Consider the following 72,089-nt stretch of genomic DNA (forward strand, 5'->3'; position numbering starts at 1 on the left):
TTATTAAGTATGTTAGAGGTATGATTAATTAATTATAACAAATGTGTTTTTACCAATACATGTATATTTAATGTTCCTGTAACTGTGAAGTACAAATCTCAGAAATCTGTGCTGTTATGTATTAAGTATTACCACGGTAAAGTGATACTCTAAACAGCTTCGATAAATGCTGGTGTTATTTTAACAGAAATGTGGAAAACTTAAAAATATACATAGTATTGGGTAGTGCAGATTTCACTTGTTAGGCTTATTGAATGTCTTGATAACAAATCAAATTTTTGTATTCACCTTGCTCTGAAAATAAAAATAAAATAACACAGGCACCTCTTAACACTTAATACAATACACTAAATGCATAGGCCAAAGATTTTTGAAAACTTTTGAAGTTGTACTTTAGAAGTAATTGGACTATAATGTTAGTCTACAACCCTTAACCCTTTCACCACTAGACCATAATGGACTCATCCATATAAATGCATGGTAGAGTCTACTAAAGTTACATAGGGGTGAAAGGGTTAATATATCTCCTATATTACGCTATATTTGCACCGATTATAAACATTTGTTCTAATAGACATTAGACTAAAGAAAAAGTAAGATATAGCAGAGCTTTTAGGGCTTTTAGGCTTATCAGATTGTAGGAGAATTTTGTTTTGTCTGTGCATCCTATGAAGGTTATTTTCTTGCAAAGCTGTTTGTACAAAGATCTGATGAAAGTGAAACAAATTCTTATTACACAGGTAGAAGGATTTTAAATATATTTGCCTCTTCTTGCAGCTGTTCACAATTAAAGTTTGTTAATATTGACATCAGTAGTTTATATGTTATGCATAATTCTCAATTGCACAATATTTCATTTGCATTTGAATTTGAAGTATGCTTACCATATTGAAGAATATCATACCATTTCATCTTAGGGCTATTCCAGGCATGAACAGGGGACTCAATTGAAATATTTACATATTCACAATTATTAAACACCTCACCATCCTTATATCAAAGATGATTATGGGGGTTGTCACAAACAAGTCTCTCCCCTCCCCCACCTCGTATGTAGCTCTGAAATAGCCCTGTATATTTACAACGAAGCTACGGGGAAAACGATGTGATATTTTAATTGGATTTGTTGATAACTCTTATCAGATTGTACCTGAAGCTTTAGATGAGTTACCCCTGTCAATTGAATTTCTTGCTAACATTAACATGACCTCAAAGATTATAACCAGCCTCATGCAGAAAAAATAAAATCTAAAGCAGTTTAATATAATATGATATCTGTCCACTTAACATTTTCACCACTGTAGACCATAATGGACTCATCCAGGTCAATGCATGGTAGAGTCTACTTAAGTTACATAGGGGTGAAAGGGTTAAGTCTTTATGATGTGATGGCACCATGCTATATTGTGAATTTGACATCACCTCCTTTTTGCAATAATGTCACAATTTACTTTTCAACTCGGGTGTAATTTTTTAAACTTGTATGATGAATGATCTTGAGATCAAAAGTGAATGTCTCGTGTCCAATTTGGTGATTGCAACATTTAATTTCATGGATCTGTGGGAGAAATTTGTCAGCAAATGTCTTATTTTATCTTATAAACAGAATAAGTATTTGTCAGATTGTGAATATACAGATCCTGTTATTGTGAAGAAAATTGGCTTTTCACCGAATATATGTAATCCATATATTACATAATATTATATATCATGTCTTTGATAAACACGGTCAGTTATAGAGAAAAAGTCCTGTTAACTATTTTTTGATTTTTGAACACTGCAACAGAAATTGTTTTGTGAATGTTGAATGTCTTTTCTGTCAAATTACAAGCAGAGATGGAAAATTGGGAATCACCATACATTTTTGTTTATCATGACAGATGTACTTCTGAAATTTTTAACTGGATTATTTTCTTCTTTATTTCCTGATATTTACCACACCCTGATACAGGTTATATACCTCTCAACATTTCCATTCATCAGCAGTGATTTTAAACTTCATCCATTATCCTTGTAATTGCAATTAATTATTATGTAATACTAGTCTAAATGTATTTAAAAGTAAACTGGTCATTTATTATTTCTTTCCTTTTTTCTGTTGATATGTAATCCGTCCACTTTGTACTGCAAATTTCAATGTAGAATATTTTTCTCAGTCAGTATCTATGTTCCGTCCATTTTACATGTTTTGATGTAGTATCTTGAAGCACGAATTGTCTTTCATTGGCTTGTATGCAAGGTAACAGTAGACACAGTAAAATACTGTATTTATTCTAATAAACGTCACAGGAGCTTTACATTTATCTAGAGGGGCCTTTAAATGTGAGGAAGGTATTAGAATAAATACGGTAAAATGTATATAAGTGCTTTACATTGCACTTTATGTTTTACTGAAATTATTTAATTGTTATTTTATTTAATTGCTACTGATAATAGTACCATGCAAATATTTATTTTACAGAATAAAAGTAATAGCATACTAAATGAGTCTTTTCTATTGTTTTTATACGCCCGTCAAATTTGACAGGAGTACTATGGTATGACATTGTCCGTCTGCCCGTCCGTCTGTCGTACACTTTTGTTTGTCCGTCAATCTCCTCCTACATTTTTTGACCAATCTCTTTGAAACTTGGTATACATTATAATCATTATATGAAGTTGTGTACCTTAAAAAAAAATTGATTCGACAATTTTTCCAAAAGTTATTGCCCTTGGTTCATTTCAATATTTGATTTTTGTCCGGCAATCTCCTCCTACATTTTTCAACGGATCTCTTTGAAACTTAGTATACATTATAATCATGATATGAAGTTATGTCTCCCTTAAAAGAATTTTGATTCAAAATTTTTTGCAAAAGTTATTGCCCTTTGTTCATTTCAGTAATTCATTTTTGTCAGGCATTCTCCTCCTACATTTTTCAACGGATCTCTTTGAAACTTAGTATACATTATAATCATGATATGAAGTTATGTCTCCCTTAAAAGAATTTTGATTCAAAATTTTTTGCAAAAGTTATTGCCCTTTGTTCATTTCAGTATTTGATTTTTGTCCGGCAATCTCCTCCTACATTTTTAGCTCACCTGCCCGAAGGGCCAGGGTACTGAAATTGGGCCTGTAGCATGCTGGGATGAAGGACTACCAAGTTTGTCCAAATGAATGACCTTGACCAACTTTCAAGGTGACAGGGGTCAAATGTCTTTAAATGTTCAAACGACTTCTCAATAACCAAAAGGACCAGGGTACTGAAATTGGGCCTGTAGCATGCTGGGATGAAGGACTACCAAGCTAGTTCAAATGAATGACCTTGATCCACTTTCAACCTAATGTCCTTGTTTGACAATCAAGGTCACAGGCGTCATATGTTTAAATCTTTTAATAGGTTCTTATGAAATCTTAAGATTAAAACCAGGTGATCGATGCAGGCCCATTGGCCCTCTTGTTTGACAGATTTCTTTGAAACTTAGTAGGCTAAATAATCATGATATGTTGTTGTGTTTCCTTTAAAAAAAATTCGATTCAATGATTTTTGCAAAAGTAATTGCCTTTGTTCATTTCAGTATTTGATTTTTGTCCTGCAATCTCCTCCTACATTTTGCGACGGATCTCTTTGAAACTTGGTATACATTATAATCATGATATGAAGTTGTGTCTCCCTTAAAAGAATTTTGACCACTCTTTGAATGATGCAGATCTTATTACAATGTAAGAAAGTATATAACACTATATGGCATTCGACGGGCATATATTGTTCCGCCCTGCAGTACTATATATTTATATAAATATGTACCCATGGGAGTATTTTCATTATTTTTTTTGATGATGGACAACCTTAATTACACACAACCAAAGTTTGAAATAGTTCATTATGAAATTTCAGGGGTGAATGAGTTAAATATAACCTGTCTGTAAATACAGTCAAATCTGCAAAAAAATGCAAGCCTGCCATGGAGAACACTGAACATCTGTCATTAACTAGTCAAACCTGCCTTAGAGACCACCAGGATATAAGTCACCTGCTAAACAGACTACTTGTCTATAGTCAAACCTGCCTAGGAGACCACCATGATATAAGTCATCTGCCACACAAGCTACCTGTCTATAGTCAAACCTGCCTAGGAGACCACCATGCTATAAGTCATGTCCGGTGTCTTTTTTTTACTTTTAACAACTTCTTCTCTGTCACCAAAAGGCCTAGGATAAGGATATTTGGCCAGTAGCATGCTGGGATGAAGGGCTACCAGGTTTGGTCAAATGATTGACCTTCATCCATTTTAAGGTCACAGGAGTCAAATATGTTAAAATCTTTTAATAATTTCTTCTGAACATGAGGCCCAATGGGCCTGCATCGCTTACCTAGTATTATTCTCACACTTGTAGCCTTAAAAGTGATCTAAAAAAAGCTACAGGCAAAATATCAGTATTTATGACTAAAAGTCATTCAAAAGATCCTATTAAAAGATTAAGCAAGAGGCCAAATGGGCCTGCATCGCTCACCTGGTATGAATCTCACACTTGTAATCTTAAAAGTGGACTAAAATACAGCTACAGGCAGAATATCAGTGTTTGATTCATAAGAACCTATTACAAGATGTAAACATGACACCTGTGACCTTGAATGTCGAACAAGGACATTAGGTTGAAAGAGGGTCAAGGTCATTCATTTGAACAAACTTGGAAGTCCTTCATCCCAGCATGCTACAGGCCCAATTTCAGTACCCTGGGCCTTTTGGTTATTGAGAAAAAGTTGTTTGAAGATTTAAAGACATTTGACCCTTGTCACCACAAAAGGTTGGTCAAGGTCATTCATTTGAACAAACTTGGTAGCCTTTCATCCCAGCATGCTACAGGCCCAATATAAGTACCCTGGGCTTTTTGGTTATTGAGAAAAAGTCATTTAAATATTTTAACATATTTGACCCTTTGACCTTTAAAGTGGGTCAAGGTCATTCATTTGAACAAACTTGGTAGCCCTTCATCCAAGCATGGTACAGGCCCAATATCAGTACCCTGGGCCTGTTGGTTAATGAGAAGTCGCTTGAAGATTTTAAGACATTTGACCCCTGTGACCTTGAAAGTGGGTCAAGGTAATTCATTTGAACAAACTTGGTAGCCCTTTATCCCAGCATGCTACAGGCCCAATATCACTACCCTGGGCGTTTTGGTTATTGAGAAGAAGCTGTTTAAAGTAAAATATTGACACTGGACACCGGACGACGCACCACCGCATAAGCTCACTTGGCCCTTTGGGCCAGGTGAGCTAAAGACACTAGACCCCTGTGACTTTGAAAGTCAAACAAGGTCATTACGTTGAACAAACTTTATAGCCCTTCAATTCAGCATACACTTGCGTAATATCACTACCCTGGACATTTTTTTTTTATTGAAATTAGGTCAGTAAAAGGTTTATACATATTTGACCAAATGTGACCTTGAAAGTGGGACAAAGACATTAAAAAAAACCCACCTTGATAGTCTGTCATACAAGCATGCTACTGCCCAAATATCAACATCCTGGGCCTCATTGTTATTCAGATTAAGTCGTTTAAAGATTTAAAACATATTTGACCCTGTGACCTTGAACAAAGGTCAAGGTAATTCATTTGAACAAACTTGGTAGCACTTCATGCCAGCATATACTGCCTAAATATCATCATCCTAGACCTTTTTGTTTTTCAGAAGAAGTCCTTTCAAACATATTTAACCCCAGTGACCTTCAATATAGGTCAAGGTCATTCATTCGAATAAAAGCGGTAGCCCTTCATACCAGCATGTTTCTGGCCAAATATCATAACCCTGGACTTTTTGGTTATTCAGAAGAAGTTGATTAAATGGTTTTCAAACCAATTGACCCCAGTGACCTTGAATGAGTGAAGGTCATTCACTTGAACAAACTTGGTAGCTCTTTATCCCAGCATGCTACTGGCCAAATATCATCACCCTGGGCATTTTGGTTATTCAGTAGATGTTGTTTAAAGGGTTTTCAAGACAATTGACCCATGTGACCTTGAATACTTGCGAAGGGTATTCATATGAACAAATTTGGTAGCCCTACATTTTAGCATGCTATTGGCTAGATATCAACATTCTGGGCCTTATGGTTTTTCAGAAGAAGTGGTTTAAAAGTTTCAAACATATTTGACCCCTGTGACCTTGAATATAAGCCAATGTCATTCATTTCACCAAACTTGGTAATCCTTCTCGTAGCATGCTACTGGCCAGATATCAACATTTTGGGCCTCATGGTTATTCAGAAGAAGTTTAAAAGATTTTAAACATATTTGACCCCTGTGACCTTCAATATAGGTCAATGTCATTTCTTTTACAAATTTAGTAGCCTTTATGCCAGCAACCTACTGGCCAAATATCATCACCCTGGGCACTTTGGTTATATTACATATTTGACCCCTGTGACCTTGAATATGGGTGAAGGTCACTTATNGTTAAAAGATTTAACAAGAGGCCTAATGGGCCTGCATCGCTCACCTGGTATTAATNGGTAGCCCTTCATCACAGTTTTCTTCTGGCCAAATACCAATTTCTATAATAAGTTACCTGTGAATAGCGTTACGAAATATAAATAACTTAAATTACAGAAATACCACTTACCATCCTAATATTCTTCATTGCAGAAAGCATTCTTTTAGGGTGGGGTTTCAAAATTGTACAAATGGAGGGTCTGACACCAAGCCAAAATGAGTTTAAAACTCAGAAATGGTTCAGATCTCCAACCTTTAACCATACATACAGTTGCTGAGTAGAAGAGACGAATACACATTTGCTGCCAGGATGGCTCTGAATTGCTGGCCCATCCTTGAGGACCCTTAGGACTTAGTTCAGTTTCTGGGTCATAACTTTGAAATCCCAACCCCTTTAACAATATGTACAATTGCTGGGTATACAGAGACAATACTGAATTAGAATTGGGGACTGGTCCTATCACCGTCTGAAGTGGAATTGTTTGTTTATAGAAAATACAGCGTGCTGACTTTTCAGGCTGTTGGCAATGCATGCAAGTATATCAGCATGTTAAAGTCTGCATACCGGTATATGTGCTGATTTAATACCGTAAGAAATATTTCCAAACTGAAAAGCTTGTTTTTTGAAGTTTTACAGTTAGTGACCATGTAATATGATGGAAGTGGTCAGAATGCTAAAAATAACAACACTATAATGTAGCAGGTTTAAGTGTATTTATTGAGATATGTAATCTTGTATTACATGTAGCAGATGTATTTATGGGTACAGTCGATATAGTTTAGGTATAGTGCCCCTCCTATCTGAAATACCAGGGACACAGTTTTCCATTATAAGGATGACCAGTTATACCCGATCACCTGGTCGTGGTGGTGGTGTTGGTGGTGGTAATGCTTACATAAAGAAAACCTCTAACATATAATTTTAAAACTACTGGTATTTACTGGTGAAATATATATACCTCTGAAACTACTGGTATTTCCTGGTGAAACATATATACCTCTGAAGCTACTGGTATTTCCTGGTGAAACATATATACCTCTGAAACTAATGGTATTTCCTGGTGAAACATATATACCTCTGAAACTACTGGTATTTCCTGGTGAAACATATATACCTCTGAAACTACTGGTATTTCCTGGTGAAACATATATACCTCTGAAACTACTGGTATTTCCTGGAGAAACATGTATACCTCTGAAACTACTGGTATTTCCTGGTGAAACATATATACCTCTGAAACTACTGGTATTTCCTGGTGAAACATATACCCCTGAAACTACTGGTATTTCCTGGTGAAACATATATACCTCTGAAACTACTGGTTTTATCTGTTATAATGACAGATACCAGAAATTAATGGCAAAGTTACCTTTTCTATGCAAAATGCTTCTGATATGATGGTTGAATTTTCTGTATTTTAATATTTGACAACACATTTAAAACTGAGGTGTTCTGTGATATATCTGGACAGTATGTGAAAGGATACTGAAATCAAAAGGTACCAGACATACAATGGGTGTTGTAATAATAATATCTACATCCATTATACCCTATGTGAAAAAGAGAATAGCATTTTAGCACATCATTCATTGTGATATCCACTGAATATATCCATGTCATATTTATTGCGTATTAACCCATGTAATATGACCTATCAGCTCTGTGATTGGTTGTAAGTTTCAATTCACATCTAGGACAAGTACATGACGTCACAGACTTACGCACTAGAGTCAAAATGGCGGCTTTTTACATCTCAAGGTTGCATGAAAATTATCGTTTTACACGAATAAATGCCAAAAATACAGAAAGGTGGGAAGCAATTGAATAAGAAATGTATTGGGATTATATCAAGGTTTTACTGCAAATGAGGTGCATTAGATAAAGGTTATATTGTACTACAGTACTATATAAACGAGAGGCATTATATTAAATGTTTTACTGTATATAAACAAAAGGCCTTATATCAAGGTTTTACTGTACAAATAACATTGACTTCCCATTATCACAGTATGCTTTACATACATAATTACTCTTCATATACTAGCTTACACATCCACTCCCGATACACATTACCATACAGACATATATTTATCATTACCATACAGACATATATTTATCATTACCATACAGACATATATTTATCATTACCATACAGACATATATTTATCCCTATCAACTCTCAGTCACACCTTTACATATGCATGTAGGTCATTCACTACCTATTTGACTCAGATTTTTGCTTCCATTCACATTCATATAAATTAATATAAACTAACTAAAATATTTAATAAATGTAATATTTATCAATAAATAATTTGAAAACTAACAAAATATAACTAATGCCATTTAAAAAAAAAATATGTTTACACTGACTTGACTGTTAGGGTATAATGCTAAAATTCTGTGTACACCTTGACCTCATTGAACACAATTTGTAGCACTGCCCGAGTACCGTTGATAGACAGGTTAGCTTTATTACAAGTCTATGCAATTTGTCCATGCCATATCTTCTCAATGAGTTTTCCATTTTTCAAGATTCAAAAGCATCATCATTTCACATTTAACATACCAGACAATTTTTTTGATACATTTGGAATAAAATATTGTTTTGAAAACTTGAGTTCGTCTTGCTAAGCTAAAATGCTATCAATGACTGTGCCCAGTGGCAGATTTGGCCCCTCTGTGGTAGGATAAACAAGTGTGATATTGATATAGGCAAAATTGTGACAATATTGCATAGAATTTCTACTGAAACACTTTTTTCATCTATTGTGAATTTTCCAAGAAAATTTTGTGACTTTCAATAAAAACCATGACATTGAAAAAATACAGCTAAACCTTGCGTTGCAGAATCCTGATAACAAGATAAATCAATATATGGAACATAACTCCCTTTTGATGCCTGAAATGTTAAGATGCATTGGTCCTGATATCTAAATCCGTGTTTTATGTCTACGAGTCTCCAAGTAACATCGGCAGATGTTGTGCTAAGAGCCACTAGCACTAATTGGTATTACTACGCCTTGTCTTTGTAAAACACGTAATACTTCCAAGATAGCATCCAATTCTGTCCGAAACTTTTGAATTTCTTTGTTTTTAGATTCCACTATTTTGCGCCATTTTTGTACTGCATGTTCTAGCTGGACACTGGCCACCTGTTTGGCGTTTCTAATCACTTCCTGTAACTCCTTCTCTCGCTGTTCATGGCGCTGCTCCATGTTACCGATCTTCTCCTTGATTGAATCAAAATGTTTCATTTCCTGCGAAAAAACAACAACGACAACAGAATTATAACGTGTTTTCAACAATATTGAATGAAGTTATGATACAATTTTTCATAACAACAATAAAATTGAAATACGCTGTAATTGACAAGTTTGATCCCTGAAAAATGTTTTTTTCATACTTTTACATATATTTTTATATTTGCAGCCATGATATTAGAAGTTTACTAAAACTTTGAAACAAGAGTGAATATTTCCTATCTTGTCAAGGAAACCTTTTGTGAAGCCTACCATACACAACCTGAAGATACTGTGTGATTACATGGCTAAGACCAGGACACAACCTCAAGACACTGTGTGATTACATGGCTAAGACCAGCTGGACACTTACTGGCGTCTGACACAGCTTAGCTTCTTTCAGACATTCCTGGAGTTTTTCCACATGAGTCTTTAGTCCCGCCTCCCGGATCTTCAGGATGGACACCTGCTCACTGTCCAGTTCAGCCTTAGTGAGCCTTTCCTTGAGGTGATGCACCAACACCTGGAATCAATTTCAAAGGAACACAACATTAATAATAATAATAATAATAGTTCAAGGTTCTTATATACCGCTTTACCACATCCTAGTTTGTAGGTCGTCTCAAAGCGGTTCACAAATTATTACATTAACTTCATATACAAAGGAGATGGATCAAGTTATATTTCATATAAATTAGATTTAATGAATTTGCTTCATATTAGACATCGTATTAATTAAACTTGCATTTATTATATTATATATCCACAGGATTTCAGAATGGATGTTTAAAAAAAAAATCTGAAAAATCAGGGAAAGTGTCTTCACAAATTATATAAAAATCAGCTTTTCAAAAAATGACAAAAATATTTTGCATCAGGATAATATTGGATACTGACCTGAAAAGCCACAGGATGATGTCAGTATTAAGTTACACAAAATGACGCCAAATGTGTAGAAGTTTTTGAAATTGTGATCTTAAGCTTTGTTAATGAATTAAAATTATGGCATTTTTTTTTTACATTTTTTTTAAAAATGTTTTCATGTCAGTTAATAATTTCTAAATCTTGAACACAATAATAATAGCATTTTCAATCATGAATTTCAACATTTTGAAGATCTCTGATGATAAAGCATTAGTGTCCATTACAAAAGTCTTGTTTTTTTACCTCTTGTGCATCGACTTTACTCTGAAGTTCAGCCATGCGTGATGTGGAATGGTTAAGGGCTTGGTCTGCAAGCAGTTTCCTGAACTCTTTTTGGTGAGAAGACCTCAGGACATCAATCTGTTAAGTTAATACCTCCAGTTAATATCTCATACTAACACCCTTGTAAGTCTGTACATTTACTATCCCATTTGATCAGCCAATGGAAATTAAAAACCTGGTTGTGCCTGTTTGTAGAACATGTATCTACAACTTTAACCCTTTCACCACTGTAGACCATAATGGACTCATCCAGATCAATGCATTGTAGAGTCTACTAAAGTTACATAGGGGTGAAAGGGATTTGACCAATGTTAGTAAACATAGGTTTCCTTAAAAACCTGACTTCGCTTTTTAACATAATTTCCAGGGAACTTTCCACATCATAACTGATGTTGTTCACAGAAGTTAACATTTTTATTGATAAATATTTATAGCAGTTTTTAACAAAGTCAACCAGTAAAAGAAAGTCAACATAAACATGATGTTTTATAGGAAATTATTGTCTAGAAACACATGAACAACAGACAAATGGATTGACACACTCCAAACACCTGGAAATTTTAATTACTGATTTAATTTATTAAAAGTGATTAAATGACCTCAACAACATACTGTATACTGGGAAATTATTGCCGCAGTTTAACCCTTTCACCCCTAGGTAACTTTAGTAGACTCTACCATACGTGTATCTAGATGAGTCCATTCTGGTCTACAGTGGTGACAGGGTTAACATTCACCTTTTCACCTGGCAGAATGAGGGCAAATTTATCAGGACAGTGAATTAGCATACAGAAGTACAGAGCAAACCCTATACACTAATTACATGTGAATGGCAAAATTTACACTGGAAATATGAATTTTACTGGTGACAGGCAGATATTTTACTGGGCCAGAGTTTCCCAGTTTATAGTAACAGAATTGGGGCAACCACATTCTAGTTTTACATTTCCCCATTAATTTACAACCAATTGAACTGAGTTATCAAGAGGCCAGGAAGGCCTAGTGTGTCTGACTTACTCTATCCTCAAAATTCTCCCGACTTTTCCTGGCCATAGCTTCAGACTCTGCCTGTAGTTTACGGAGTTCTAGGCGCTGCTCATCATAGGCTAACTGCAGCTGCTCAATCTAAAAGAAATAGTCAATTATAAACTAAATGTGTGGATATGGTGTTATCAAGTACTTACTACTCAAAATGCAAGACAAAAACAGGGAAGGATTATAAAAGCATGATGCTATAAAATCTGAATTTTTCTCAACTGGATACTTTCACACACCGGGCACACAATATGTATCTTTAATTAAAAAGGTCTTTAAAACTTTTATAGCTTTGACCCTGTACTCGCTTGAACTGGAGACTCTTGTTCCCCTGTATTATGTCTGTTATATTGTCCTCGCCCTAGGCGGCTGGTTCTTAGTGTCTGTGATATAATTCTCACCTTAGACTGGAGACTCTCATTCACCTCTACTACATCTGTGATATAAATCTCACCTAAGACTGGAGACTCTCATTCACCTGTACTTAGTCTGTGATACAATTCTCACCTAAGACTGGATACTCTCATTTACCTGTACTTAGTCTGTGATATAATTCTCACCTAAGACTGGAGACTCTCATTCCCCTGTACTTAGTCTGTGATATAATTCTCACCTAAGACTGGAGACTCTCATTCCCCTGTACTTAGTCTGTGATATAATTCTCACCTAAGACGGGAGACTCTCATTCACCTGTACTTAGTCTGTGATATAATTCTCACCTAAGACTGGATACTCTCATTTACCTGTACTTAGTCTGTGATATAATTCTCACCTTAGACCTGAGGTAGTCATTCTCCTATTCTTGGTCTGTGATATAATTCTCACCTTAGACCTGAGGTAGTCATTCTCCTATACTTAGTCTGTGATATAATTCTCACCTTAGACCTGAGGTAGTCATTTTCCTATACTACATCTGTGATATGATTCTCACCTTAGACCTGAGGTAGTCATTCTCCTATACTTGATTTGTGATATATTTCTCACCTTAGACCTGAGGTACTCATTTTCCTGCAGTGTTTCTGTGATCTGACTGTCGGCAAAGCTGTTTGGTTGGTACTGTCTGTCCCTGTTGACACGATCAGTGAGGGACAATGCCTCCTCTTCCTCCCATGCCTGGTTACTCTTCTTGTTCTTGTCTACTTAAGTAGATATCAATAAAATTAGGATACACTTTAACACTGGAATAATTACCACTGGTTTCAATAAACTGTTACTATCAACATACAAAACAGATAAACCTGTCCAAATCGAACAACAACAGGAACAAATACGAACAACACATTTCACACTGCACAGTACTCAATTGTTTAGCAAAAGGTTTGTTGTAAAATGATTCATTAACATTTATAGGATTTAACCCTTTCACCCCTATGCAACTTTAGTAGACCCTCCCATGCATTGATCTGGATGAGTCCATTATAGTCTACAGTGGTGTAAAGGTAAATTATTTCAACAATATAAGCAATTTTTTTCTTTCAAACTATCTTGTAGACCTAGAAACCTACCTTTTGGTCCAGAGGAACCAGTAACTGGCAGATTTTTCTCCTTGCGTAGTCTCTCCACCGTCTTTACTGCCACACCAAGGTCATGTGACTTACTGTCGAGATCCTGTTGTAATTTGTGGATCTGGGTCTTGTACTCTGTTTCTTTGTTCTTAGAGAAGCTCTGTTCATTTTTCAAGGTTGCTGTAATTTGATATAAAAATTTAATAGATAAAGCTCTTTCAAGTTATGATACCAGAATTTCAAAGTCAAGCAGAAATGTCCAATTATTTCTTAAACTACATGTAGATACATTTAGGTGGTTCATTTGAAGACAGAAAAAAAATCAACATTTTTTTTTTGCATTTCCAGATAATTTTTAAAAATTACACATGGAAAATTTATGTTAACCACTGGAGTTTGAACAACTCTGTCCTGGGTTCATTATATTACAGTTTGCCTAATGATAGATTTAGTAAATCTTAACTAGTCAAATTACGTAATTGTATTTTGCAACTTTTAAGAATGAAAGTGAATGATATCTGTTTTAAATAATGGAAAAGGTCTCTTTATGATTTTATTCTCTGTGTAACTGTGTTCACATTAAGTAAACTGAGAAGCATAGAATACCCATGCAGTATTTGTCTGTTTAAAAGAATTCTATAGGTTAACATCAATTTACGAAAGACACTTGAACACTCTATACATCATGATAAATGATAAAATAACTTTTCCATTTGAGGGCTATTCCAAATACTTCCATAATCTAACAAAGTCAGGAAATTCATGTAAAGTGTCAGAAATCTGAAGTCATCACTACCTTCCTGTCCTTTTGAGAGTTTGGCAATCTCCGTATTGAGTCGGCTGACCTCCTCGGTAAGTTCTGTGTTTTTGGCCTTGTATCGTTCTCGAACACTCTCCAACTCTCTCTGTAGAGCAACAGCATGTGTGTGTGGATGTTGGTAGTCCTTCAGAGCGTTATCCTCGGGACGTACGTATATAGCCAACTGTGTCTCCAAATCACGTATACGCTCCTCATACTGATTCTACCCGTAATAGAAAATTCTCTGCATAAATTATGCTATACAAACTCTTTACTTAAATAGTCAATTACTTGTGTTTTAATGTTACATGATGTTGATCTTGAAATCCTGATACACAGTTTTCATGGTCCTGAACGCTAGTTCAATCTCCTGTTGAGGATTATGTTGTATTGATTAATGTATATGCTAATTGTATTCATTGTATTAATTGTATATCTATGTACTGTAAAGCGCTTTAGAGTGGCTTATGTTAGCTAGATAGGGCGCTATATCAAATGTTGTATATTTTATTTATTTATGTCTTACCTTGATGCTGAGGTATTTCTGCTCTACACTACGTAACATCTTCTCCGCCTCCGTGTCCTTGCCCTCGAGTTCCAGCTCGAGCTTTTTGATACGGTTCTCCAGGACCCCCATTGTAGGTGTCTTTGTCGCTGGTTGATGTTCATCAGGAGCTACAGCAGCTGTCATGATCAAAGCAGGCAGGGAGTTTGGATGTCGGCGACGGATAATACCTTCCATCTCTTTTACCTTTTGTTAAAACAAGTTTCTAAATCAAACCAGTGCAAATCGGTTTCATTCGACTACAAGTATTTTTATTAAAATAACCTTCCCAAATTTTTTAGCACTACCTAACCCTGTTTTAGAGCTGCCTTAATTCAGAATTATCCAAGTCTTATCAATAAATGTACTTTTATTTACCTATCAATTGTAGCATAATTTAAATCAAAATATTTTCTGTAATTCCCTGGATAGGTGTATCCCCACTTTTCATATTGTGAGATATCCTTGGCTCACCATAGGGCTGAGACAATGGGATTCCTCATCATAACAATTACAGTCGTCATGTCAACAGTGCATTAACATCACATCAACAATGTTTTGAGCCCTTAAAATATAAACTTTATTTATTTTACAACAATTATAAAACAAGTTATTTTAACTTATACTAATCACTCTTGTTGGCCCGGATGTTAGCGCGCGTAGGGTCTTAATGTGGGAGAAAAACGGAGTACCTGGAAAAAACCCATGTGGTCGGGCAGGTTACTCCATACCTTTTCACGTCCAATCGGGGAATCAAACCCCGGCCGCAACGTCAACATTCCTTTATATATAAATGACAGGGTCAACAGGTTAAGAAAAATCATCAGAGAAGATTCTTCAGTTGGTAAACAGTTGGCATGTTTCATGTTTATCAACTTAAGTATCTTCCCACTCGGATTGAGATCCAATAAGTTGGTGAAGGATTCTATTACCCTTATATTAACTTTATTCATTTTACAACAATTATGAAACAAGTTATTTCAACTTATATTAATCACTCTTGTTGGCCCGGATGTAAGTGCACGTAGGGTCTTAATGTGGGAGGAAACCGGAGTACCCGGAGAAAACCCACATGGTTGGGCAGGTGACCCCATACCTTTTCACGTACGATCAGGGAATCAAACCCTGGTCGCCTTGGTGAAAGGCAAGTGCGCTATCCACTGCGCCCCCGACCACCGACGGAACTCTCCTGGAAGGGAGGTCTATTTCTCACCTGTCTCTGCAGATCTTGGATCCTCTTGGCATCATTAGCTCGCTCCTTGGCTCTCACCTTGTTATCCTCTAGTCGACGCCCCGTCTGTAGGTAACACAATTACATTATCAACATATTATCTACTACAGAAATATATCAAAATAAAGGAAAAGGATTGCCAACATAACTACATCAAAAATAATGAAAAACGGATTGTCTCAGTTATTTTTCTGCTCATTTTACCAAATTGAGTCAGTTATAGTGATTTCAGCGATTCAAAGTAAATGTTCGATAGCAACATTCCCAGATTAACTAGAGGCTGAATTTAACACTTCAAATTTGATTATAATGATGGGCGTTTCTCAAAGAAAGGAATTTACTCTTGGCAGTCAAAAATTGGGTGTTTCCGAAAGAAAGGATTTTACTTTGGGCAGTCAAAAATCAGAGTGTACATGAGGATTTAAAGGACTACACAATGACATATCCTGGCAGTATCACAGTCTAATAGTAAAAAGTTGGTAACTGATTTTTCATAGGATACCAGATATCTGATCAAGAAATATACTATTATGCTATCAGAACAAACCAGTTTGAGGCCAGATATCAATGCTTAAGACTATTTTCACCTGATCATTTTTTTCATTTAATAGATATTACTAATTGTCTATAGACACATGTCCTATAGGGAACGCAAATATATTAACAAACTAAAAAGTCACTCTTTTTCCAAGCTTTCGGGCTTAGCCCTTCGTCAGGGTTTAAATGTCACAGGATATAGAGGTCCAGTGACATTTAATCCCTGACGAAGGGCTAATCCCGAAAGCTTCGAAAAAGAGTGACTTTTTAGTTTGTTAATAGATATTAGTTTTTACCTCTGAAGTCAAATGTTCAATTCGTAATTTGTGCTTGGCTATTTCCTCTTCCTGGTTTTTCAAATGCTTCGCATCGGAGTCCAGTAACTTTTGGTTTTCGGCATACCATTTAAGTTTCCTTGTGAGTCTCTCATTTTCTGATTTAAATTTGTCTTCAATGACCTTCAAAACATAAAATTGAAGTAAATATTAATATATCATCCAATTTTCTATCAATAACTGAAATTTATGACAGCAGAGAAAAGAAATATCATTGCATGTTATGAATTCAACTTCTACAAAAAGAATGATATTGATCTGCATCATTCAGCTTTAAGTGAAGAAATCAGATGAAGGCGACAGTGTACATATCGTACTAGTCATCGCATAGAAAATTGTATTGGTTGTGTAAAAAGAACTTTTCATAACTCTTACTCACCCTGACCTCCTCTATGTCTACACTGAGTAACATTAACTCACCCTGGTCTACTCTCTGTCTACACTGAGTAACATTAACTCACCCTGACCTCCTCTCTGTCTATACTGAGTAACAATAACTCACCCTGGCTTACTCTCTGTCTACACCGAGTAACATTAACTCACCCTGGCCTACTCTCTGTCTACATTGAGTAACTCTAACTCACCCTGGCCTACTCTCTGTTTACACTGAGTAACATTAACTCACTCTGGCCTACTCTCTGTTTACACTGAGTAACATTAACTCATCCTGGCCTACTCTCTGTCTACACTGAGTAACAATAACTCACCCTGACCTACTCTCTGTCTACATTGAGTAACATTAACTCACCCTGGCCTACTCTCAGTTTACACTGAGTAACAATAACTCACCCTGACCTACTCTCTGTCTACACCAAGTAACATTAACTCACCCTGACCTACTCTCAGTTTACACTGAGTAACAATAACTCACCCTGGCCTACTCTCTGTCTACACTGAGTAACAATAACTCACCCTGACCTACTCTCAGTCTACACTGAGTAACATTAACTCACCCTGGCCTACTCTCTGTCTACATTGAGTAACTCTAACTCACCCTGGCCTATTCTCTGTCTACACTGAGTAACATTAACTCACCCTGGCCTACTCTCTGTCTACATTGAGTAACTCTAACTCACCCTGGCCTATTCTCTGTCTACACTGAGTAACATTAACTCACCCTGGCCTACTCTCTGTCTACATTGAGTAACTCTAACTCACCCTGGCCTATTCTCTGTCTACACTGAGTAACATTAACTCACCCTGGCCTACTCTCTGTCTACATTGAGTAACTCTAACTCACCCTGGCCTATTCTCTGTCTACACTGAGTAACATTAACTCACCCTGACCTACTCTCTGTTTACACTGAGTAACAATAACTCACACTGACCTACTCTCAGTTTATACTGAGTAACATTAAATCACCCTGGCCTACTCTCTGTCTACACTGAGTAACAATAACTCACCCTGGCCAACTCTATGTCTACACTGAGTAACATTAACTCACCCTGGCCTCCTCTCTGTCTACACTGAGTAACATTAAATCACCCTGGCCTACTCTCTGTCTACACTGAGTAACATTAACTCCCCCTGTCCTCTCTGTCTACAATGAGTAACATTAAACCACCCTGGCCTCCTCTCTGTCTACACTAAGTAACATTAACTCGCCCTGGCCTACTCTCTGTCTACACTGAGTAACATTAACTCACACTGGCCTACTCTCAGTGTACACTGAGTAACAATAACTCACCCTGGCCTATTCTCTGTCTACACTGAGTAACAATAACTCACACTGACCTACTCTCAGTTTATACTGAGTAACATTAAATCTCCCTGGCCTACTCTCTGTCTACACTGAGTAACATTAACTCACCCTGGCCTATTCTCTGTCTACACTGAGTAACAATAACTCACACTGACCTACTCTCAGTTTATACTGAGTAACATTAAATCTCCCTGGCCTACTCTCTGTCTACACTGAGTAACAACATTAACTCACACTGGCCTACTCTCAGTCTACACTGAGTAACATTAACTCACCCTGACCTAATCTCTGTCTACACTGAGTAACATTAACTCCCCCTGGCCTATTCTCAGTTTACACTGAGTAACAATAACTCCCCCTGGCCTATTCTCTGTCTACATTGAGTAACTCTAACTCACCCTGGTCTACTCTCTGTCTACACTGAGTAACATTAACTCACACTGGCCTACTCTCAGTTTACACTGAGTAACAATAACTCCCCCTGGCCTATTCTCTGTCTACATTGAGTAACTCTAACTCACCCTGGTCTACTCTCTGTCTACACTGAGTAACATTAAATCACCCTGGCCTACTCTCTGTCTACACTAAGTAACATTAACTCGCCCTGGCCTACTCTCTGTCTACACTGAGTAACATTAAATCACCCTGGCCTACTCTCTGTCTACACCTCTCAGTTTACACTGAGTAACAATAACTCCCCCTGGCCTATTCTCTGTCTACATTGAGTAACTCTAACTCACCCTGGCCTACTCTCTGTTTACACTGAGTAACATTAAATCACCCTGGCCTTCTCCCTGTCTACACTGAGTAACATTAACTCACACTGGCCTACTCTCAGTGTACACTGAGTAACAATAACTCACCCTGGCCAACTCTATGTCTACACTGAGTAACATTAACTCACCCTGGCCTCCTCTCTGTCTACACTAAGTAACTCTAACTCACCCTGGCCTACTCTCTGTCTACACTAAGTAACATTAACTCGCCCTGGCCTACTCTCTGTTTACACTGAGTAATATTAACTCACCCTGGCCTACTCTCTGTTTACACTAAGTAACATTAACTCACACTGGCCTACTCTCTGTTTACACTGAGTAACATTAACTCACACTGGCCTACTCTCTGTTTACACTGAGTAATATTAACTCACCCTGGCCTACTCTCTGTCTACATTGAGTAACTCTAACTCACCCTGGCCTACTCTCTGTCAACACTGGTTAACATTAACTCACACTGGCCTACTCTCAGTCTACACTGAGTAACATTAACTCACCCTGGCCTCCTCTCTGTCTACACTGAGTAACATTAACTCACCCTGGCCTATTCTCAGTTTACACTGAGTAACAATAACTCAACCTGACCTCCTCTCTGTCTACACCAAGTAACATTAACTCACCCTGGCCTACTCTCTGTCTACACTGAGTAACATTAACTCACCCTGGCCTACTCTCTGTCTACACTAAGTAACATTAACTCACCCTGGCCTACTCTCTGTCTACACTGGTTAACATTAACTCACACTGGTCTACTCTCGGTCTACATTGAGTAACTCGAACTCACCCTGGCCTACTCTCTGTCTACACTGAGTAACATTAACTTACCCTGGCCTCCTCTCTGTCTACACTAAGTAACATTAACTCACCCTGGCCTACTCTCTGTTTACACTGAGTAACATTAAATCACCCTGGCCTCCTCTCTGTCTACACTAAGTAACATTAACTCACCCTGGCCTACTCTCAGTTTACACTGTGTAACATTAACTCACCCTGACCTACTCTCTGTCTACACTAAGTAACATTAACTCACCCTGACCTCCTCTCTGTCTACACTGAGTAACGTTAACTCACCCTGACCTACTCTCTGTTTACACTGAGTAACATTAAATCACCCTGGCCTACTCTCTGTCTACACTGAGTAACATCAACTCACCCTGACCTACTTTCAGTTTACACTGAGTAACATTAACTCACCCTGGCATACTCTCTGTCTACACTGAGTAACTCTATCTCGCCCTGGCCTACTCTCTGTCTACACTGAGTAACATCAACTCACCCTGACCTACTTTCAGTTTACACTGAGTAACATTAACTCACCCTGGCCTACTCTCAGTTTACACTGAGTAACAATAACTCACCCTGGCCTATTCTCTGTCTACATTGAGTAACTCTAACTCACCCTGGCCTAATCTCTGTCTACACTGAGTAACATTAACTCCCCCTGGCCTACTCTCTGTCTACACTAAGTAACATTAACTCACCCTGGCCTTCTCTCTGTCTACACTGAGTAACATTAACTTACCCTGGCCTCCTCTCTGTCTACACTAAGTAACATTAACTCACCCTGACCTCCTCTCTGTCTACACTGAGTAACGTTAACTCACCCTGACCTACTCTCTGTTTACACTGAGTAACATTAACTCACCCTGACCTACTCTCAGTTTACACTGAGTAACAATAACTCACCCTGGCCTATTCTCTGTCTACATTGAGTAACTCTAACTCACCCTGGTCTACTCTCTGTCTACACTGAGTAACATTAACTCCCCCTGGCCTACTCTCAGTTTACACTGAGTAACATTAACTCACCCTGACCTCTCTGTCTACATTGAGTAACATTAACTCACCCTGGCCTACTCTCTGTCTACACTGAGTAACATTAACTCACCCTGACCTACTCTCTGTCTACACTGAGAAATACTAACTCACCCTGGCTTACTCTCTGTCTACACTGAGTAAAACTAACTCACCCTGACCTACTCTCAGTTTACACTGAGTAACAATAACTCACCCTGACCTCCTCTCTGTCTTCATTGAGTAACTCTTACTCACCCTGGCCTACTCTCTGTCTACACTGAGTAACATTAACTTACCCTGGCCTCCTCTCTGTCTACACTAAGTAACTCTAACTCACCCTGGCCTACTCTCTGTGTACACTGAGTAACATTAAATCACCCTGACCTACTCTCTGTTAACACTGAATAACATTAACTCACCCTGGCCTCCTCTCTGTTTACACTGAGTAACATTAACTCACCCTGACCTCCTCTCTGTCTACACTGAGTTACTTTAACTCACCCTGACCTACTCTCTGTCTACACTGAGTTACTTTAACTCACCCTAGCTTCCTCTGACTTGAGTGACTTGGACTCTGCCACCTGTTGCCTGAGTGACTCCCGTTCCTTGATCAACTTGTCAATGTGTTGTTCCAGCTCTATCTTACTTCTTTGTAGAACTTCCAGTTCTCGATTTGAGTTGTCTTGGAGACGCTGTTAATGCAAGATAATCATTGGCAATGTATGTTACATACCAAGACGAGGTAAGTAATAGTTTCCCTTAAACAAGAACCTCACACAATATGTGACCGAATGTTGTTCAATTATTTTGAATACATTTTTTTCTGAAACGGAATGTCCATATTAACAAATTCAACATTGATCTCATTCTGAAATATGGTTTAAGAATATTATGTCACAGAACGAATCCTTTGTGCTGTTGGATGTTATAAACTCGAGACCTCTCAGACAGTCTTAAAGTTTAGAAATCATCATAAATTATCACCTCTGCGTGCTTAAAAATGTTCAAAACCATAGCCCGAGACCCAGGTTCGCCCTACCTTTGCCTCCTTGAGTTCCACTGTAAGCTGGGCTATCCTGCCGGCCCCCAAAGCTGACGATGTGTCTCCTTTTGCTATCTTCTGCTGGGCGGGTAAACTGGTTATAATTCCCTTACATCTTGCCTCGTCTTCCTTTCTCTCTAATTTAGTTCTGTATAAAGTGATATAGTCAATTAATTTTTTTTACCTATCCTGTAATTAAATTTTTTCATCAGTGCTAACGTGGGTTATTTTTTGGGTAGTATCGCCTTGTTTAACAATATCACACACTAAGTTATATCACAACATAATGTACTTTGCCATATCAACTTTACATTATCACACTACCTCTCATACTATCAAATAGTGTTCAAACTGAATATATTTCACATAAACACAGATATACTTTTACTAATTCCAACAAGACATGAACTTCTATCTTCAATTGAAAAAATATTTACAGTAGAAATCATGGAGAGGACGAATAAAAAAAATCCAAAATAGAGCATCTTATTTACAATATTTGAAATAAAAAATTTACTGCCATGGAACCAAAATCTTAATTTTCCATAACAAATATGATTGAAAATATCTGAAAATATTAAAGGTCAATAAAATATCAATGGTTATAGTGCAGACCCTAAAATATTTCTCTAGAAAGACATCAATATTATGTACAAACCTCAGGTTGGTGATCTCAGTGGCCATTTTCTGGTTCTCTGTGAACATTCTGTCCTCTGTGGCCTTGACCTGTTTCTGTTGAACTTTGAGCTGTTCGTACAGTCGTTTATTTTCCTGTTGGTATCCTGCGATCAGCTTCTCCTGCTCCTGGATTTCACGGTCAAGTTTCTCCATCTGGTCTGGACTTACCTCCCCATTTCGATCTGCCAGGCGTTTCTGTATCTCCGACTGTGAGTCAGGTAGCTGTTGGTTATCACAAAACATCACCACCATTAGCCGTGTTACGAAAATCACAACTGGTAAAAAAAATGTCTGAAGAATTGGTCAGTTTTAGGATATGAAAATCAATCAATCAATTATATCTTAATGAGCTGTATTTTTTAAGCTACAATGAAGTTATACAACCACATCCATGAGTCAATTGCCAGAGATTTTTGCGGTACAGATGAACAAACACAAACATGTACCTCGGTATGCCAATATGATCGTTGACCATCTTATAATTCATGATTTATCGGTTTGTACGGCCAATAACTACGAAATTTCAACTGACTCTCAATACTACCTATCATTATTTCCTTATACCAGAAGTCTCTTCACTTTGCATCAAGGAAATGAAAGTCTAACAACCTAACTAAAAAATACTGATATCATTTCATTATCTTTTCATCTATTAATTATAGATTCAGTTGATCAGCAATCATGGATGAAATCAAGAATGTTGGTCTCCATGTCATACAGGAAATTACCTTAGCAGACAGCACATAGACTTCCTGCTTGAGTTTGAAAATCTGGTCCTCAAATTCAAGTTTCTGACTTTCAAGCATCCTATCATATTCCTTCTCCATCGCCAGCTTGTCAGCTAGAAATAACAACACAAAAATCAATCACTTCTCCATCGCCAGCTTGTCAGCTAGAAATAACAACACAAAAATCAATCACTTCTCCATCGCCAGCTTGTCAGCTAGAAATAACAACACAAAAATCAATCACTTCTCCATCGCCAGCTTGTCAGCTAGAAATAACAACACAAAAATCAATCACTTCTCCATCGCCAGCTTGTCAGCTAGAAATAACAACACAAAAATCAATCACTTCTCCATCACCAGCTTGTCAAAGCAGGGTGTATAAAAACGTTGATGTATTCCTATGTAAGGGTACATTCGCGTATCCGGTTGAAACGGTTGAACCGGGTGAACCTGTAAAGAAAACGACAGCATAGATCTGAAATGAGGCTGACCTCAGGAAAATTTGGCAAGTGTAGATTGAGCGGTCCAGACGTACCTGACCGAAATTAAAATGCTGACTATTGCCAGTTTGCGTTATTTATTTCTAAAACAATGTCAAGTCACATGTTATGTAATTCAGTGGACGGATGAAAGAAGGGCATACTATTCTGGATACATTGTTTTTTATTCTCTGAATCTGTGCTTTTTTAGCTCTGCCTATAGAACGGTCCAAGTGCATTCGTTTATCGAGGATATTTCTGCACCACACGTACCGTTTCAACCGGGATACACGAATGTAGCCATTAACAGCTGATTGCGAGTATGTAATCAAAAGAATCAGGATTGCTTTTATATGCTCACATCATCCAATCACTGTTACTGTAATTAAATACTTTTTTTTCAAAGACAGCTAGGAAACTTAAACAACCCGAAGCTTCTTTCACTAAAGTGAGCACCAATCTGTAAACTGGACAAACCTTTGAGTTTAGTATTGTGTGTTTTCGCCTCCTCATACAGCCTCTGCCAGTCCTGGTCAGTCCCCACTAATAAAGAGGGCATCTGGTCAGTTGTTTTGTCACCACGCCAACTGGCAGCAAGGGAGGGCTCATCCTGAGAGTACTTTGCCTGAATAATGCAATCCAAATCCCACACTGAGGTCAAAATTGAGATGAAAGCATAGGTCAGTGACCTACGTTTGACATAATGGTGTAGTAGTACTTTAGTCGTACACATGTATCTACCTATTCAGTTAAAGCGAAGCGCCCCACTGATCAACCCACAAACCTACAACTGACGTTGGCTCCATCACCTTTAAATTAATACATATTCAGTTAATTAATAATAATTAGAGGTTCTTATATACCGCTTTATCACAACCTAGTTCTTAGGTCGTCTCAAAGCGGTTCACAAATTATTATCCGTGGTTATAGGGCCTTTGCAAACAGCCAATATCTTTCTCAACTCCCTGGGGAGAATACAGCCGGTGCTGCCATTTCGGTGCTCACAGCTAGCATTCTACATTTCTAGCACTGCCCAACCACATACTCATTTACAGCTGAGTAGACTAGTGAAAGCGGAGTAAAGTATCTTGCTCAAAGATACAACACAGTGCTGTGTCGTGACTGAAACCTGCAACCCTTTGCTCACGAGCCCGGCGCCTACCACTAGACTACTGTGCTTCCAGTTAGATGAATGTTTGACTTATGGTATTACAGTTATGGAGCTATACACAAAGTCTAAACAAGAAGGCCAGGCATTAATATGTACAACAGGCTGACCAATGGAAAAAGATAAAGGTATCATGTGAATTGGCATGAAATCATCTTTATATCAATTTCTAATGCCAGTTTTCTAACATAGCCCATGTAAATATAACATGTAAAGGTTTAACCATTAACCCTTTCACCCCTATGTAACTTCAGTAGAATCTACCATACATTGATATGGATGAGTCTATTATGGTCTACAGTGGTGAAAGGGTTAACTCAATGATAATTTCTCTTGAAATGCCCCTCAATGATCTGAATTAAAGACCTAGCTTTGGTACGTTATAACAAGTAGCTGTACATCCACTTCTTAAACCTTAAAACTACTTCAATTTTACAGAAAAAAAGTATTTCTGTTAACGTAACATTTCACTTTTTATCACGTTTTCCTTTGAAAAATGACTTTAAAGCAAAAGAGGAGGAGGTGAACTGGAGGGTTGAGGAAGAGCATTACCTGGGGTAAGTCAGACTCCGCAAAGTGGTCCTTGATGTAGTGGGCGAAGGAGTCAACGGACGCCTTCAGCTGCGTCTCCATCACATTGTGGCCCTTCCTTTCCTTACTGAACATTGGCGAATCACTCCCTGGAAATCAATATAGCATTTAGTGCTGTATCTTATCTAACAAAGTATAATGCAAGGTACTCATTTGACATCAGAGTATATATGGAGATTGAAGCCTTTTCATCTAATCTTAAAATTACAAGTCTCTGTCTCTTTACAGGAAGACTGTTTGAAGCAAACTTTGTAGTGTTTAAATTAAAAACTAGACCTCTCAGGCTTTAAACCTATTCAATTATAGTCACAATGGCTTGTTAGGCATTAAAATGCAAATGCTCAGGCTAGTTTAATCCAAATCCTGCATAGTGCTCTTACATCTACCTGGTATTAGGTGATGGGGTCTCCTAAAAAACTATGCCAACAATATTTTAAACTTGAATTGACCTAAGGAACACGCTGGAACAATGTGTTTGATATCAAGAGCAAGACATTAAAGTATTGACCGGCTTCTCTATTTTTATTTGTACCTTTGATTTTTTGTTTGGTGACCTCTGCGGGTGACCATGTCTGGGCCTGCTGTTTCCGAGCTGACTGGTGTTTTGACTTGCCAGATTTACTTTTGTCCTTCTTTGTCTCTTTACGCACTGGAGCATTCTGATTTGTATTTCCTTCCTCCTCAGGGACAGGATCCTGATAATCCTCCTCTGCGGGGTAGGGATCTCTGGCACTGTGAGGACGGCCACCATTACCCTTGGGAGGAGATTTCTGGCCATACCCTGAACTCTTTACATGGGAAAACTTCAGACCTACGGAAAAGATATAAAGGCTATTTTTTATTTTTAACACAAACAGGAATTAAAAACTTATTTTGACAGCTTTCGAAAAAACATTTGTTTCATTTGTCAAGCAAAGAGTTTAAATGACCGGTGCCTCAACTCTAAACCGCTGAAAACTACTCACCAATGAGTATTCACTAAAGAGAATTTCTTCTCAGTTGATATGGTAACAATTTTCTAAACAAATTTAAATGTATGTACATGTGCTACTTTCTGGATACATTATATGTCATATGCAAGGCAATTATGAAAGTTAACAAAGATAATGAGGTAATATCTTTAAAACAGGTAGATTGATAACTTTCAAATGATGCTATAATATATAATATAGCATTTGTGTTTATATCGAAAAATATAACAATGGTTTATCAATTGTACTGACCTGTTTTAGATGGTGACAGTGACCTTGACCTTGGATCATCCTTGCTAAGTGAACGGGGTGACATCCATCGCCTTGGTGATGCTGACGGTGACCTTGACTGACTTCCTTTGAGTGATGACCTAGGTGAAGGTCGTCGCCTTGGAGATACTTGCTTTGGCGGTTTATCTTTTCCTTTCTCCAATTTTTCTGGTTTCATTTTCTTTTTCTTCTGACGTCCTCTTTCCATAATGGACTGTACACAAAGTGAAGGTAATTGGAAATTTCATTAGCAAACTAGTCCTTCAATTTTGTATAGAACCAGTTGAAGTAACCTGAATAATACAAGTATGTACATCAGAACACCTTTACTTGGAACTGGTAACTGACAGCCAATCAGAATTGAAGAACAGGCAATAAACTCACTACCGTTTATATGTTCCCAAATGAATGAAATAACTTTGAAATTCATGCCATAAACATAACAAATTACTACTTCTTTATTTAATAGATTCTTTTCTATTTAAACATAATAACTGTCCAGAACTAACCAATCACATTGGAATTTTATGTTCTCTTAACCTTTTTATATGCAATACAAATTAAAACATGTAATTCAACTAGTCATACCAGCATATGTATAGTTTGGGACATTCTTTATGCTATATCCTACTTTGAAAATCTATTTCCACTTACATCATACTACTTCTACCTCCTCATTCTACCGGAAAATGTATATCCTACAACTCCAGCTTTAAAACATGCTACTTTCAATATAAACAGGTTTTTTTTTCATGTATCTCCATGCATATGAAGCACTTACTTGGTTATTTTTCTTGAATAAAACACCTACAGTGTTATACTAGTAAAACCTAAACCCACACACAGCGTAGCTCTTTTGGCATGCGTTTAACTACATAACTAGGAACACAACAGCCAAACCCCACTGATCTGTGGACTATTTATTTGATGTGATCTCAGTGAATACAGTGAGGTCAATAACACACAAACCAGATCTCTTGTTGTTCTTAAGTGATTATGATGTGAAGGAACTATTTTCATATTTCTTTATTTTTTTTTATTTAAACCTGCTAATGCACAAATGCAAACTGGTATTGCCTGAAGGAGCAAGCATCATGCAGACTGCCTGACGGAGAGACAAACAGTGAAGCGGAACACTGATGGGTAACACCACACCTTGAACGTAACAGGATAACAGTTCAGGATCTTTCTCATATTTATTTTCATTTTATAAAATGAATTAGTAAGTATGGATGAATCAAAAGGAAGAGTAACACACATCATAGGATGAGGGATTTCTGTGAATGACAAAAACACAAGGGCAGATAACTCTTGTCTGTAGCCAGGGTATAGATGCTGGTTGGGAGGGCTGTTCCCTGGTTGGGAGGGCTATTATCAGTTTTACGTAGCTCTGAAGTGCAGTACATCACATAAAGCAGGCATGGCTGGCTCTGTACTTACCTTGGGTGTACTCTTTGACTCGGGCTTCAGATTACAACAACAAAACATTTCATACAACATAATATATAAACCGCAACATCTTGTCACCAAATATAACTAAGAGGTAATTTATAACATTATGGCTACATAAAGGTGAAAAAAAATATAACTGCTGAATTAAAATTCCTTTACATATATGTTTTGTGAAATGTTTACATAGCTGTAAGTCCAGAAATGTAAACTGAAGCAAAAAACAATGCTGTATACATTAAGATTGAATTGGATATTTGATGCTATCTGCTATCTGTACCAGCTGATGCAGCTGGGCAGACTAGATTGTATGTTTTACCATCTTATCTTAGTAAAATAACTTACCACTTGTGTGACAGGGTTGTATCGCTCTGTGTCGTCTGTATGAGAATGGTCGAAGCCCCTTGCTGAGTCTGGGACCGGAGAGTAGTCGTGTCCCCTGGTGCCTGTCCCTTCATCATTGTCTATACGGCGCTGTCTCTCCAGACCTGTCACATAACACCATACATATCACTATAAACCCTGATATCTAGAATACAGTGTTATCACAAAGTCAGTGCTAAGTCTCATGGAATCGTTTTTAAAGGTAATGATATTTTTGTACTATAAAATCTGCACTATTGCATGCTATAGAGAGAGGGGCAGTAAAAAAAAAAAAAGTGTCTTAATCGTTTTAATATACATATCACATACATGTATGTATACATGTATTTGTGAAGGTTGCATTGAGTTTCGATCATAAATTACACCCATATTTTTTTTTTTTAGATATATCAGGATGGATATCCTGTAAGTACGTACGGTGGTACAGAGGTACAGTATTAAATCACCATGCATGTAATTAGATAAATTCTGCTGATGTATGTTTACATATCACATTACATATTACATATCAAATACGAAACTGTTAAAATTACTCAAAATTTTCAAGCATACAAACAGGTTTGACTTTTGTGTAATTATCCTTGATTGTTAGTTATGTCGATTATCCAAGTCTCATATTTCCAAAAGCATGCTCTAAAAGTCAAACTAGTGTATGTATCAGGCGAATTCAACCCTTTATGTGGAAACGCCTGAGACAAGAATACACCAAAATAATGTCTGCTATATAGTGTCTGGGACATAAGTTTTCCAGATTATCTGTGTATTGACTAATGAAAGTTCCCCTGCAGACTCTAAACAAAAATCTGTCACTTACTTCTTGGACTTTTTGGACTGTATGGACTCCGTCGTCTGTCGGACAGAAGCTCAACATCCAAATCCTCTAACTGGTTCTCTTTAGACTTCTTCTCTAACCGTTCTACTTCCTTGAGTATTTCCTCTACATTTCTCTGCTTTCCTTTAAAAAAGAAAGTTGATAACATCAATCATTTAATTACTATAAACTATAAATGAGATTTTTTTTCCGTCAATAACTCATTTACTTTCAGGACAAATAATCAATTTTCATCAACCATATTTACGAGCACCAAACTACACCAAACAAAGCAGAAAGTCTGACCTTCTTTCTCTTTACTTTTCTGTGTTTTCTATTGCTTAGACACTCTATGAAAAAAAATACACGATTCTGGCTGATTAGAAATATTTGAGCAACATTTTTGGAGGGGGTAATGCTTGACAGGGAAAACTAGGTTTTGAAAAGTGTGATGTTACATTATAGTTTATAATTTTTAGATGACCTGTAGAAATATGCAAGTTGTACATGGACAGACTTAGTTATTCACAATAGAGATAAGAGGTTTCAGCCATCAGTTATATGAAAACTATTTATAAAGAAGAAATACCGGTTTATGAAATCTGTTGATGTGTATGTGTCGGGGGATGGAGGATGGGGTTGAAAAAAGTGTGTTATAACTACACTGAGAGAATAGAGCAGCATATTGTGCTTCAAACCTCAACTTTTACATACCTTTCACAACATCAGGCTTTTCAGAAATATTTTCTACTGGTACCATGGCATACAGGCAAACACCATACCTTAAGGTAACAATGTACCTGGTTCTAAACTAAGTACTTTCTGTATCGTTTGGTGTTTCTGTAAGTACAAATAACTTACCTGTCTTCAATGAAAGATGATGACAGGATAAACATGATAACCTACCTGGTTCCCCACTAAGCAACTTTTGCATCATCTCGGTGGTGGAGCGGTTGCCCTGTGAGGACAGGTCGAAGGGCTGTGAGTCGTTGTAGATGGTAGGGGACAGGCCTACCTCCCTCAGGGCCTTGTGGAGCGCCTCAATCTCATGGCTGGTGGTTGTACCCATAAACCCTGTACAAAACATACACAAATCTCTTTGTTAACTCATTCACACCTGAAGACACGTTTGAACTCCTCCAGTTCAAAGGTTGGAATAGTTCATTAAGAAATTTCAGGGGTGAATGAGTTAATGAACTCAATAAACATGCATATCAAAATTTTTGAAATTCACAACTTCAGTATTTCAAACATAGACAATTTGTAGATAGGTTATTAATAAATACATAATGAAGTCCTTTGTTTCACCTTCCAACTGAACAAATCATTTTCTCTCCATTTTTTTTGCCATTTGTTTTAAAATGTCTTATTTCCGATTCATCACATAGGTAGGAAAATGAGAAAAAAATACTTCAGCCAACCAAATGGCTATTTGAGATATTAAAGGTATTCTTGTAGACGAATTTCATTACCTTTTTTGAAACCTAAATTGCAATTTCCAGTTAGAGATGAAAAGCTTTTCTAGTAAACAGACAGTGATATTGCTTTTCCGTCTTTGCGTATTGCAGAGTTATCTTCTCTTGGGAGCAGGTATTGATTGTAACGTCATTGGTTTGTGTGGGGAAATTGCGTCGTTTTCTCAAAAATTGATGACGTTACACTCACAAACCAATGACGTAACAATCAATACCTGCTCACAAGAGAAGATAACTCTGCAATATGCAAAGACGGAATAGATGTGTCATGATCATCATACAATTAACAAGTCAGATTCTTTGATACAGATAATGGTTAATCAATGTACAGGTTCTGTATCTGACCACAGAAATAATGCACAACAACAAAAAGTATGGTTTACAAAATAGATGATACCATGCATTTATGTCAAATGTTCAAATTACATACATTTAAATATACAAAACAAAATATGTTTACATGTACAGTAAAGCTTACTCTCATCCCAAATGGAAAATATCACACCTTGATTCACTGAAGTCATAAAACAGCTAAGGTCATACAACAATATTTCATTATTGCAGACTTCTGTAGTATAAACATTTAAACTGAAAATCAAATATTCTCCCGAAAGGAGACCAGGGATCAATCTAGACCTGATTCACTACAGTTTATGGGTAGTTTCCCCTACAGAATAAAATTCCCCTGTTCTTTGAAATTCTCCCTATGTGCTTCAAAATTCCCCTTTCAAGAAGAAAATAGCAGTTTTACTTCAAAACATTTCCCCTCTATGTTTTCTTTAAAGTTAAACTGTTAAAATGCATACAAATTATACATTTTCTTCAAATAATTTACATAAAAATTCTACAATTTTAATATTTGTCTTTAACCTTCATGGCGCAAGAGCCTTGTATCAAAATATTAATTTCTCCCAAATCTGAAAAAGATTAGATTCCCCTAAAAAACTACATTGATCCCTGGAGACTGCTTCCTGACAAGTAGAAACACACACACAGCAACACTTTGCTTTAACTGCCCCTTATCTAAATGAAGTACACCCTCGATATATAACGCATGTTGATTTTATACTGTAAAATCTTTACACGTTTCTTATTTCTACACAGTAACATAATCTTTAAGCCTTGGTACTGTTCCTCTATTTGTTTTTATATACTTCTATTATTGAGACTATGAAAAGTAACATCTGTAGGATTTTTCTTGAACTGAAAAATATTGAAAAATATTTTCATCATGCAAGAAAATGTTTTCACATTATGCATTTTTTTTTTTAAATATTCTGGCAAACACTGGTGAAAATTGCTAAACACCATGCAGGCACACCCTTGGGTAGTGGTATTAAACATGAGTTTTATATCTAAATGTGACATTAGGACTTAATTAATACAACATACAAACCACTAGTGACACTTTACATCGTTATAATACACACAATACAGTACAGTGAAACCTGTCTATTTCTACACCCAATTGGACAGAACTAATCAGTAAGATTATACAGGTCATCAGAGTATGTACAATTATACACAGATTTTCTCTGGTAGTTCATGTAACATCATTATTTTGGATTAGACAGGGGTCAGATTAATCAGATTTCACTGTATGAAGGATGGTAAATGTATGTACTTCAGTCACATGCAACATCAATGTTTTTTAATGTAAATATATGAGGATGTTTTTTTATGCTTTACACACGTGCACAACAATTAAAATGCACATGTATATGTGTTGTATGTAAGTACATATGTAGTACGATGAAAAATGATAAATGACAGTGTAGCATACAGGGCCAACATAAAAAAGAAAAACAATTGATTTGGAAACAAAATGTGCATGATTTAGAAGCAAATCCTGGATGATTAAGAATGATGGTAAAGGATGACAAATTTGGTTGTGCAGTCAAGTGAAAACTTCTCTGTATTTCACATCTGGATGTATTATGATAGTTAATTCACACATTGTTTGGGGTTGAGTGCTGAATTAAGATTATTTTTATTCAAAGCAGTCACTGTTCGATCAACATGTAACTTGATCGCAAAGAAAAATGACTAAAAGTTCAATGATGAACACATTATTACTTCAAGTCATCAAGTGAGCAAAAAAAAGTGGAGAAAAAAAATCTTTAAAGGCAAGCTAACAAGGAACCAATTTTCAATGGGCTGGTGAGAGTTTGTGTCATTAAATAAGACACGAACAACACAATGATTGATACAAGTTCAGTATATAAATTATATATCAGGACATAGGAAAATTATCAAGTGCACAATTTTTAAAGGAAAAGGTAGAATTTGTATGTGGATGCAATATGGGGAAACAACACAGAATTAACAACACACAAGAAGGAAAGGTATATACCATAGGTATTTTCTGGAGACATTTCTGATCACAGGAAGAAAACAGTGATAACAGTAGAAACATTTTGACAAAGACAATTTTGTAATAAAAGTATGAAAAAGACACCTCAATTCTGAAACTATTACAATGAAACAATAACAGGAAATATGCAGTTTCGAATAATTATCAGAAAAATGAACATGAAAAATGACGAAATGATTGAAATTAATTTTTATGGTGATATCATGATCAACATAAACTTCAAATATGGATGAGAGGATTCACTGCAAGGATATTACACCAAAGAAGTCAAAGTCACAATATCAAATAGGTTGGAAAACAGTTTTAATAAAAATGAAAGTGTTCCAAATGAACTTTTAATATGATGTTTTGATGAAAACAGATTGAAGAATAACATTCGTGAATGAACATTGACACATATGTTTAAACATATTTTTAATGGTCCTCATTTGAATTTATAAAATGTAAAAAAGAATTTTAAAATTAAAATATTCGTTAAGGTTATATGGGTTCTTACTGCAATGTGCACCTTCTTTAAAAAAGAGTTCCACAAAATAAATCTGTTAGCATGTTACATGAGCTGTCATTTCATTAAGCTTTATATATTGATGACAGATTTAAAAGAGCTCAGGATTACTTTAAATGAATTATATGTTTAGTGTTGACATTACACCTAACTTCACATCTACTGTCTAATAATTTAAAAAGACTTGCTGTCTATATTTCTATAATTATCTATGTACAACGATTAAACATTCCAGCTGACACCCCCCACTACATGTGTGTAGCAGTATCTACCTGTGTGATGTCCGGAGTGTTGACCTCCTGGACCGTCCATCTCATCATTGATTCCTTGGTCTCCGCGATCCCCTTTTTCGTGCATGCCGCTACGACCGACCATTGGCGACCCGGTTGTGTTCATTGTAGACTCCATGGAATCCATTAGCGACACTGAAATTAGTACAGTTAATAACTTGTGTATTTATTTTGGCAAGCCTATGTTCTAAACATATGTGTTATTCAAGTACAAGTTATGTAGAAGGGATGAAATCATAAAATTACCTATCTATGTTGGTTTCTGAAAAATGACCTTTCACCTCTAACATAAGATCAGTTCTGAAATCACTGGTTGTAAGGTTTCTTTGAAATAGCCCTAACCAAGTCCAAAATAATAACATTTTGTGGTGTATTATATATTTTTTGTAATTCTTGTAAAAAAAATAAAGAATCAACACTGCTTATAAGATTGAAGTATAATGGAAATCCCTAAATTAAATTCGTAAATGCATTTCACAATACATGTATTATAGGACCAGTATTTTAAGTCATAATGCATTGTATAATGAAAGATCTTGTGCACAAAAACTGTACAAAGTATCTCTTATCATCACACAGACTGAATAGAACTTTATATTCAGACAAGCTATTTGGCTGTCCCGTTCCCCATGTCTGCATTGATGTAAATAAAATTGGCCTAGATCTTCACATACCTTTTGACAACATGCTTGGTTTTTGAGAAGGATCCTAGAAATAAACATGAAAACATATTTGTATAACAAATCAGTGTTTAATGTGCAATCAACAATTGACAAAATCAAAACAAACAATCAAAATGAAAACAACAAAGGTATATATATGATATTGACAGAAATGGAATTAATTAATAGAATATTGATAAAAATTAAAGCAATTTTGACAAAACTGTTAATTTATATTACCCAGGCACATTGCCTGTCAGGGATCTAAAACATGTGTTGTGATGCCTTTCCCTCTCCTGTTAGAAGACCTTGTTAACTTCTCTATAATAGCTATTTCTATTATAACAAAGACCTTACCTGAGTGATTTGCTCATCAGACTGCTGGGGGTCAAAGGGTCTGTTTGAGGGAGTGGTGAGTGGCATATCTTCTTCAATGTCTTCTAATGCGGCTAGGGTGGCAGCTGTCTTGGCAGCACCCTCCGGAGACATGGTGGTGGCTGACTGACTCAGGTCCTGGTTCAGGCGTCGGAAGTCTAGCGTTCCATCAGCGTTTTTCTCAAGGTCCTACAATGTTACAGTAAGTAACATCAATGTGCATATTAAAGTATACTTCTAGTTCCTTTTCTTTACAAAATACAAGAAATTTGATCTAAAATGGTGTTTTAAACAGGGTAAATTCTTATGATTTAAGTTGAAACAGGTGACCATGCATGGTTCACATACTTTTTCCAAATAAACAGTTGTTCAGAGAACTAAAAAAATATTCAAAATGAAACAAGAAGCTTCTTTCCAAAAATATCATAACACTTGTTTAACACTATGATTCAAATCTAAGCTTGTTTTTTATATACCAAAAGATTTTAAGAAAAACAAATACTCAAAACGTGTATGGCATATTTGCATTGTATATTTACCCTAAAAAAACTTTCTTTATCCCTTATTTCATCAAGTGTTTCTAAACCTGGTCGACCTGAAAAAAAAGCACCATGTATTAGATAACAAATTCGGCCAGGACCAAACATAGATGATGGGATTTAAAACTAAATATTTGTGGATTGACAGCTACAACAGAGTATGAATAAACAGAGACAAGGTCTGCTTTAAAGCAAAGAAACATAGAGCTCTTTTTAGTCAAAGATGCATTACATAACCTAAAATCTGAGAACAGAATGAAGAAACAATTGTTATTTAAACAAAATAATAAATATGTCATATAAAACAACTATTGTACATAGCCGAAATCGACATCAATTTTGTGGACAACTCGTACACATTTTACACCTTTGTGTGCATACGCTTCACTGGTCGTTTGTCTGGTGAAGGTGACAGTGTACATATCGTACTAGTCATCGAAACGTCACATAGAAAATTTTATTGGTTGTGTAAAAAAAAAAATCATAATCCATACTTTCCAACCTGAAGAAAATGTTTAGAATTTAATATGTAAGTGTGTAACCAAAATACAGTGATAATTGAGCTTATCATGATCAGCCACTGCCTAGTCTTATGTCAGATAGGATGAATACTAACTTGTTTTCTCCGACCCAAAGCTGCTCTCCTTTCCTGCTGCCGCAGCTTGCCTAAGAATGTTAAAATGTTTCATAATAATTCTGTGTAATATCACGATATCACAGTATTAATTCACAAGTCTACTTTAAAATACAATACAGACAGATCCCTTCAGTATCTAGTTATATGTATATGAATTCCCGAAAAATATGTATACCACGATCAAAGTGTTTCTTTTGAGGATATTGATCGGTATATATAACTTCCCACAATTTTTAGAACCTTAAAAAGAGAAATCAATTTTATAATATAAATCAATCCTGCCCTTGGTAAGAGCTAGTTTTTATTTTTTATTTTCATAGTTTTTTAATTTTCAAGCATTTTCAAAGATATGTTACATAGCATATGAACACACCACACGCATCACTCATTGCATGCACACCATTCATCATCATCATCATCATCATCATCATCATCATTACATCATCATCATCATCATCAAGAGTGAGGTTATACCAGACTACACATACCTGTCTTTATTGCTGTCCTCCTCAGATTTCTCAGAAACTGCAAAAACAAAGTTAGACAAAGTCAGCTAACTAGGATGCTGTAGGAACCCCTGTAGATTTGGTGTTTTCTTCTGAGTCCTCTGCTTAACGGAAATCGATTAGACCAAAATAGGTTTGCTAAATGAATTTCATCATCTGGAATCTTTACCTATTCCATCTGTGCTATTTCTATAACATTTATGCTTCAGTGCCCCACTTGACCCGTGTACTGTTTACAGTTTTACACTGTGTTGCCCTGTGTGATTTCATTTGTTGCTGAGCTATTAAGACTAACATGTGCATCACCATTTTGCAATTAAATGATTTCTGTAAATTGAGCATTAAAATTGGTTCAAGAGATGGATTTACATGTTATGCTGACTAGCAAAATATCTTAAGGACGTGATTACTGAAACTAAAACCTTCCTACAATCTAACATCATTACAGTAACGACTTCTAAACAGCACATTATGGTGATTTTCTCCATAGTGATAGGAGATTTAAACAACACGCACCTGAAAAATTATCAACAGTATCTGATTTGAAAATTCATGTACACCAAAATCTTTTTGATTTTGTACTTCTCTTAAATTTCATTATTTCTTGTTTCTAACTATGGCAGCACATGATCTTAGGTCTAAGGCGAGAGTTGGCTAAAACATTTTGCAGGAACTCATATTATCAATATACTGATTCATTGCCTTGTGGATGAAGAACTGAGATTCATACCCAAATTGTCTTTGCAACAGTCACTTACTGTCTTCCAGGCTATCCTTGCTCATGGATGTCCCTGTGTCTCCCCGGCCCCGCACCCCTCTCTGCTTAGTCTGCCGAAAAGAAACCCAAGCCCGTGTTCAACATGTAGTTAAACACAAAATATATGGGAAATAATCGAAATAATAAATCATTTGACATTACAAAATATTTGAAAAGGATTAATATTTCTCCTAAATGTACTATAAAAACACTGTGATCAAAACAATGTATGTTATTAATGATGAGGGTGACTCAGAAACAATGTATGTGCTTAATATACTGATTTCATTAATTTTTTGCAATGTCACATTTTCCCGAAATCTTACTCTCTTGTTCACAAAAGATGATGTGTTGCTGAAAGGAAAACATTTTGAAAAGAATTTGTCTGAAAAAAAATGTGCAGAGTTGGATTTCCAAAATGTAATTTGATTTGAAACAACAATTCCATGGAAGTTGATGCAACACCTGCATCAGTGTAGGTGGAATGCTGGCTGATTGTAATGTACTCATGTTGAAGGAATGAAATGCAAGACTTTTGCTAATCATGTAGTATCGATCACATTGCAACAATTACAAAAGTTTCATCAATATCTTAATATTTGTCTCACAAGATAGCCTCTCGAGTCACAAGATAGCCTCTCGAGTCACAAGATAGCCTCTCGAGCCACAAGATAGCCTCTCGAGTCACAAGATAGCCTCTCGAGTCACAAGATAGCCTCTCGAGGCCATCAGAGAATCAGATTGCAGCAGCCTCATTCAGTATGCAACTAATCTGGCTGAGCATTAATGAAAACAAGGCAAACTGTCAGGATGTACCTCTATTGTTCAAAGTTTATAGGTCACAGTGAGGTCATAGTGACCTACTTCTTGCACTTGCCATCCCAAAATGTCCTGGCACACCAAATATGGTTACTCCAGGTGAATCAGTATAGAAGATATCACCGGACAAATATTTTCAAAAGTTAAGGTCAAAGGTCAAGTCATAGGTCACAGTGACCTTATTCTTGCACTCTGCACTTTACCATCCCAAGATGTCCTTGCACACCAAATCTGTTTGCTCCACGTGAAATAGTATAGAAGATATTGGACAAACTTCTTGGACGAAAAGACAGAAGGAAGGATGGAAGGAATGAAAGACGGACGAGTGCAAACCTATAGCCCCCCCCCCCTGGAACCAGTGGGGACTAATAATGGAGAAATAAATATACCAGCCAAGTTTCATCAGAATACATTAATTCCTTAAACAGATTGAGTGGAAACAAACTTTTAGGTCCTGTTCACACACTTGTTGGGTGTCTGGGTTATACACAGTTCAGTCTTAGAGAGATGACATGCAAGAGCAACTGTTTATAGCTTGGAAACCATGCTTAAAGCACATGCTGATGAAATTGCAAAGTGATCACCAAATCATGAAGAGCTTCATGGGTTATACAAAAAGATTTAAGCAAATGCCATATAAAACGTGACATATCAATCAAGCTCTTTTGGTATAGGTACATTATAGGTATTAACGGCAAAACCTTCACATAATGCCCTTTACTGGCTTAGTGCCAACATTTTTCAATTTACCTTTTTTTGTCAACAATTCCTAAGCATCTGTTTATATGTTGCTCAACCCTTTATAATGCCAAAGATTGGCTAGATGAATGTTGGCAGTATAATGGGGTTTAACAGTAGTACTCTCAGTCTTATATACGATGTTAGACATCACACTTTGTTAGCTTTTATATTTACTGCAGGTTAAAACTCTCTAAAGGTTGAAATAGTATTTACTACAGGTTAAAACTAAGTGGGATTTCCAGTAGATGATTCAAGGGGGAAAAGATTGCGTAGGGAAATAAATAGTACCACACCATACATATATTACAGGCTGTAGCGTTTCGCAGTATGAGACAAAAATTGATGATCTCAAATTGACAATTCATACGTATACAGTGAAACCTGTCTAATCTGAAACTACACAAGGACACAATGTATCAGGTCATGTTAGACAGAATGTCAGGATACACAGTTCTTTCAGGTAGTTTTCATAAGGAACAGGATTGTTATGTCGATTTTAAAAAGTATGCTGGAATACTCAGGTCTTCTCAGGTAGAAATGGGATTACAGATTTATGTTGAATACTGATGGAATACTCAGGTCAGATTAGACAGGTTTCATTGTACTAAGTAACATCCAGTAATACTAACATCTAAACATGCAAATACAACAGCTATATGTTCCATGCTCATACAAATAATGCCAAACATGAAAATAATCTGTTAGCGACTTCTTTTGGAAATCTTCCTTTGACCTTTTTGATCAAAATACAAAATATGCAGACAATTTTTTAATGTTTGGCATTAATAATGTGTATCATGCTTTAACTAACTAACAGTGAAGAATATAACAGACAACGAATAAATAGTCAAAGATATATGTAATAAACAGAAAGTTGTCCCAGATATACCATGGCAGCAAATTTACCTTCAAATGGGTCCTCTGTAATCAAAGTGCAAGATGCATATACATAAGCTCACAACATCAACTTTAAAGTAAAATTACCAATTTGAAATGTTAAACCTTCATGTTTCTGGTCATCTTACTAAGCTTTCTTTGGACAACTCATACTTTATTCAAAATATGATTTATGAAATAGCTTAATATATATAAACATTAAGCAATAATATTTAACATGAATGTATATTCTACTGAGGTACTGTCCTTAAATGACCAGAGATGTTGATAGGACGTTGAACGAGCCATCCTTGTGATTGTTTGATGAAAGAATTCAATGACTGTCTTTAAATGTCTGGCTTTTCACAGACAGCAGGAACAATACAAGTAGTATTCCGTCTTTGCGTATTGCAGAGTTGTCTTCTCTTGTGAGCAGGTATTGATTGTTACGGCATTGGTTTGTGGGAGAAAATTACGTCGTTTTCTCAAAAATTGATGACGTTTCTCTCACAATTCAATGACGTAACAATCAATACCTGCTCTCAAGAGAAGATAACTCTGCAATACGCAAAGACTGAATAACTATTTCAAATTTGATGTTGGTGTATCTTTCTCTGATTTTTCTCACTTTGAATTGTACTGTTATACAGGTATGTGTATCCAGTGGTCATCACGAGGCCGTAAAGTGGCCATTTATATTAGGGTACATGTATCATAAAGGGCAGGGACAGTGATAAAAATCTACCTTCAAAATGAAAGCCATTTTTGTACATCATTGTATATATTGAAAGTTTACATCTTCATGTCTATTAAAAGCATGTGTAACATGAAACATGAAGCATTAACATGGCTTTTGGAATTGATGCACAGGGGTGTACAATTACAATATTGATCGCATCACAATGACATGCACACAACATATAGAAACAGAAATAAATCCTTTTAACCCTTTCACCACTGTAGACCATAATGGACTCATCCATATCAATGCATGGTAGAGTCTACTAAAGTTACATAGGGATGAAAGGGTTAAGTACATCCAAGATAACCTTGGATATCTATTCATCCAGATAAAGGAAGAAAAATGACTTCACATTACTACCACAAACAGATCACTATGCTAGCTAGAATATTTTCAAACATTCGTGTTAAAAAACCAGAAAGAAAACAAAGCTCATTGACCAGTAACTATCAATTATAAGTATGTACATGATACATGTACCAGTATTTTATCAGAGTAATGTTTAAATGCAAACAAACCAGGAACATGCAGAATCAATGATAACTACATACCACTACAACAAACAGGTATCACTACATGTAGCTAGACTACTTAAAAACATTCCTATTACACACAAAACATTGCTACTACCTTCAAGACTTAACTCATCACATACATGTGCAACCATTACTGTTTTAATGAAAAAATTGGTTAAATATAATAATTTTGGAAAGATTCTGACATTATTCTATTGGAATAAAATCCTACCCTTTCTCTAATAACTTGAACATACCTCCTTCTTGCCGGTGCGAGCTTTTTGTCGCCCCTGCTTCTCCTCTGGTGTGAGTTCTGGAGTGGAAGGCTCCACTGGGGTAAGGGGTGTCTGTTTCGGGGTACTGTGTTTGGGTTCGGCTGGCTTCTTCTTCTTCAGAAAGCTTTTTCCACTTGATGTCTTGCCTGATCGATGACACAGTATTCAAAAATTTGTGATCACCTGACCTTGAACTTGAACAATTTCAGTAAAACTATCACTCCATATTCCCATAGTAATTACTAGCACTGTAATCTATTAAAATCAAACATCAAAAATATCTCAATGCTTTTGATGGTCTTATTTCATATTAAGTCCAGTTTTCATTATTTTCACTTATAGGAATTTAATTTAAATTTATTGCAATTTCGTACTTAAATATAGTAAATTTAAATTGTGAACGTTTTCTCAACTCTTATTATTTTCATTCTCAAGAAATCAAAGATCTGGGCCCGTATTCATGAAACCGTTCTCATGCTGAAGCATGGATTCTGTGCTCAAGCCAGCTTTCTTGTAACTCATGGCTTCTAGTTTCTTCATTTTTTGTCCAAAACTTTAACAAAATAAAGATTTTTTAAATAATTTATAACTGGAACAAGAAATTAGACTTGAGCACAAAATCCAGACTTGAGCATGAGAACCGTTTCATGAATACAGGCCCAGAATTTGTCTTTTTTGGCAATTATTGATTATGCTTTTAATGGCTTACTTAACCATTTTTTCACTACTACCAATCATCATTTCAGTGTTGTCGATAACAACTAGTACTTCTTAGTAAGTTTTATATATATTTAGCAAACCTGAGCCGAAGTTAGCTCCCATATCATCATCGTCGTCGTCATCGTCACTCTGCATCCACCAGGGCTTGCTTTTACTTTTTGGTGTTGTCTGTTCCTTGGGTGCCAGGTGTTTGCTGACTTTTGCAGAATCCAGGGATCCATCATCGGATGAAAAAGACTGCCAAGGACAAAATACAACTGACTTAAAACAGAAAGTTATGTACCAGGTAATTAAAGTGCTCAAGGGGGAAGGTTGGCTTATCAAAAGGACATTGAAATAACATTTGTTGGCTTTTTCTAAACATTTTTTCCAGGTTGGTAAATATTGATTTTGGAAGAGTTCTTTTTACACAAACAATTATTTTTTCGATGTGACGTTTCAATAACTAGTAAGATATGAACACTGTCACCATCATCAGACAAATGACCAGTGAAGTGTATGCACACAAAGGTGTAAAATGTGTACAATAGTTGTTATATATGTACCGAAATGACTCGATTCAGCTACGCTTTGTTTAATACTTGGAATCGAGTCATTTCGGTACATATATCACAACTAGTGTACATACGCTTACAGCATAGCTGAATACACATCAATTTTTGAGGACAACTCATACACATTTTATACCTTTGTGTTCATACACTTCACTGGTCATTTGTCTGATGAAGGTAACAGCGTACATATCGTACTAGTCATCGAAACGTCACATAGAAAATGTTATTGGTTGTGTAAAAAGAACTCTTCATAATAAATAAGCGTTTGTTGGCATTTCTACTAAACTGCAATATATATGGATGAGTTTATTATCAGGCACAGGCTTATTGCCAGATAAATATGGTACGTATGTATGTACTATACTGTTTTATGCAGCGTCTTTCTGCTTTATTGTATGTATTGATTAAGTCTGAAGGCATCTTGAAATAAAATTTCATGTAACGAAGTCCTGATTATATTGAAAATACACTTACTATGATAAAATGAAAATTTTATTGTGTACCACAAATATTGCAGAAACTCAAATATAAGTATAGCATATATAACTTCAATAAGATTCATCAGTTTGGAAATATGTGATATCAAAGGTTTACTTTTTACACAAACAATGTACGTATTAAACGTGTCACACCGTTTCAAGACCGACTGGTCCCTTTCAAGTTTGTCAAGCTATGACTGAGTGAGCGATTTGTATTATTTACCTGTACAACGATATCACTGCATCAGATAGGTTACATGTAGGGTGTAGATATTGCCCCCTTTTTTTCAGGAAAACTCAGAACATGAACAGAAACAAGGGGGACACCAGCTGAGTCATCTGTATGACCCGATACTGACATAACAGGGGAGGGGGCGAACAAAATTGTTTCTGAATGTAAAACAATGAAGGAAACAGATGAATGTTTTGCGTGGAAAAGCATTGATTACTATGCATATTTTTAAGGTCTAGAGGCTAAAATCTGTAACTGGAACCACGTATATAATACAACTCTATATACATTTACAAACCTCCTTCAAAAAAGCCTCAAACTGCCGATCAAATTCTTTTTTCTTTCCTTTTGGTGGCATGATTGTTGATTATGTGACCTTTATAAAAATAAAACAAAATACATGTTCTTATAAAATTGTGATATAGAAACTCAATACGCAAAACTGCTGATCAATGTAGACCTGCAGTTCACATATATTTCATAGTCAGCGGTTTTTACTTAGGAAATTAACCAAGTCTTAAATATCTCTCAAATGAACATCTAATGACCATTCTGCAATATCTACCGTTACTATATTGTACTATATTGTAATGGGCACTGTGCAGTCAGTATAACTGCTAGGGTTGAACAGGGACATATAAAGCAGTTAATGTAGTATATACGTCACTCAATAATGTTGTGTCCTTGCAAACTGCAATTGAGTGGGATTATTTTGAGTACACAATTTTGCTCATAACAAAGTAGTGATAAGTGTAAATGCACAAATGGAGTTTATATATCAATATGATGCAGACTATGTGGTATCTTAAGTCTTAAGTGGTAGGACTCTGGGCTCGTGACCGACGGGTTGCGAGTTCATGGCACGGCACTGGGTTGTATCTTTGAGCAAGATACTTTACACTGCATGTTCGAATCTACTCAGCTGTAAATGAGTACGTGGTTGGGCAGTGCTAGAAATGTAAAATGCTAGCTATGAGCGCCGAAATGGCAGCATCGGCTGTATGCTCCCCTTGGAGTTGAGAAATATATTGGCTGGTTGCAAAGGCGCAATAACCACGGACAATAATTTGTGAACCGCTTTAAGACAACCTATGAACTAGGTTGTGATAAGGAGGTATATATATAAGAACCTCAAATTATTATTATCATTATTACAATATTAAATGGTAGTAATACTTATGTCAAAAAGCAATGAGTCATAGCATCATACTGATCATGAGCTGTGTACACTTCATCACTTGTAATAGACCCGATCCAAACCTGCTCAATTGAATTGGCTTAATTTCCCTGATGCAACCAGATGTGGTAATCTTACTAATCTATGATCGTGAGTTATTTATACACATAAACAGTACTCAGAGATATATATTCACAACGTAGTGGAACTGGACTGGACCAGGTAGCTCAATTGGTAGAGAGGTCAGCAACCGTCTATAGATCAGAGGGTTCTGAGTTTGAATCTGGGTGTGGTCATGCTTCTCTCTTTTCCTGTTACAGTGGTGACTGTGACCAACCCATGTCTCAATCATTGAGTGTGTGCTTGGCAAGGGGATACCCGAACCTGTGTTGTAACTAGTGATGTCTTTGGGGGCGAAGACTTGGAAAAAGGAGAGAGGAATGTATATGGAATTCAGGACTGGGTTGATTGTCAGTGACCAGGTAGCTTTAAATTGGTAGAGTGTCTGTCTGGAGTTTGGAGGGTCACGGCTTCCAATGCCAGTCTGGCTTTGCATTTCTTTTCCTAATTTTAGCACATCATTTTATGTGTCTTTGATGGGTTGATGTAATGTAGTGCCAAGTTCTATATAAAAAAATGATTGAATTTGAAATCCATAGCCTTATACATGTAAGTAATCTCATTTCAGTATCTTATTCTTATAATATGTGAGCATGTTTATATCATAACTATACAGTACAGTACTCTGTTCTGTGTGTTATTGTTTACTGGTTCTGATGCTCTAAAGATCTCTGATCAACATATTGTGAAAACAAGCAAAGGCAGTACATGTACATAATGAGAAACTCTTTCATATTGTAAAACAATCTACCCAATGTATTTATTTTTAGAGTGAAACAACGTTATACCGAACAGACAATCACTGATGAACCATATAATAAAAAAGCTGCCGTAAGACTCCGTTCTAATGGTCTACAGTACAGCCTGTAGCATCTTTTGTCAATTTAAAACTTACGATTGTTGTCAAAACGGACAAGTTGTTACATGTCAACAAAGAATATATATTTGTTTTTCGTCTGGTTTGTGGATATTTTGGTCATTTTATCAAATTCCTTTCATGTTGACATTAAGAAAATATCGGCTAATGAAAATGCATAAAATGTGTTAGACGGTTTATATCATAAATACGTGGAACGTACCTGTCAAATTTTGGGCCTCATATTTAGCATTTTTCCAGTAAACACGATTTTCGACCTTCGTTTAACAAAGAGTTCCAAAACTTCTTCAGTGTTATCTCCCCCTTGACCGTGCGTAGCACTGTCCCTTTCATTTGTTTTGTGACCTATGAAACTCAATATATATGCATTATTTCTGATTTCTTCATCATATTTTTATCATAATGAGATAATGTTCTGAGCAAAAGATATTGTTCAGTTATGTTATCCCCATCGCATGAAACAGAGAAACATAAAATATTGTTTAAACTAACTCTTCAAAGCGCAAGCATTGTCAGCTTGTGAGTGGTAGCTTAATATCTAAAAATCAGAAATATAATATTAAGTACATATACATCTCAGCTAAAATCTAGGTTTTTTTTTCTTTATACATATGTCATGGAACATATGATGATTTTCAAGTATGTTTCTTTGAGGTGATTATTTAAAAATCAGTGATTGTTGCTGATAATGAATTATCTTTTTTCATAATTTTTAGTTCAACTGATGCAGTATTGACAAAAAAAACACCGTGAACACATCACAAATCATGACCCATGTATCACAGAGGATGCAATTCCTGCTTTATAATCATGAGATTCAGGGAAGGAATTACCACAAAAATGTTTTTGTGGGAAAAAAGGAATTATGATAAAATATTTCTATCGCAATTAACTACTAAATGGGCAATTTAAGCAACTTCAAGTAAGAGAAATGCCAACTGTTTGTTGTTTATAAAGAGATGCAACACAGCAGGACTGCGACATTAATCTTAATTAACATACACACTTTAGCTATTATGCTCTATATACTGTCCCTGCTTTAGGACTTTGAGTATTGACCTACTTGAATTTTCTGTATATAACATTTACTATATTGTGTATGCACTATAATTCCACTTTTGAAGTCCAGATAGTGCTGTTGCACGGGCTCGAACCAATGACCCTTGGCTCTCCAACCCGATGCTATATGCCTGAGCTAAAGGGAAATTCCCTACAGCTGACGCTTGTAAGGCAAACTAATTAATACAGTCCAGCTAATGCATCTATTACTATTATAGCTGTTGACAAGTTCCATGAAAATGGTACATGTAATACAAAAGCAAGCAAGTACCTTACTTGAGAAAGGATTATTACAGATTCAAGGGAGCAAACCCAAGTACACTCACTGGTGCGGTACAGCAAACACTAACAAGAGGCCCAGAAGGCCTGTATCGCTCACCTGAATATAGCAGTCATAGCAAAATATTCTCATTAAATATTATATTGCACTACAAATATTTCCCTTGCAAACTTTGTCGGCTCCATCTGTTGAAACTACCAGCCAAATAATATTTTAAGATTCTATGCATTTTAGTTTTTCTTCAGAAGTTGTTTGACACATTTTTCCCTGTGACCTTGTAAGTAGGTCAATGCCATTTTCCTTCTCAAACTTTGTTAGCTCTATCCCAGGAAGCCACCAGCAAAATATTATAATTTTATGCCTTTCAATTATTCAGAAGTCGTTTAAAGAAATTGACATATTAGACCACTGTGACATTGAAAGTAGGTTGAGGTCATTTTCATTTGCAATCTTTGGTGAGCTCAATCCCAGGAAGCCACCAGCCAAACATTATAATTTTATGCCTTTCGATTATTCAGAAATTGTCTGATGTTTTGACATATTTGACACCTGTGACCTTGAAAGTAGATCATGGTCATTTTAATGAGGAAATTTATAGCACTCCATCCTAGGTACCTACTGGCAATATATCATGACCCCATGTCGTATGGATCTTGAGAAGAAGATTGTTAAAGTTTTTAACATATTTGACCCGTGACCTTGAAAGTAGATCAAGGTCATTTTAATGAGTAAACTTTATAGCATTCCATCCAAGGTACCTACTGGCAAAATATCATGACCTTATGCCTTATGGAACTTGAGAAGATTGTTTAAGTTTTTAACATAATTGACCCCTGTGACCTGGTAAGTAGCTATAGGTCAAGGTCATTTTAATGAGGAAACTTTATAGCACTCAAGCTCAGATACCTACTGGCAAAATATCATGACCCCATGCATTATAGAACTAGAGAGGATTGTTAAAGTTTTTAACATATTTGACCCCTGTGACCTTGAAAGTAGGTCATGGTCATTTTAATGAGGAAATTTATAACACTCCATCCCAGGTACCTACTGTCATAACATTATGACCCAGGGCCTTATGGAACTTGAGAAGAAGATTGTTAAAATTTTTAATATATTTGATCCTGTGACCTTGAAAGTAGGTCAAGGTCATTTTAACGTTATAGCACTCCATCCCAGGTACCTACTGGCCAAATAACATAACCCTAGGGCCTCAAGCTCTTCAGAAGAAGTCGCTCAAAGAAAAAGTTGATGGACGGATGGACGACGGACGCCGCAGTACGGCATAAGCTCACATTGTCCTTCAAGCCAGGTGAGCTAAAAAGGAAATGATAAAACAACGGCTCTGTAGTCCTGGCTTCAGATTCTTCAGGGAGGGCAGCTATAACACATAACAGCCATGTATCTTTGATAGGGGCTGACCTGTGGTGGTCTTGTTTTAGATATAATACTTTCAGGGTCCAGATGTTCAAAACCCAATTACCTTAACACAACTCATCCATCTAATATACTTGTTTGTTTGTTTGTTTGTTTGATTTTGTTTAACGTCCTATTAACAGCTAAGGTCATTTAAGGACGGCCTCCCCTGTGTGCAAGATGATGCATGCGTGTAGTGTTTGTGTGTGTATTTTGGGAGGCTGCGATATGTTCATGTTTGTCTTCTTGTGATAGCGCGGAACTGATGCCGACTTTATAGCGCTCCTCACTGAAACATACTGCCGAAGACACCCAGCAGGACGCCCCACCCGGTCACATTATACTGACAACGGGCGAACCAGTCGTCCCACTCCTAATTTGCCGAGCGTTAAGCAGGCGTAGAAACTACCGTTTTTAAAGACTTTGGTATGTCTCGGCCAGGGGACAGAACCCAAAGCCTTCCTCACAGGGGCGAACGCTCAACAAATGGCCAAAAGTGAGGCATTGTCAAGGGAGACAATAGGAAGAAGAAAGTTATTTAGAAAGGAGAGAAGAGATAAGGTCCCAAATTTAGTCGCCTCTTACGAACTGTATATATTATTTTAGAAATAAATATTGAAAAATATTAAAATTGTCTGTTGATATTCAAAAAAATCATCTACAGAGAGAAGTACATTTCTCAAAAGATCAGATTTTGAACATTTTGTCAAATACCTATAACATTTTGAACAACTTTTCACAAAAACAAACTAATTATATGACATCATTTGTCAAAACATTTAGAATTTAATGATTATGACTGCAAAAATGTGTCAGATTTTTTCTTTTTCAAAAAGTCCTAAAATCAAAATTTGAAAAATTCAAATCCAGTATTGTATCAGCCTAAAATCTTCAAGTCTTCATTATTTTTCTCATTGAAAAATTGTTGATTCATCCACTACGAGACACTCCAGGAAACAATCACTTTTCATGACGGGTAAAAAAACAACAAATGAACTTTTTTTCACACATATGCTTTAATATCACATTCAAATCTGCTGTACATTTTCATCATCCAAACAATATCATAACAATTTTTTCTAATGAGTTTTTTTCTTTTCTTGTTGATGATTTACAACTGGAAACCTCTGACAAAACAAGCAATTGATGGCTGATGTGTGAACTGAAAGTGATGTACATTATCATGATGAAAAAAACAGCACAAGCAATGAAGTTTGTAAAATGATGTAAATATATACATAAAACATGGAACAATATGATGCTACATGAGATTGCCAATGACAAAATAATTTTGGTAACACTTGCTGAGCATCCAGCACAAATCACCATAAATAATAATATTTAATGATCAATATATCGCATTTAAAGATTAATGCTGTCATACTTCTCAACTTGTATTATGATGATATATTCATTACATGTACTGGAACAACAATTTAGAAAAAATGAATGGTTTCAGTTTGGAAAAGTTGCAAAATGTCTGATTGTAAAATCAGCTCAAAATACTTTGAAACTTTTTTTTTATAAATAAAATCCAAAATTACAAAAAAAAAAAAAAAAAAAAAAAAAAAAAAAACCTGATAAAATAATTCCAAATTCAATTTCCTGAAACGATTAATTAATCAAGCTAGGTGATTAAAATGATGAGTAGAGGCAGTGTTGAAATATCACTGAAGAAATATCTTGCAAAAATTAACAAAAAAATGTCGTTTAATATCAAACTTGAAAATATATATATGAAATAAACATTTTACAGAAAAAGATGTCTGAATGCAACATGAGGGACCAGATGTTTTGCTCTGAATAACCAGACTTATAGATTGCACCGGTTCAACTTAGAAAAGACTGTGTACAGAGGGACCTAGTTAAAGGTTTCATTACACAGGTTTCCAGATAGTTAAAACAGAACATCAAACTTAAGGATCCCTGTCGCCCTGCAATCTGGTTTTTCTTATATACAGTAACCTCCCCTTAATAACATTTTGGATATACGGATATAATTGTAGCACTAACGTTGACCAGACCGCTCAGTTGGTAAGAGAGACAGTGTCATAAATTCAGGTTCTGGGTTCGAATCTCAGTTTAGACCAGCTGAACGTTTTAAACTCAGAACACTTGTTGTTTATCTTATCTTATCCAGAAAATCAGTTTCCAATGCGTAGTAGGGATCCATATTACAAATGTTGAACTTGAAGAGTAACACAAGTTACACAATTGACATCTATCAAAATATATCTGGATGTATGTAAATCATGGATATGATGTTCAATTCTGACAATTTTCTTGATGATAATCAGTGCTAAAACATCGTATCATTTCTATCTTGGGTAAAAAATATTTCCACAGGTAAATTGTAATTATCGTCTGATGAGGAATGTGTAACAATTCTACAACACAATTTGTTGACATTATCAAAAATACTGAATTATTCTAATTAGTGTTGTGTTCAATAAACAATATTAGCTTACATTTTAACTTTGAGGTATTATTTCTTGTTGCGTCCCATGACCTTTACAATACAAACATAAATGTCAATTCTCAAGTTTGGAGCACATACACCTATTCCGTCTTTGCGTATTGCAGAGTTATCTTCTCTTGTGAGCAGGGATTGATTGTTACATCATTGGTTTGTGTGAGAAAATTACGTCGTTTTCTCAAAAATTGATGACGTTACTCTCACAAACAAATGACGTAACAATCAACACCTGCTTACAAGAGCAGATAACTCTGCAATACGAAAAGACGGAATAGTCATAATGGTAGCCTCATCCTACAGCCTTTCTAATGCCATAACTTAACATTTTTAATTTCCTGCACTAGAACACTTATGAAGAATGATGGCAATGACTGCTAACAAGACACATCTTTTGCAGCATGACGGTACACACTCCTAATCCGAGCAGCTAAATAATGCTTTCAAAACTTAACTTTCCAGGTTCACAACTCGGCAACCAAAACCTAAATCTGGTCATCTTGAATAACGAATGAGAAATAATTGATCCAGGACATGCTGACCATAACTCATTCACCCCTGAAATTTCATAATGAGCTATTCCAACCGATGAATTCGAGGAGTTCAAATGTGTCTTCAGGGGTGAATGAGTTGATATATAACAGATGGAAACAATTCAAATTCCAGTGTTGGAGGAAACTTAATTATGTTAGATTACTTTACAATTACTTATATTTTGTTAATTACCCCTTCATAAAAGTATTGATAGTCGGCATCAAATTTAGCGTTAAATGGAACAAGTGGAGGGCAGTTCAAGGACAATACTTCGCAAAGCCGTCAATGTGAAGTAATTTGACGATTGCAAGATATTTTGTTCAGAAAAAAAAATGTTCAGATTACGGTAATAATGAGCCAAAGTGAACAAAAAGATTTACACTTTAAATTCACCACACACCATTCACTATACAAAAATAACACTTTATGATGACAAATTATATGTATTTAAACCACTAAAGGCTATCGCTTTAACGATATTTATTACAAAGATCGTACAGGTATTTTACAAAAATATGAGTTGTACCTATACAATATATCATCTGTTTCAAACAAAAAAAAATCCCTGATTTTCAATGGTCTTTATTCATTGCTCAATTTAGCAGAAATCTTTTTTGGGGAAAATATTTAAAACAAAATCCAACAAATGAAATGTCCTGAGCACAATAATATTTTTCTGATCTAGACAAATTATTCACAATTCAACTATTCTAATACAAAGCTGACCTTTCATTAAGCGTCAAATGAAAGTATTCATATTCTTGAAACTAAATTAACTGATTTCACATAAAATGCAAAGCCTCCACTTTTAGCTGAATTCTAACAACAAATTGATTTGCCTTAATTACCTAAGGTTGATCACTACCACACCATGGTCGGAACATATTGATCATCAAAAATTACAAAAATTATTACCACTCGTTCCCAAAGAAGTTGTGATAGCTCAATCACTTTTTTGGATCATAGTATGTTAGGAGGCACGGTAGTCTAGTGGTAGGACGCGGGGCTACTCAGCTGTAAATAAGTATGTGGTTGGGTAGTGCTAGAATTGTAGAATGCTAGCTGTAAGCGCCAAAATGGCAGCACCAGCTGTATGCTCCTCAGGGAGTTGAAAGATATATAGGCTGGTTGCAAAGGCCCTATAACCACGGATAATAATTTGTGAACCACTTTGAGACGACCTACGAACTAGATTGTGATAAAGCAGTATATAAACACCTCTAATTGTTATTATTATTATCATTATTATGCTTAAGAAGTCAGTCAATCCAATCAAAGCCTATTGCTATTTTTGTTAAACCTTGCTTTGAGTTGGGTTTTTTTTCTTTTTCTTTGACCAATAACTGACTCTTATAGCGGAGGGTGAACAGTCTGATTAAATAACACTGATGTTATTATCGACTTATATTTTTATTTTTTTTCCCCACAGTCTTTTCAGTTTTTCAACAATACATTAAACAAAACATATTATCTTTCAGTCACACATTCCTAATTTTTACACAAGTTTTTTGTTTGCCTTGACATTTTTTTTAACATTCTCATAATTATTACAATTAAATCGACTTACATCTAGTGAAGATGACATCCGATTCTTTTGAATCATTTTCTAAGTAACAGTAAGGGTGGATTATTTTGCGATGTGAAAATATCTGCATTTTTCATGTTGTGTAAACTAGTTCGAAAAATATCCACAAATGAATATTTCTCAATAGTTCATTTAGATTACATATATGTATAATATCTTAACTTCAGAACCATTAGCAATTTGAAAGTTTTTCCACACTGTGAACATTTCCACACACAGTATTAAAATTAGCACTTGAAAGGTTATATCATTATCACAGTAAAAAGACATGACGTTCACACAAACTCAACAGTTAATGACGATATATGTCACTCCAAAAGAAGATGCTAAAACCTACTGTTAATTGCTAAAGATGAAATCATTCAAACTTGATAGCTTTCTGACCCAAGTCCTCGTGAAATATACATCAAATTACACACGGTCCTGAAAAGGTAATGCCCTCAACATCATTTATGAGAGAGGCAGACAAATTCTGACAATGTTGGACGATTTTAGTATCAAGTCTTCAGTATACAATTTCTAGGTATACAGTAATGATACTTTTCTTACTCAAAATTATAAAATCGGTGGAAAAGTTAAAGTGGAAATTGGCTGTATAAGAGGTTTAAAGGGGGTCTGCATACCAAACAATGTTTCTTGCCTAACCTCTGATCTACAGTGTATTATCCGACAACAAGTATATGTCAAACAAGACTGAAACACTACAATACATATCTGGGGGTAAAGGTCAAAAGTCAATTGTAAAGGTGTTCGGCTAGATAACCAGTTTAAACTTTGACCTTGATACTGAAGGTGACACAACGAGCAAACCAGGGTAACTTGATCCAACAGAGTAAAGTAGCAGTGTATGATAACTGACCAACTGGAATGAAATCTAGTATCTTCACCTTCTAAACAAACATAGCTATTGTCCATAACTCTACTTAACAAAACAAATCATATCAAGTTCTAATCCTCCAAACATTACAACACTTACTTCAATAAACAATTGTGTCAGTAAAAAAAGTTACTTTACAAATACTTGCAACAACAAAACTACAAAAAATAATACAGAGACTTTAGTTACCATAGGGAAATGTACAAAAGTAACCATATTGACAAACCATATTGACTTAGGGTACATTCCCGTATCCGGTTGAAACAGTTGAACCTGTAAAGAAAACGAGAGGCACAGATCTGGACCGAGGCTGACCTCAGGAAAATTTGGCACATGTAGATTGAGGGGTCCAGACGTACCTGACCGAAACTAAAATGCTGACTATTGCTAGTTTGCGTTATTTATTTCTAAAACAATGCCAAGCCACATGAAGTTTTTAAGATACGTTGTGTAACTCGGTAATGCGTAAAAGAAGAGCATAATATTCTTGATACATTGTTTTTTATTCTCAGAAACTGTGCATTTTTAGCTCTGCTTATAGAACGGTCCAAGTGCGTTCGTTTATCGTGGAATATTTCTGCGCCCCATGTACCGTTTCAACCGGGATACGCGAATGTAGCCCTATACAATTACCACGGTGACATGTACAAAATTTCCCATAGTAACTAGTACAAAGTTACCATCGTAATATATACAATAGTTACCATAGTAACGTGCACAACAGATACCAACAGATACCATAGCAACAGGCACAAATGTACAGGTATCCAAAACTTGATGTAGGTCTTTATAATACACTGAAGGATGTGCCATATTGCTAAACTTTAACCCGCCTTATTTTGATTCCTCAATTTTCAAGATTGTGAGCGGAATATTCAGCCAATTTCCACATTTCTTTGCATCATTTTATTACAAGTTTAAGTAATAAACAAACAAATTGAACAATAAAAGTTGCTTTTACTACAAAAACCTCCGTCTGTGATGAATATTAATAAACACTTGATGCCAGTAATAATGTATGGGGAGAAATGACTTATTATCCTACTAATTTCAAATTGAAATTTTCAATAGGATTTCTTGATAATTACAGTAAGATGGTATAAGAATCCGGGAAATCAGTCAGCAATTTCATTTGCAGTCCTGAGCAGGCAAAGTGGGACAGACTGGTGTAGCTAAGGTAAGATTACAGCATAAAGTTCATGCCAAGTATTTTGAACAGTAACAGAAAGTTAACCATTTTACCCCTATGTAACTTTAGTAGACTCTACCATGCATTGATCTGGATGAGTCCGTTATGGTCTACAGTGGTGAAAGGGTTAACTCATACTCAGTTGAAGTTCTAAAACCACAACTATAGTTAAAGATAAGTGTGATCTTATTTAATTGCTGAAAAATATGTACACATCCATAAGTGAATTCCAAGTGTTTAAAAAGTATTAAACATTCACTCTGTGATTCATGAAAGTTATACAAAATATACAGCGAACATTAAGTACCACCCAAATTACTGACCATCAAATTCACAACAAAAATTCTACGGCCTTGCCCTTAACCAGTTTAAAGCACCTTTAAAAGAAAAAAGTTGAAGATGGATAACTTGGGTATGCTTCATTTAAATTCATTAAATTTGACTGATAGCTGTCAAGTGGCTCAGGTAACAGTAAAAAATAAGATGCAGAGATTCAACAGAAAACTCACAAGACAGTCTAAGTCATCAAAGTCACTGATGAGTCAAACCCACAGGACTGTTTAAGTCACTATTGAGTCAAACTCGCAGGACTGTCTAAGCCACTGTTGAGTCAAACTCAAGGACTATCTAAGTCACTGTTGAATCAATTTCACAGGACTATCTAAGTCACTGTTGAGTTTAACTCACAAAACTGTCCAAGTCAGCTAAGTCACTGTTGAGGCAAACTTACAATACTGTCCAAGTCACTGTTGAGTCAAACTCAAAGCAGTGTCTAAGTCACTGTTGAGTCAAACTCACAGGACTGCCTAAGCCACTGTTGAGTCAAACTCACACGACGGTCTAAGCCACTGTTGATCAAACTCACACGACGGTCAAAGACACTGTTGAGTCAAACTCAAAGGCCTGCCTAAGACACTGTAGAGTCAATCTCACAGGACTTTCTTGGTCACCTTTGACTCAAACTCACAGGACTTTCTTAGTCACTGTTGAGTCAAACTCACAGGACTGCCTAAGCCACTGTTGAGTCAAACTCACAGGATTTTCTTGGTCACCGTTGAGTCAAACTCACAGGACTTTCTTAGTCACTGTTGAGTCAAACTCACAGGACTTTCTTAGTCACTGTTGAGTCAATCTCACAGGACTTTCTTAGTCACTGTTGAGTCAAACTCACAGGACGGTCTAAGACACTGTTGAGTTTATGATATTTAAATGAAGTATGATTTAAATGAAATAGTTGTATGTCAAAACAACTTTTGTCTGTGACAGATATGAACTGATTCTGCTGTGTTCATATCCAAAATAATAATCAATGTTTTTGTTAAGGTACACAGGAGTTTAAGGTTATCTTTTCTCCGCCCTGTGTTTCGGAGGTCTAAACACTCCTTTTGCCTTTTTCCCACCACTTTTCCATGATCTCCAGCTATCCACTCTCTCTGTGCGACTCTCCTGGAAATAAATATTTTTAAATATAAACGTCACTCATTTGATACACATAACAACACATGATCTTCTTGCCTCAAACACAAGTTACAGTAAAACAGCGATTATCTAACAGCTAAAATTTCATTTAATTTATCCCAAATATGAAAAAAAAGGTGATATATATGAATCATAGCTTTAGCATTATACAAGACCTCTTTTTTCGTATGTATTAAAGATTATTTTCTAACAATGAAATTGGCTTCCTCTTCCTTTATCTTAATTTACTTAAATTTAAAAAAGTACAAATTATTTCACCTCAAAATTTTTGTTCCATAAAGCATCCGTTTTCTTCTTTTCCTCGGCAGCAGCATCGCCCTCTGCTTTCCTTTTTCTGTAAATAGCAAAAGTCAGTGTGGATTATCTGAGTATTGATTCTGCTCAACATGCAAAGTAACAAAGTTAAGAAAACTAGTATTTTATCGCCAAAGGTATATTTTCCCATACTTTTGATCTTGTTCTTTCGATATATAAGAAGTATAAAATATTTTTAACCCTTTCATCCCTATGGGACTTTAGTAGACTACCATGCATTGATATGGATGAGTCGATTATGGTTTACAGTGGTGAAAGGGTTTAGAGATATTATGGTAATAACATTTTCTTTGCATTCATAACAAATAGAAATTGCATACAACATATTATCCCAAATCAAGGAAAATTAAAGTTCCTGCTCAGACTTGAGGTTCACATTTACTATTTAACTTTTTCAGAGATCATGGGAAACATGGAAAATTTTGTTGAAATGAAGACAAATGGACAACTTTGTATTTGAATATGACATGAATTACAATACATGAAACAAAGAGTTTCAAATTGATCTGATCCTGACAGGCATGATCTACTCATGTTTCTTACCTCTCATGCATGTCCTTGGTTTCACGTTCCTGTCTCATCCTCTCGAGATCGGCAAACAGCTTACAGGTCTGGACGTGGACAGCATGCTTGTACTGAGGACAGAAATCATTTTACAATTTTATCAAACTGTTCACAGTTTATCTATAAATGGGAACCTTGCTAATCTGATAATTGGGCACTTTGTAAATCTGGACACTGAAAATAAGGAACAACATTTATCCAGAGACTGATAATCAGAAATGTGGTTACTCTGGACACTGATAATTGAAAACCTTGTTTATCTGGACATTAATAATTGGGAACCTTGTTTATCTGGACACTGATAATTGGGGACCTTGTTTATCTGGACACTGATAATTGGGAACCTTGTTTATCTAGACACTGATAATTGAGAACCTCGTTGATCTAGATTATGATAATCAAGAACCTGGGTGAAGTCATAATATTATGATGTCACACAGCTGATAACAACTGTGTCATTTATCAATGGCTGCCAGCTAGGAAATCTATGTTTTTAATTCATTGTATAATTTCTTGACCTTTCAAGGCAAAATATACTTGTATGAACAGATGATTTAGAAAGCCTCTGATTTAAGTGTATTGCTGCATTCACATTGAATCTTTCTCCCCTTCATACATAATAATGATTTACAGATAAATAACTACTCTTAACACTAATCTATCACATAATTTCAAATCTGCAACATAAATGCACTTATGACCGGCTTGATCGGATTTTACAGACTTTAACCCATTCACCCCTCAAGACACATTTGAACCCTTCCAACTCAAAGGTTGAAATAGTTCACCATGAAAATTCAGGGGTCAATGAGTTAATTTCCATCAAAGCTCCTAAGTAAATTATTTAATAACTGGACAATGACACTTTCGATTTATGGTAAGTGGCTTTAACATTACCAGGCTATGCAAGCTTGTTCAATTACGTATATTTGTATGAATTTTCACCTAAATCTGATTGAAAATAAGAAGCTAGAACACCCACAATCCTTTCCTATTTATAGAAACAATAACCTTGACCTTAGTGCTAGGATCATGACATGCGAAAATTGTTTGAAGTTTTATAACTTTGAACTTTTGTTTGAAATTTAACAATATCGAACTGATAATTAAGTTGATGGATTGATTACAAACATTTTCCAATTACAGAACAATTGATTTTGTATTTTTGTTGACATGGTGCACAGAACAGGTATTGATGACATCAGACTGACCACTCCGGCCACCATTACCTTGTCTTCATCATCCTCAGGCACATATGGGGGCTTTCCCTCTTTCTTATTCTGTTTCTTTTTCTGTTTGATCTACGAAGTAAACAGAAAGGAATTATGACAATGCTTTTATCATTCATTTTTCAAATCAATACACTTACCAGGTACATTGTGTAAAAAAAAAAAAAAGTTTGAAAAACAATAATGACTAGTGATTACCGGAAGGTATGTTGATACTTGTGTAACACAAGTTATGACACATATACTGTATATACTTATGTCGGACAGAGTGAACGAGGAATTACAGCCTTGGTGGGAAAGAGGTCTAGAGGGTATGACAGTGTTGGAACTCTAATGTGCTGGTAGGTTGACCTCAATCACCAGCAAAAAAACATCAAACACATGTCAAGGTAAAAGACAAACATCAATTTGAATATTGAAAGTGGCTATGGTGACTTTAAAGACCAACAGCTTTAAGATAGTTCAATATTGTAGAGAGTTCTTTAACTCTTTGACCCCTGAAGACACATTTGAAATCTTCCAATTCAAAGGTTGGAATAGTTCATTGTGAAATTTCAGGGGTCAAAGAGTTAAAGAGATTTAAGACATGTAATGTTATTATAGAAAAAAATTCAGGTTATATAGCCCATCCATATCTATTGCAATCCAGTAGAAATGCTTCCAATACTATTTCAGTGTTCTATATAAGCTCAGCCCCTTCTTCAGGAATTTGTGTTGGCCCCCTAGGCTTCCTGCAGGATAAGTATTGTAATCTAACAGCCAGGTTGGTTGTGTCCTTTCCAAAAAAGCACTCCTAGCAACATCAATTTCTCTTGTCTTGAGGACAAATCGTGGCTACTGATCATGTTGTGATGACTAATAGAATCTTCCTTTACCTTGAGGGTGTGACAGAGAAATCTCCAACCCGAGGGGTGATGTTTTTTGGTTGTCTAACCAGAGGCTCTGCCGAGGGTTGGACAACCAAACATATCACCCAGAGGGTTAGAGATATCTCTGTTCCTCAAGGTAGGGGATGATTGTTTTTCTCCCATCCTATTATTTCAGTCACAACTCCACCGACAGTAGTGTAAACAAAAACACATGTGGGGTACGAATATCGCCATTCACTTTTGATGACGTCACAATTAACGGCGACGCATTTAAATGACGTCACAATTGAACATGTGCTAATCGGCACGAGGCTATCTCCCCCTAGGAGGGGACAAGCTGATCTTTCCCAACTAAAACGGGAGACACACACGTGAAGGGTGGGAGAAATTATTAAGAACTGTATCATGGCTATTGATCATGTTGTGATGACATTGTTATGAACTGTAACTATTTTACTTACAAGACGTGACACATTTTTCTGGGTTGGAATGGTTTTATCCTGGGTTTGGCTTCTCCTCACCAACGACAAACCACACAAACCAGATTAATAGCATAACCCATCAAAAACATCCTCCCTCTGTTACATGGTAACTTAATAAATAGTTGTATTAACTTTGTATGAGCTTGGCCCCATAACCAAAGGGTAGTAAAAGTTGAACTTTTCCCTTTAAAGAAGTCCTTTAAACACCTAGCATGGTAACTGACATGCTTAATTCTAAATGGAGCATTTCACTGACTGTATATGATAGTAATCTGGTTTGTGCCGTTTGTAGAGGGCCTGGCACCTTGTCAGTAAAACATTCTTTAACTTATGATATTCTATGTAACACTCACCATTTCATCCACACGGACCTTGGCCTCGTCAATTATTTCTCTACATCGCCGATACCCTTCCTCATTTTCTAACGTCTTGTACGATTTATTTACAGCTGAACAAAGACATTAAATAAAAATAAAATATTTTATTATATAAATGTTATGTGCATCATAAACAAAGTTTTTTTTTATTGTATGTTTTCTATAATTTCGTTTAAGGAATTTTTGGACAAAAAAATTGAAAAAAAAAATTCAACTTTAAACCATAAATGTCAGTTTAAATGAATAGTGGATTAAAATGAAATATAATATGATCTATACGTATCATTTAATTATTAACACAGACAAAATTGTATATTTCTACAGTACCTTCAAATGCTCTTTCCGCTCTGTCTTTGTTGTCTAAATTCTTATCTGGATGGACCAATATTGACATCTGAAATGAAAGAATGCCCTTTTTTACCACATGACAAGGCAAAATGATAAATGCATTTATCAGAATTATGTTACGTGGAAATTACTTTGACAAAAATGGAGTTATTTATTTCTATATTTTCTCTGTTGAGAATTACTATTAAAAATATTACAGAAATGACATCAATTATTTCCACAACATCAATATGCTAACTGATGTACACATTCACGATACTATTTCTTGATATGATACTAAATGTACATGTACTTCTATGAAACAATTTTATGAAGAAAAAAAAAATCATAGACTTTTTAATATGATATTTTTATGACATTACTTTAAGGCATTTGCAGCAAATTTCACTTCCACAAAGCTTGTTTTCAGAATTTAAATAAATTTGATATTTTCTACCATTTTAAAGGTTTTTTGACGTTAAAACTTTGGGAACATAATTTATTGTACAATAAGATATATAACAGTTTCTGTAGAAACCAATACTAACCTGTCTATATCGCTTCTTTATTTCTGCGAATGGTGTATCTGGATCAATTTGTAGCACCTTTTGAAAAATGAAATACAAATTAATAATTTGGGATTTTTTTATACCGACAAGCAATTTTCAAAATGGTAAAAGTTTCATCTACACAGGTTTTCAGCACACCGTTGAGAGTATGTTAATTAGCTTTGATTCTGGTCATGCTGAACAAATGTAATACAAAACAGTGTCCACAAATAAAATACTTTTACAGTTACAAACAAGAAAATACATCCATTGTCCCACATGTTTAAGTCATACCATTAAGTCATATAGTTTGTGCTGCAGAATGGATACAAATAAGTATATAAACCTTATACAAGTGGATACTAATGCCACAAGCATCGGACTGACTACATGCAGCCAGCACCACTTTGGTTGACTACATACATACCTTCAGAGACACTATTATGCATTGATCAACGTTATTCAATGTCACAACCTACCTCAAATGGGTTCAGATTGAAGTAGGTAGCACCTGGCCGATTTAATTTGTCAATTTGTTGTTTTGGGGTCAATACGGAATCCCTATGTTCTATTGCCTTCACCTGAAATTAAAGTATATAACATTACATATTAGTAACACATAAAATGTATATATTCAGAGGAAACACACATTATCTGAATGGTCACAATGTATAAAGGATTTCTATCTATTTCCTATTTCATGATATTCATAAGACAAGCACTAGCAAGTTTTAGAACAGTCAGATGATTAGTAGGAATACATTTGAGATAATTTTTATCATTTGATAGATCCATGTTAAGATAGTTTGTCAAACTTTAGTAAAAACACAAAATAATACTTAAGAAAAACTCGGACTCAGACTACATGCAGCCAGCTAGAGGGAATTTCCCTTTAGCTCAATGGTAAAGCGTCCGACTAGGAACCTGGAGATCGAGGGTTCGATCCCCGGTGGAAGAACACTATTCTCTTTCCTGTTACAAGTGGTGCCTGTGACCAACCCTTGTTTCAAGCATTTGGTGTGTGCTTGGCAAGGGGATACCGGAACCTGGGTTGTAGATAGTTGCGCCTTAGGGGGCGAAGATTTAGAAAAAGGAAGGAGGAATGTAGCGGAACTGAACTGGGTCGATCGTCGGCGACCAGATAGCTCAATTGGTAGAGCGTCCGTCTAGAGTTGGGAAGGTCCTTGGTACGAACCCCGGTCTGGCCGTGCATTTTTCCTCTCCTGTTACAGTAGTGTTACTTGTGACATGACAATTGGTGTTATTACACATGTAAGATATTAAAGATTTGGGTGATGGTATAATTACACCGAATAACAGCCAGATTATATGATGAAACATTTCAATGGTCAGGAAGAGACTTAAGTCAATGAAATAGTTTAGGTTGTTTAAAAAAGAAATTGGCCATATACATAGAGTAGTAATTTCCTAAATTTGCAAATTTCCAACTAGCCATTTTCCTGTTGAAAGAAAATCTATCCTTATGACCAAGGACCCATATCCCTCCAATTAACTGACATTTTATAGTAGTACATGAAGATATGTAATGTCTTGCTTTACACAATAAAACATACATTAGTATGGAGCAACTTATAAACTAGGCAAGATTAGAGCCAACGCTGTTGTTTTCTTAATTGAGGAATAATTTGGTCCTTTGCTCCTCGTCTGGATATCCGAAAGTATTAGAAGTGTCGACCGATTTCGCCCCTACAGTGGGCTTCTTCTGGACAAAATTATAGGATATTTCGACCTCAGGGCCAGTATTCATTAAACTCATACTCAAGCAATGATTTTGTGCTCAAACTTACATTCTTGTAACTCACTTAAATCATGTCAAACGATCAAAAGTCAAATGAAAACATCGAAAACAGTATTCGACTTTAAATCTCTTCAAAGTTTTTCCAAATCATTGAAAAAATAAATTTTTATTATCAAGTTATAACCGGAACAAGAAATTAGACTTGAGCACAAATTCCATGCTTGAGCATGAGAATGGTTTCATGAATACGGGCCCTGAAGTACTAAAAATGTGGGCATATACAATTGTTCTACATATATATATGTATAGTGACATCATTAATAATGGCAGAAATTGTGACGTCATAAACAATAGGTTATATTGTGACGTCATAAACAATAGGTTATAATGTGACGTCATAAACAATAGGTTATATTGTGATGTCATCAATAGTTATTACAAGATAGATAACTCTGTTAAGCCAATATCAATACATATCTAAAAGGACATCAATAAAAATGTTGTATAGCGGGACATAATAATAGTTAAGAGAATGCAAACTCTTTACATACTGAATTGTCCATTGGTAGGTTGTAGTGCAGAGTTTCATCCAGTTGGTAGATATACTGGTCTTATAATAACAGATTTTTAATAATCATTGTAAAACTAGGTTGAAGTCATCTTGAATGATGGAAATAACCTTCTATAAACTGAACAATATAAATTGATAATCAAAGTTTTTGAGTCCAAAGGCCTAGATGAAGGAAAGGTCCTCTCTTAGAGTGGCCATATGGTCATCATTTCCCTTATGACATGGATCCCTGTCATACTGGGATGGCTCTTGAAAGTGTTGAACAGAAGATAATCTGTGTACATGGTTCAGAGGGAATTGCATCATGATCTTTTCTACCTTTTAGTAGAGTAGTTGTAGATTCCGGTATGGTAAGGGGGTCAAAACTTCACTAGAACTTCTATAGGAATGACATCATTGTGAATGCGCTGCTGAATATGGTGTTTACCTCTGTAGGTTTTAATTCGACGTCTGTGAAACACTTTGTAAAATAGTGACAAAAACTTCGTTCAATTAACCTTGTCTGTTGATTTCTCTTCTACAACCTTAGGTCAGTGTAATGTTATAAAATAGAGTACCTCGGCAGTAGGTTGATACGCCCAATTTATAGACATTTTGTTTCCAATAGGTAAGAGTTTATTAATGTTCCCTCTTTTGGGTAACTGAACCATGGTTTTTATGAAGCCGTATGAGAGCATTTTAATGGTTGGAAGCATGGGTTGGTCTTATGGCAGACACTGTAGACTTATAACTTATAAACTATATATGGATGTACTAAATCTTGGTACAGAATGACTTGATTTTTATTGTTTGCAACTAACAATTTTATTAATGAAATTGGGAATTTATTTGCACAAATGCACATAATTATATTTTTCATTGGATTGTGTTGAAAAAGTATGCCGCCCTTTTGTTCCTAATGTTTAAAAGAGTCGTATGTGCTTTCATTTTACCTTACTTGCCATTTGAGTAGTAAAATTGTCACTGTTAACGTACAGGAGTAAACCCACATGTGGGATTGTATCCGACCTGTTTAAGAAAACTACATTTTTTTCACAGTCAGATTTGCAGATGATTTCCTTTTTATTTCATACAAAGCAAATAATTTGACTGCTAAATCACTAGTTATTGTGTCTCGAAATTACTAGAAACGATCGTTTGCGTCGGTTATTTCATATGATTTGTATTTTTACTTTCTGAAATAACTGGGTCTTTGTGCATGTTTGAAATACGCAATACAAAAAAGCATGTTTTTGAAAACAACGACAACCGCACAGAACTTTACCTCGGCATAAAACTCGTTGAATAGAGTCTCCCCTTGTTCATTTTCTTCTACCGGGGGAGTATTATCTTGCCCCTCAGGCAGGTCCTCCGTTTTTTCTGTAGCCATTTGTTTTGCTTTTTACCCACGACACGAAAGAGTTCCAACGTCCTGGTGCATTCGATTACATAGTTACAGAGGGAGCTTGATTAAGAACAAATATATATATAAAAAAAATCCATTTTGGGAACCCTCATCATAGCTAGACTTTAATTAATAGTCCTCGACCAGAAACAAACATCCTTTAACTAAAAGAGTGCCAAATCTCCCTCAGAAATAAATAAGACGCAAACAATTATATTGTATTGAGACTAACTATTCGCACCGACAAAACTCGATCCGTTTCAGTCTATATGGTTATATAAAGGTGATTGTGCAAAGGTACAAAATAAACATATGAATAAATAAATAACGATTGATATTATTTCACCCTTTTGAATAAGTTTTTAGCGTTACTTACTTGGGTTTTGGATTTGTAAATCTATAAAAACAAAAGCATATTGTAGTGTCAAAAGCAGATTCCCATTGCTTCGAAAAAAATATTTTCAACAAGTCATTATTCAATAATTATATCAGTAGCAAGTTGAGCAACCGTCCATGGGGCAAGTTTAACGTTGCTGGAAAGTGACGTTTATGTTAGTACGCCTGAAGTTAAAGATATTTTCATTTTGGCATAACAGCAGAAAGTGTTGTCAAATGGTAAGACAGTGAAGTGGGTCTCGTTCATCTTTTACAGAGTTATTACCCTTTCTTCAGGTTTGATACCGAGGTTCGTACGGAATATAGTTTTCTTATTATTTCACCCACGTTAACCAAACATGCCGTACTTATCAATCTTGGAAAGGCAGAGATGAACTGATGTCTAAAGAAAGTGCAAGAGGGAGAGGGGGTTACTACTATTATATACTACTCATCAGTTTATTAGTTGAAAACATTGACCTTACATTGTATCTTTTCAAAAATTGAATTTGTCCAAATCCCCAGACTCCCATGGCGTTACTATATGTATGATCCACAAATCGGCAGTGAATTTGTGTCACAGTTCGTCTGAAAATATAAGTATCTTGATTAAGAATAAGCGTACATACATGGTTGTGCGCTCCATTTTGTGCTGCATGAAATGTAGAGTTTGACACGCGTTTTTGAAAGAAGTTGGTTCGATTTATAAAATAGAAATTATTCGGTAGAAAATCCTACTTTTGCCTCCAAATGATCAGTCATGGGCAGAAGTGTAGCCTTAGTACGCGCAGGTTTGAAGCGTTTTACTGAAGGGAATGATTTTGGAGTTCTGATTTTGAATTTACCCTTTCTTGATAGCAACATCACTAATTCCCCTACATTCAGTGTTCACATGTCGAAATTGATTCAGTATTCGGATCCTGTTGCGAAGATCGTGATAGATGTCGACTGATGACTGATAAACTTATGGCACAGGTCGCTAACATGATCTCATTTGGAAATATTGTATTCCTTTGTGTCGATGTTTTTGATAATGTTCATTAGTGAACATTGTGGTTGTTTTTTATCACATCCAAAAAAACACGGCTCTAGCGGCCGTTGGATTCATGCAATAAGGGTGTAACCCATTACCGGCGTACATGTTTAAAAAAAAACAAAAAATATGATACACAATGGGAGAACAGGGTAAGAGAAAAAGAATCATTCACCCCCTTGTGGGTGAGATAGGGGAATCTCCACCCTCGGGAAAAGATTCTTAAGTTGCCAAAAACTCGGCAAAGCCTCGTGTTTGGCAACTTAAGAATCTTCCCCTCGGGTTGAGATTCTCCTATCTCACCCCCAAGGGGGTGAACGATTCTATTAGTCACACCCCCAAGATAGGGGAAGATTCTATTAATCATTTATTCATATTTACCAGCTCTTGTGGTTTAATATATAAACTTTCATTATACATTTATAGTTATTACTTATCTAAATATAAATTTGTGCGGTATAAAATGTATAACGATATTTCTGTAACAGTCAACGTCATCCTATAATAGCTTCTTATGATGGTCTCATGAAGCGGGAGAAGAATCATTAAATTGACACTGACACAATTACATTCAACGCCGTTATAGGCTATTTACCACTCTGTTGCAATGCCACTATATACCGACCCTGTCAAGTCCGGATTGCATTCATTACACTGTAAATGCCATGGCCCACGTATTGACATCATCATTATTATGACGCCACAATTGTAATGTTGAATACCACTAATGCTCCGCGGAAGATTGCTGTTATATTTATTAAACAAGCATACAGGGCACGATACTAATTTCAAAATTGAATGGAACTTTTAAAAGCAGATCTTAATTCATAGCATATCAAAATACTCCGAAAAAAGGCAAATAAAGCCATAGAACTGCGTTTATATGGCATTTTCAGTGATAAATGACACAGCCTTGCTTGTTAGCACATTATGACGTTTGCATGAGGATTTTTTTTTCTTTCTGAAGATGTAATACTAAACTTGTTCAAGCACTGCCAAGCGTAGAAAGCTAGAATTTATCGGACATTATTTCCATTGTCAAACAGATCGAATAAGGCGTAGAATAGTTTTCTGCGTTTGCGGTATTATTCCAGGTCATATTTTATAACATAGAGTATTTATATTTTATGATGGCCGAGCGGAGCGGAGCGAGTGTTAACAAATTCTCTGAAACAATGGTAAAAATGTAGGTTTTTGGTTGAAATGTTGATTGTACAATGTTAAGGCGAGCATTTTGGCAATTAAATATTGATTTATTTTGTCATAAATATGAATTATGATTTGACTGTATGTCTTTTATTGAGAATTTGTATGCATGCATATGTACAAGGGCAACACCTGTTAAAAAGGATATATATATATACATGTCAGACTTTTATGCTAATATTGGTTATTATTCACCTGATAACGTGATGCTAACTAAGGTGGATGCTTAATTGTCTTTGAAATTTTTGAAATTTACATTTTTTAACAGGTATAATAAATCACTCCTGGTGATCATGTGTACAGAACTTGTAATCTTTGTTTTAATGAAATTGGTGATGAATATCATTATCTATTTAAGTGCGAACATGTATCTGTTAAACAAATAAGACAACTATTTATTCCAAATTACAACTATACTTACCCTAGCCTTATTAAAATGCGTGGACTATTTACTATATGCAATGTAAAAGTTTTAAAAAATGTTAGGAAATTTCTAGAAAAACTTGAAAAGCTATTGAATGTATGTAATTAGTTTGTAGCCTTTATGCCATTGTTATCCGCCATGTATATATGAATATGATACATATTGACCTCTTGTTACATACTTTGTATGTCTGAGAGAAATAAAAATCTGAATGAAACCACAGGTGAAAATACAGGTCTATCTATCATGAAATGGACTCTATACATTTAAAATAACAATTAACATATATACCTAATTCCAACAGATGGTTTTATCCTCTCTCCACGGACAGGGTGATCACCACACCGTGACATTAGAACAATACGATTAGGTAGACAGTCCGTTGATCGCGATATGAGCCTTCACCACTGACCTGACTTGAGACCCTACTAATATATAAACAAAAGAGGATTCATCCCTATATTGTATAAGTATTGGACTCCTTGTTTGGGCAACTGCACCCTTAGACATATCTAGATATTCAAACTGCTGCTTGCCATAGAAAATCATAGTTCACAGGATGGCTGATATCAGAAGAAAATCCCATATGAAAAAGAGGAAAATCTTCAAAAACCCAAGTCCAGATTATTTTTGGACACAGAAAAAAGGGTGTTGCCCGGGAAACTAGCCGGGACAACACCCCTGGGTCCGCCACAGCCGTAATATCCTTTCAAAGTGAGGTTGTCGTTTGACCTATTTACAGTGCTAAAAGTGTAACATGTGAAACCTAAATTTTAATTTTTGAGAAAAATCAGTTTAGTATTTCCAGGGACGTATAATGTCTATATACTGTCCCTGTCCCTGGTATTTCTTGGTAAATTGTTATAACAAACTGGAACTGTCGAAATCCAAGACGGCTCTCTGCTATGAAAGGCCGTTCATGTCAAAAACGAGATAAACTAACGCGTTGGCATTTAACGCGTTAAACAAGGATTTAACGCGTTAAACAAGGATTTAACGCGTTAAATATAGTTTTAACGCGTTAAATGCTATCACGATAAATATACACTTTTATCGCGTTAAACCCTAACGCGTTCGCTTTTAACGCGTTAAATACATGTTTATTGCGGCAAAAAATATGTTATCGCGTTAAATGCTAACGCATTAAACTTGACAACCAATCAAATGCGTCCTTGCATATCAGCATTGTGAAACCAAAATGCAACTTATAGTTGCTGGGGAGTGGATGTAAACCATGATATAACTGTTTTAGCATCGTACTGTTTCCTTTGATTTTTTTAAATTTCATTTTTTTTAATTATTTCAATTGAGTTTATGAGCAATGTTTGAGAAGTAGGCAGATGCTATTTGTTCAAAATGCATAAAACTATTTAAATTTTGATTTAGAATACATACTATTATATCTTATTGCATAACAATTCCTGTGTATTTTTTATCAAAGTATTCCATTTTGGGTACAGTTCCATTTTGGGTACCCTCACCCTACACCCTTGCGATGAAAGAAGATCACCTACTAATCCAGGGAAACAGTACGATGCGAAAGCATAAATTTTCGATCATATTTCTTAACATGGAAAACTATATGATCACATGAATTGTTTGGGAATAAATGAGTAAAATTTGTCAGAAATTGTCAAAAGTTTGTTTAATGAAGAAAATGATTAAAATGCTGTCAAGTCATTTTCATAGACTGACTTCTAATAGTATATGATGAAGTGTTCCATTTTGGGTACTCGACCAGCAAACAAATTTTAACCACGTGACCTTACAACTTGGCTGAAATATTATGTTCTACAATTTTGCAAATGTAGAAGTGTATACAAAAGGTGTACCAAATTTTCAGATTTCAGATTTTATTTCCAACACTCAGATACATGAAAATGTGTAACATGAGGTACATGTACATGAATTCATATATTAAATTTTGACAGGATGGACAGGTGCATGCATGTATACAAGGCAAGATTGTATTGACACTCAGACACATAATATGTGTTACATGAGGAAATAAAGTTGCAGATATGGAAAATGAAGTACAATGGACAGTTCAATTTAGAATCGGTACGGTATAGTAACATGATATGACATACAATGGAAAATACAAAACAAACATAAAAAACAACCATACATATAATTCACAAGTTATTTAACTATTAACAGTTATACATATGCATCATTCACAAAAGAGGAGCCATTTTGGTTAGGAAAATAGATAAACCTGTCAGAACTCGTTGATTGCATAATGATAAAAGACCTTTAAACTTATAAATATTTGGGTTTGTGCAATAATAACGGGGAATATATTTGTTACGTAAGGTGGATATAGTTATATTATTACATTCAAATATATAATGAAATTCATCTCCGACACTTTCCGCGCACAAATTACATAGTCGATTATCTCGGGGTATGTTATACCATCTACCTGTTTCAATTGGAAACTTCAAATTCGAGGTGCGCAGTTTTGTTATTGGTGTTCTGATATGTTCTGGCAGATTTAATAAATATTTTTCTAGACCAAATTCCGTTTTAAATAGAGTGTAGAACTGCCCACGAGATGAGCTAGTAATGTCATCGAACCATTGCTGTACAAAGTGATCGTTAAGCCGTTGTTTTAAAATGCATTTGTAAAATCCATCAGGCATATGTAATTTATTATCAAATATGTAAGAAAATCCCGTTTCATTGAAAATACCTTTTATATAGTTAATCCATTTGAACTGAAGAGTATCATCGTTTTGCATATGTAAAGCTAGTCGTAGTAATATGCTGCTGAGTTTGTTTTCATTACTAATTATTCTATTCCAAAAACCTAACATTCTTAGTTTAACATTTATTTCCAATGGCACACGACCTAGCTCGCCATAAATCATAAAATTAGGCGTTGTGGATCTCACTTTAAGAATTCTTTTACAAAATTTGAGATGAATCTGTTCGATTATTTTCAGGTTTTCGAATCCCCATACATCCGATCCATACAATAGAATCGGTTCCACTAAAGAATCAAATAGTTTTAATTGTAAATCTATAGGAAGAGAAAGGTTCCTGATTTTTTTGTAGATAGCAAATATTGACTTTTGGGCCTGGTTGATCAATCTGCGTCTTGCGTTTACAAAACTGCCATTGTAATTAAATGTTATTCCTAAGTAAGTAAAATTATCTACAATTTCTAAAATTTCATTTTGTAATACAAATACATGTTGTTGTTTACTTTTCCTCTTGCGAAAAACCATGACTTTTGTTTTATTTACATTTATATTAAGCTTCCAAATCTTACAATACTGCTGGAATACATTCAAAGCACTCTGCAGTCCCTCTGGACTTTCTGAAAATAGGACACTGTCATCAGCGTATAGGAGTACAAAAATTTCTACAAAAATATGTAGTTCATTATACAGCTTATCCCGTACATTTTCGAGTGGAACACAACTTAAAGAAGCAAAATAACTTTCAATGTCATTAAGAAATACTGAAAAAAGAAAGGGGGATAAATTTTCCCCTTGTCTAACCCCGATCAAGCAGGGGAAAAAATCTGACGTTTTCGAGTTGAATTGAACACAGGATTTAATATTATTATACATGTTATAGATAACTTTGAAACATTTCCCGTTTATATTGCTGCTATGTAATTTTTGCCACAGACCTGCTCTCCAGACGGTATCAAATGCCTTTTTAAAATCGATAAAGGTACAGTATAGCTTTTTGCCACTTGAAAGATATATAGAAATG

General features: G+C 35.6%; 2 protein-coding genes across 5 annotated transcripts; both read right to left on the bottom strand.

Moving 5' to 3' along the window:
• Window positions 1-8,200: 8,200 nt before the first annotated feature.
• LOC110447703 (centrosomal protein of 162 kDa-like) lies at window positions 8,201-46,277 on the bottom strand. Of its 4 annotated transcripts, none has more exons than XM_021493557.1 (34): window positions 46,208-46,277; window positions 44,130-44,207; window positions 42,647-42,803; window positions 41,829-41,992; window positions 40,345-40,359; window positions 37,880-37,949; window positions 37,104-37,140; window positions 36,595-36,644; window positions 35,979-36,034; window positions 35,422-35,628; window positions 35,077-35,110; window positions 34,385-34,537; window positions 30,665-30,832; window positions 29,762-29,902; window positions 28,909-29,051; window positions 28,555-28,578; window positions 27,097-27,328; window positions 26,406-26,684; window positions 25,835-25,962; window positions 24,592-24,739; window positions 23,636-23,748; window positions 22,888-23,129; window positions 22,227-22,377; window positions 21,730-21,879; window positions 16,873-17,034; window positions 16,022-16,105; window positions 14,791-15,015; window positions 14,262-14,487; window positions 13,466-13,645; window positions 12,945-13,096; window positions 11,943-12,050; window positions 10,887-11,003; window positions 10,093-10,242; window positions 8,201-9,737 (listed from the first exon to the last, which is right to left on the bottom strand). In XM_021493557.1, exons 2-34 carry the CDS (start codon window positions 44,187-44,189, stop codon window positions 9,465-9,467), a joined length of 4,599 nt encoding a protein of 1,532 aa, XP_021349232.1. In that variant the 5' UTR covers window positions 44,190-44,207; window positions 46,208-46,277; the 3' UTR covers window positions 8,201-9,464. The 4 variants fall into 4 exon arrangements, with proteins under 4 accessions (XP_021349232.1, XP_021349231.1, XP_021349233.1 ...); XM_021493556.1 differs by having other exon boundaries at window positions 12,945-13,099; XM_021493558.1 differs by lacking the exon at window positions 40,345-40,359 and having other exon boundaries at window positions 12,945-13,099.
• A 10,093-nt stretch (window positions 46,278-56,370) lies between these two features.
• Window positions 56,371-65,331, bottom strand: LOC110447663 (dnaJ homolog subfamily C member 8-like). The gene is made up of 9 exons (XM_021493511.1): window positions 65,203-65,331; window positions 62,088-62,189; window positions 61,609-61,665; window positions 61,061-61,127; window positions 60,710-60,804; window positions 59,006-59,077; window positions 57,756-57,847; window positions 57,156-57,231; window positions 56,371-56,864 (listed from the first exon to the last, which is right to left on the bottom strand). The coding sequence occupies exons 1-9, from the start codon at window positions 65,305-65,307 to the stop codon at window positions 56,760-56,762; spliced, it is 771 nt and encodes a 256-aa protein (XP_021349186.1). The 5' UTR covers window positions 65,308-65,331; the 3' UTR covers window positions 56,371-56,759.
• Window positions 65,332-72,089: the final 6,758 nt, after the last annotated feature.

This window comes from Mizuhopecten yessoensis, unplaced genomic scaffold, assembly GCF_002113885.1.
Source record: "Mizuhopecten yessoensis strain PY_sf001 unplaced genomic scaffold, ASM211388v2 scaffold3575, whole genome shotgun sequence".
NCBI classification, from domain to species: Eukaryota; Metazoa; Mollusca; class Bivalvia; order Pectinida; family Pectinidae; genus Mizuhopecten; species Mizuhopecten yessoensis.

Bases quoted from the DNA above. Each gene is read 5' to 3' on its own strand.
- LOC110447703 (XM_021493556.1), bottom strand. From the start codon at position 44,189: ATGCCACCAAAAGGAAAGAAAAAAGAATTTGATCGGCAGTTTGAGGCT. The intron at 24,740-25,834 runs GTAATGCTCTTC...TGCATTATTCAG, and splicing joins CGGAGTCTGACTTACCCCAG to GCAAAGTACTCTCAGGATGA. The intron at 23,749-24,591 runs GTTTGTCCAGTT...TGTTATTTCTAG, and splicing joins ACACAATACTAAACTCAAAG to CTGACAAGCTGGCGATGGAG.
- LOC110447663 (XM_021493511.1), bottom strand. From the start codon at position 65,307: ATGGCTACAGAAAAAACGGAGGACCTGCCTGAGGGGCAAGATAATACT. The intron at 62,190-65,202 runs GTAAAGTTCTGT...CTTTAATTTCAG, and splicing joins TCAACGAGTTTTATGCCGAG to GTGAAGGCAATAGAACATAG. The intron at 61,128-61,608 runs GTTAGTATTGGT...CTTTCATTTCAG, and splicing joins TAAAGAAGCGATATAGACAG to ATGTCAATATTGGTCCATCC.